The following is a 72,089-nucleotide window of genomic DNA, read 5'->3' on the forward strand; positions in this document are numbered from 1 at the left end:
TACGGCCATTATAACGACCCGTCAGGATTCTAAGAGGTTAATTAAAACCTTCGTTCCAGATTAGGAGCCCCAGTAAAAGCTATCGGTGATTTAATCCAATTAAGGAAATATACTTGCAAAGGTAAATACTTTAACTTATTTCCCCTATATGGGCTTGGGTTACGGTATATTAATACCGCTTGATTGAGCATTGTATAATTCCATCGCTTAGGTGGTTAATTGATTAAATATGATCGGCTCATTTAAACAGTTTTGTTGCTTATAAGCCTTTGGGGGGTTTAATGACCGTTGTCCGGGATATCCTTGGCATCATTTTACGAAATGGCCACGACCATCGACATCCCGGTGTAGGCGTACACCCGGTATAAAGTGTCGACATTAAAATTAAAAGACGTAGCCGTTGGTTTTTATACTACGGTTTTACGCAAACGTGGTGTGTCTATAAATCTTTAACCCGGCACGACCCGGGCTACTGAACGCATAAAAGAACATGTAAAACGTTCACAAGATTTTATTATAATTTTCCCAAGTTATAAAAGAGTTTGTGCCTTGTGCATTCAAATCAATTTTAATAAACATTTTCAAATGTGTCAGTTGAATGTATTTACCAGTGTAAACTGACGTATTTTCCCCAAAAAGATTAAGTGCAGGTACCTAGACGTAAATTGGCTGGTATTAGCTCCCTAGCGTCGGAATAAGTCTCGCAAGCTTGATTGCAGTATCTGATGGAACAATACTTTATGTTTATTTACGATCCACTGTGGATATATTCAACCCCTGTAATACATTTTGATATTACAATCAGAGGTTGAAATTTATATATTTATCTTATGCTTCCGCTGTGCATTATATAATTGTGTGGTTTGACTATATTGTTGCCAACATCGTCACGGTAATCCCCCACCGGGCCCACCGATGAGACACGTGGAAATCGGGGTGTGACAGTCCCAGATGTGTCAGGTTTCGGGTTCGATTGCCATCCCTATTTTGGGTTGTTTGGCAACATCTGAATGGTTAAACCATTAAGTGTTGAACCAGTAAGAGGTCTGAACCATTAGACCATGTGTAGTGGTAACGCCCTTACCCTTAGGCGTTTTGCGCCATGTGGCAGCCCAGTCAATGGGGCATTATGGGGCTTTTTCTAAAATGGGTGTAGTGGGGATGTGGGCATTATGTTAAATGAGATGTAATATAATTAAATAAAACAAAAACCATCAAAAAATCTTATTGGACAAAGAATAGGAAGATGAAGGGTGATTGGACAAACAAATGGGAGAAGGGCGTGGAAAATAGCACGCCAAATGCAATTTTTGGTTCAAAAACGCCCCTGGGGGCCGTATGTGGGCGTGATTGGGCAAAAAAACGCCCAAAACACGCTCGAGTATGGGTGGTCTTAAGAGCCTGTATAATGCTTACCCGTTCAGAGGCAAATGTCTGAACCATTTAGACATCTGCTCGTGAAACAAAGAGTCTGAACCATTAAGTGTTGAACCAGTAAAATGTCTGAACCACTAAGAGCCTCATTAAGAGGTAAACAAACAGACTCTTAGTCTAAAAATATAAAATTAATAATAATAATAATAATAATAATAATAATAATAATAATAATAATAATAATTTTATACACATAATAAGTTTTGATAAGTATTTGTATATTAAAACAAATTTTAACAATTTTATATACACAATAAGTTTTGATAAGTATTTGTATATTAAAACTCATTTAGATAGCAAGATATAAGTTTGATTCAACAAAGACTCGAAAAAAAGTGAAGATTACGAATTTGAGATTCCAGTTGATATTGAATTATGTAATGCGTGTGTCCGTGTTTTTATTTGGTTGCATATGTAAAAGCAATAATCTTGCTTTGTGAGTCTTTGTAGTCTCAAACTTGGATCTTGCTACAAACATAGAAAAATAGAATTATTGGAAGGGAAGTTAATGTCGGAGTTCTGAGTGCAACCTCTATCAAGGCAATGTTTACTGTCATTGTATAGGGTGTACATCGGGTCGGGTTTCTCGCTTGATTTTGATTATTTTATGGCCTAGGTCGAACTCATTAATAGGATATGTATTCATTGGTTTGGGTTTCTGGTTCCTCAAGTTAGTTTCCCCGGTTTTTTAATGGACTAAATATTAATTAGTTGTACAAATAGAAAAAAAAAACTTGGTCCAACATATATAGATTCAATTTCCTACGTTAACTATTTGAGTTTCTTAAAACCAAACCAAATTTGAATAATAATTCGGCTCGTTTGAACATAGAATCGAAAACTGAATATGTGATTTGGTTATGCTTTAAACGACTTCAATTCGATTTGTTTTTTTTTTAGCCGGTTTGTAACCGAGGGGATGGTTCAAATGAAAACCACTTTTATTGTGAAAACTCGAAAACTAACTAAAAAAGCCTAAAAAAACATACAATTTTTTTTTTACAATTTTTTTTAGAAAAATCGCTACTTTTTATATATGGAAAAAAATTTCAAAAAAAAAAAAAAAATTTTTTTTTTGGTTGTACTGCACATGTGCACTAATACGGAAAGCCTAAACCACTTAACCCACCCCCCACCGACACCCCCCAAAAACCTAAACCCCCCACCCCCCCCCCCCCCCACCCCCCCAAGAAAAAAACCTAAACCCCCCCCACCCCCCACCCTCCCGAAAACCTAAAACTAAACCCTAAACATAAACCCGAAAAAAACCTAACCCCCCCACCCCCACCCCCCAAAAACCTAAACCCCCCTCCCCCCACACCCAAAAACCTAATCCTAATCCTAAACCTCCAAAAATTTGTTTATCTATCATTTATCACTAGGAATTATTTAGTACACACAAGTTAAAAATTTAAAAAGCATAACAAATACTATAATTATTTTATGTATAATAAAACACAATTATACAAGTGCGACACAATCAAGAGTGAAAATAAGATGCAAAGCAACAGGTTACACATATTTAAATGGAGTTGACTGCCATTTCCGTCCCTCCTTCCCCGTGGTTTGTTCAATTATGTCAGTTCAGGTCAAATTTTAAATTCGTATCGTTTCTGTCCCTAATATTCTTGAAACATGTCAGATTCGTCCAAAAAAACAACAGTTGCCATAACAGTTAGGCAAGACCTATATTACTATAACAATTGCCATAAACAATGTAATGGCATAAACCTTCAACTTCACATTTTTTTAGTTCAGTGGTTAACTCATATTACCATAACAGTTGCCATAAACAGTATAATGGCATAAAATCAAGTTAGGTGTCTTATATGTATCGAATGAAGCTAAGTAAAAGGGTAAAATGTCTAAAATACCCTCATGGGGATCCACCTGGTCAGACTTAACCATGAAAATTAACCGAGTTAAGGCTAAAGAACATAACGTGTAAGGGTTTGTAAACATAGAGTACGTTTTCTGTAATTATTGAAGACAAAGGACACAGTTTGCAATAAGTGACATACATAAAGGACGATTTTTGTAATTTACTCTTAAAAAGATAAAAGATGTAAGCATATTCATATCAAACTTTCTTTAACAACACGGGATGTTACATAAAGTACTCCGATCAAAACACCGGATGTTACAAATAAACCAACATTATTCGAAACGAAAATATAGATACAACCAAATTGAAAATACATATATAGAAACATACCCAAAACTTTACAAATTTGATGCAAAGCAAGACTTAATAAAAGATTTTTAAGCCTAGTTATTGTCTTATTGATAATATATGTAAACAAGTTTTGTAGATGAAGAGTGAAAATCCTTTAAATGAGAGATGATGAAAAGCCAAAATCAAGATTCCAAAGGTCAAAAGATCCATTCACAAAGTCATAATGTCCTCCCTTTAGTGAAAGCTTTTTGTTCACCACAGCTTCTCTCACAAATGGATATGTCAATAGGTTCCCTAGAGATACATTCACAGCCTCCTGTTTTTATTGCACATTACATTAAATTTGGTCACTCCTTTAACATTCTAACATAAAGGATATGAGTCTCATTCTCATATATACAAATATACAGTTATTTGTAATTTGAAAAGAGTAAACTGCCATTTTGGTCCCTGTGGTTTGGTCACTTTTGCCACTTTAGTCCAAAACTCATACTTTTTGCATCTAGGTCCCTGTGGTTTCAGTTTTATTGCCATTTTGGTCCAAAAATGAAATCATGTCATATTTGTCTTATAAAATCCTACAAATTTTGTCATTTTCCACAGGAGCAAAATGATCATTTCTTTTTATAAATAAATACCATATTTTATAAGACAAATATGACCTAATTTGCCTCTGAGGAAAATGACAAAATTGCAGGATTTTATAAGACAAATATGATCTGATTTCATTTTTGGACCAAAATGGCAATAAAACTGAAACCACAGGGACCCAGATGTAAAAAGTTTGAGTTTTGGACTAAAGTGGCAAAAGTGATCAAACCACAAGGACCAAAATGGCAGTTTACTCATTTGAAAAAGAAATGACAAAATAAAGTTGATGGGTCAACCCGGCCCAACCAGTTACGACGCTACTAGCCGTCATAGCAAGTGAACCTATCTGAATATATTATTTTTCTAAAACGACCCATTTTAAGGCGAGCCCATTTTTCTCAGTTGTCGTTTTTGACACAAACAGTTACGACGCTACTAGTCGCCATAAAAAACAAATTTAGCGGAAGGACTCATTTTGATAATTTTTTTTCTAGAACAACTCACTTTAAGGCGAGATCATTTTGATCAGAACCCGTTTTGACCAAAACCATCATGAGTCATGACGCCACTAGCCGTCATAAAACTAAATATAGCAGGTGAACTCATTTTGATACATTTTTTTTTCTAAACCTGCATATTTCAAGTAGAATCCATTTTTGTAAGAACTTGTTTTTACGAAGTACTATTACAATGCCACTAGTTGCCATAAAAGCAAATATAGCAGCCGATGTACACGTTTTGATACTTTGTTTTTCCTTTCTAAAACGACCTATTTCAAGGTGGGCCATTTTCGCTAGATCTATTTTGACCTGAACTCAGTTTGACCCGTTTGTTATGCAAAGCCTAGATACTATGTTGCTATTTTGCTATCTGTGAAAATACCTTCTCACACTTGGTGCATAGATCCGAGTACTCCAAATCGCTGCAATCTGCTTTCACTTTGCTCTTGGCAGCCAAACCGATTTTAACCCACTGTTCTATGAAATCACTGCCAATATATTATTCAAAACAAAACTGTTAGTTTGTATTAGTTTAAGTTAAGCAAGATCAAGAAGATATTAATTGCCTTTTTGTAGTCTAAACATGTATGAATTCATATCTATTTGTTTTCATCATATTGAGCTGGTAATGGGTGTCATTTAAAGAGAAAAAGGAACTACATAAAACAACCACCTTTTGTGGGCACAAACTCAAGTTTATTCCCCAAATAATAAATAGATGAGTAAGTTGTCAAAATCGTCCCTGAGGTTTAGCATTATTATCATTTTTATCCAAAACAACTTTTTTGTACAATATAGTCCTTCACTTTTGGGATTTTTTTGCCATTTTCATCCAAACATCTAATTTGCTTTATTTTGTCTATCAAACATTTGGATGAAAAGGGCAAAAAATCTCAAATCTCAGGGATGATTTTGGCAAAAAAGTCAGACGTTTGGATGAAAATGGCAAAAAATCCCAAAAATGAAGGACTATATGGTACAAAAAAGTTGTTTTAGATGAAAATGACATATATATATATATATATGCCCAAATCTCAGGGACGATTTTGGCAATTTAATCTAAATGGATATTATATTGTGAGTTATTGGCATTTGGCAATAAACATCTTTTTGAAATGATAACTACTACAAAATTGATATTACTTCCTGTGTTCTTTGGAAAATGTCAGATTTAACAAGAAGCATTACTCAAAACAAACCTGATAATGTTCAATGATTAACCAAAACGAACTTCATGAAGAAATTAAGCCAACTAACTAAACCAGTTTCATCCGTATTATGTACCGCATTACTCATTTACAGTTGGGTTCATGATTTCTCTGGGGTAAAAGTACCCATTGTGATTCGGGTCACCACAAACTCAATCCCAACCTCATATCATAAACCGACTTAGAATATCTAACAATCTACCAAAACCGAATTTTAAAGAATTTCAAGTTTCTAACAAGCTTGCAGTATGACAAATAACACAAACATATCATCATTACCAATTCACTATGAAAAAAAAAAGTTTAAAGAACTTCAAAACCAAGAGGAACTAAAAATAACACATATATTTATCTTAAAATTATTTATAAGATTTTTGAGTATTATATTTTTTCAGTTTGGATAGACGGGTTTGGATAATCGGGTTGGGGTGATCTAACACTATCCTCGAGCGCAAACCAATGAAAAAAGTTCAAATATTTTCCACACTCGGTTATATCCCCGTAAATGCAGCGTTAAGGTTTCCCAGTCAAGTTAAGGTTTTTTGTGTCATCATTAATAATGACAAAATAAAGAATTTAAAGCATCCAGCTTTAGATGATCACTTAAGTTAACTAACAACTGTATAAACAGTAGTTTTTATTAATAGGTTACCACCATCCCTAATTGAATGATCTATATGCTGTCCTATAACATATATGAATATTATAATACTCATTGGTGGAAATGGCATGATGTATTATATTGGTTATATGATTGCTTGAAAAATTCCTTATATACAAAATAATAATAATAATAATAATAATAATAATAATAATAATAATAATAATAATAATAATAATAATAATAAAAAAGTGGAAACTTACCTAGCTTCGGTTCCATCATCAGGGATGGACATGAGTCCTTTAATCCCACCACAACAGCTGTGTCCAATGACTACAATATTCTCCACCTGAAACAAGAATGCCAACATTATTTAATCCATAGCTAAATTAGGGTAAAAGAATATTTATAAAAAAATATTAATTATTAAATGTTACAGTAGTTGAATATTGATTCATTTCCCAGTTGTTGGGATGACTAATACAGTAATACCTTTAAGTAGCCAATGGAAAATTAAAAGAAAAAAAAAAAAAGTCATCAGATTAGAAAAAGGATAAGTAAACAAGTGGAGCCTCACTCAATTATTGGCTTATTGCAAAAGGAAACCATTTTAAGGCAAGGTAACACATTCTTTTCTCTTTTCAAAATATGTGAAAAGGATAAGATGGAATATGCTAATTGAAAATGTCTTATATTTTTTTTTATCAATTACATGTAGAAAATTAGAGGCTTTATAACATGGTTAAAAGTTGTTTTAAGAACTCAACCTTATTTTAATTAGCTTATTTTTTCAAAGGAAATTATTCTAAAATAAAAGTTATAACTTTAGTGTATAAATAAGGCTATTTTATGAAATTAAAAGGTGGAACTTTATTTTCTAAAATAATAATAATAAGCTAATGTTTTTAAAAGATGCTTGTTAGGTATATAAAAAATAAAAAATATAGATCAACTGTATAGAAAACAAAACTAATATAATAGTTAAATGAATGTCTGGATGCCCCTTGCCTTTGACTAAAAAAATGATTTATAGATGTATTATTTTTTATTTTTTAAACAATAAGAAATGATGATGAATTATTGAATTTAGATACCCTTAACCCATAATTTATCTTTGACTTAAGAGCATCTTGTTAAACTCTATGATGAGCATATTCCACAATATGTGACTCAAAAGGGGTTTAGAAATTGTAAAGTGGGAGGTGGGCAATTGCCTCCATCCACTCCACTAAAGAAACCTCCTTTTCTATAATAAAGATGAAACCCAACTACCAGTGAATAGAAATATGGAATAAAGATGACATGATGCATAGTGGTCCATAAGTAGCATGTCTTGCTCCCATATTTAATTTAAATTTTCTGATTTTTTTATTGTTTATCCACATACCAGTTTTTAAAACTAAGTAAATAATCATCATCTTGATAATTAAGAAAAAATAAAATATAATAATAATAGGTTTTACGTGATAGTTAATTTATAGTAGAGTCTCACATATCATATAAACACTAAGTTCACACGGTGTGGACATGGAAATCCGGCATGGAACCCAGTCCACGCCAAGCAAACCACCCCGTGTCTAGCGTGTAGCACGGCGTTGTGGTTGAGGCTTGAGGATCTCCACCGGCGTGAGGGAAATTGTATAGGTGAGGTGGCGGCGTTTCATTGGTGGGTGGGTTTTGGGTTGGTTATGATTGGTTAATGTTTTTTTTATAAAAACGCCACTTTCCATGCCCCGTTCCACTTCTTTTTTTGCACAACGTCAGTTTTCTGCTGCTAACGTGGATGCCACATGTCGCATAACGTCTCATTTTCATGCCCCTCCACACTGAATGGTCTAAAATATAGGTATGGTATACATCACCACAAGCATAGTTGTTAATAGCGAATAGTGGTAAATAGCAGCAAGCTACCTTTACGCTACGTAGCAATAGCGATGAGATAGCGAACGCTATTTGATGTTTAGCGATAATGTATTAGATTTTTTTAGGAAAAAGACAGGGTTTTATTCACGAATTTAAGGTTTTCTGATACAATTAGTGAAGATTAAAATTGTTTGATCGATTAAAATGCCTAAAAAGTTTTTAATATTTTATTGAAAGTAAAAAAGCCTTGATTGTCACTATTTCACGCTATTGAGCGCTAAACATCAGATAGCGATGATCCATCACTACGCTATTCGCTATAGCGCTCGCTATCATCGCTATTAACAACTATGACCACAAGACGTCTCCCACCAACCAGTCCCACAACCAGCAAGAGGGAGGTAAATCATGTGTCCCATAATAAATCAAGTGGTGCCGGGGTTTGAACCCCAGATCTCCACAACAAATTCCCACCTCCTTACCACTATAAGTGTATGTAGGGGTGCTCATGTTTGGTTTAGTAATAGATTTTAAAAAAAATTGGTTGGTTGATTTAGAAACCTTCAAACTGTATCAAACGGTTTGATTTACCGTTTATATTTCAAATTGGTATAAAAACGTACAATAAACACGCTATGTATGTATGAGTTTGATAATATACCCATTTGGTGGGTATCAATACTTGTACTCTTAAAACCAAACATAACATCAAATTCAATTTTTAAACACTGTATTAATTGATAAAAAATGTTTCTAATAAAACAGCTAAAGAGAAACACTCTATTAATTGATAAAAATTGTTTCTAATAAAATAGCTAAAGAGAATTGAATTATAGTGAGGTTATTTTTTCTTTTTTTAGGAAGATTGTTGTTCTTTTTTAATTAAAAGCATCCAGTCAATCACCCCTTATCTAGATTTAGACAACAAAAAATCACCCTTTAAAAGTTTAATATTCACCTTTAGGTAGAGCACTGCATATTCAATGGCAGCACCTGCTCCTGAGTGTTTTATCTGCACAAAAAGTTTTTTGATAAGTCAACTTAGCAATAAGTAATTATTGAACCAAATTGACTATTATTCAAAGCAACCACTTATATAAGTTCTAGCATTTCTATACATATAAATCTATGAGTTTATATTATTCGAAAAGGTTAATGGGCTTTTATCCGGTGGTGGAGCTAGAGGGGTTCAGGATATCCGTCCGGCAAAATATTCTGTTAATAGAGGTATCTAACAATATTGATTTCTTATAATTTGATCCCCTAATAACCGTTTATAATAGTAGTTTAAGCAAATGTAAAAGAAATAATCATATTATGGCTACAAGTTATAAAAAAATCTCTTTTCGCCTAACTTCGAAAAAATATATTCTAGGTTTCATTTAGAGTAAAGTACACGGATGTCCTTGTGTTTTGCCAAAATTTTGGATTTGGTTCATAACTTTCCAGAAGTACACAGATAGTCCATTTGATTTGCACTTTATAACGTATTTAGTCCCAGCTTTTTCCAAAAGTACATGGATGGTCCCTGTGATTTTCACTTTGTAACATATTTAGTCCCGAACTTGAACACGCTAACACTTTTATATTTATTGGCTGGGGAATACATGCGTTAGAAAATGCAAACTACAGGGACTATGCGTATACTTTTGTAAAACTATAGATCAAATCCAAAATTATGGTAAATTATAACCACCTTCCGTGTCCTTTACTCTTTTTTTTTTTTTTTTGAAATGTGTACTTCACAACAAACGGTTAATACACACCCGCAAGACGCAGGCCCGCCCCATTTCTGTCCCAAGGACTATGTTGTCTTAACGGGGCCCACGCCTCGGTAGAAATGGGACATAGCTTTCCCTGAGAAAATTTCCGACCCCCTGCCACTTGACAGGAGTTGCACCTTCCACACGAATCGACCGCCTGTTGTGACAGAGCGACCCGCTGGAGTAAATACGTCGTAATAGAAAACTCGGGTTCCCTCAGGCTTGAACCGGAGTCCTTGCCATCCTTGGGTTGGGAATAACCCCAATGCCTCACCTTTACTCTTTTATTTATGAAGAACAAAATGAACACTATTAAAAATTATTGAACTTTCTCGTTGAAGAAAGGAGGGACGTATAGTTTGACTATGTGCTGGAAACCATGTTAGCAATTATGATTGAAAGATGCTTATTGGGGTTTGACTTCTTGGAAATTAAAAAAACGATTTGATAATCATATATAGTTGTAGAAATGATTATAATATTTCTTGAATTCAATATCTATAATGTAAAATCAAGATAATTAATGGTAAAGTTTGAGAGATCACCGTATCATATGGAGGAACCATGTTAGCAATGTTTCTGACCACAAAGGCTTCGCCAGGTTGAAAATCCAGGATGTGCGATGGGCAAACTCGAGAATCCGCGCAGGCAAATACCAAAAACTGCGTTATAGAATAAACAAGAAGTTAAGAGAATGAATGTAGAACATGTTCATATGTAAAGTTTTTATATCAGATTTGTTTTCATCAATTTGTTTTATAAGAATCATTCACATGGGGTCAAAATAATGTAAGAACTAGTCCTTTTTAATTGATATGAAGAAAACATATATGAATAAAAAAAGAATTAGAGTAAAATTAGTTAGCATACATTAGTGGAACCTTACATTCTGTTTATTTATGATATATATCATCTAACATTATTGTTATTTATAACAATAAATAAATAAAACATGGAAAAATGTTAAAGAGTTAGGATGAACATTTGGTATTAAGTATTAATATGTACTGATAGATTCGGTACGGTATTCGGTACCCACTTTTCCAGAAATTCAGGATCGGTATTTTTGGTATCGATACCTTAGACCATGTGTAGTGGTTAAGAAAAATAATGCCCCCACTATGGGGCATTATCCGACACGTGACAGTCCAGTCAGCATGGGACGTTATTGCAAAAGTGGCGTAATGGGAATAATGCCCAAATAATGCTCATTCCAATCAATAAACAATTACTTTTTCAAAGGGTTAAAGATTAAAAAAATAAAATAAAAGAAAAGGCCCCTTACTTGGACCACTCTCATTGGCCCATGCAAAGTTCCATTTCATCACTTCAGCGTTTTCTTAAAAACGCCTGCATGCAAAATTCTCAAATATAACGCCCAAAAACGCCTGCTGTAATGGGGGGAGGGGCGTTTTGCGGCGTTTTTTTTTTTCAATTTTTTCTAAAAATACCGTCCCACTACGAGTGGTCTTATAGAGACAAACTTTTGTAAAGAGTAACGGTATTATACCGGTACCATACTGATATATATGATATGGTATTCGGTACTCAATTTTTCAGATATTTAGTACCGGTACATATTTTAAGTATTTTCTTTATGTAGTAGGTCAAAAGTTGATCTTCTCTAATAGGAAATTTGTTGATTTTTTGGTTTTTGCACAAAATCATTTACTATGAGAAAATATATATGAAATAAAAAAAGAGATAAATGTAAATAATATAAAACAGTTAAAATAACTAGTGCTTGAAACACAGACTACACACTAGAGAGAAAAGTGGGTAACCTTGGGACTTTGGCCTTTAGCAAGCTCACCATACAAAGTGGGGTTTGTTCTGCACGGAAAAAAAAGGGACATTAAGCAGTTAGTGAAGGTCAATTGATAGGTGAGGTATATATTTCTTTTGGGATAAGTCCCTTTCTAGAGGCGAATGATCTGCGGACCAATTGGTTTAGGGGAGGTGGGAAGGTTTACCCACTTATGAGGGGTTTCTGTCCGAGAGGTCTCAGAGTCGAATCTTACGGGAGGCGAACTGTGGCACCGGTTCAAACTGGCAATAATATGCTAACCGCAAGATTCCTACCCATGACCTAAGTGATAAAGGCCAAAGGTCTAACCGAGTGATCTACCCGTCCAAAAAAAAATCCCTTTCTAGAGCATTAAAAATCGAATTAATTACAATTCAATGCATAATTGTTGGTACATATCATATAAATGGTCCTAATAAACATAAGATGCTACCTTGACTTAGTTAAAGAAGTAAAATAAAAATCACATTAAAATTCTCATTAAAACATATTAAAGAATTCAATGCAAACATTTTAACCATATGTCACGTTATTGTTTTTTACATTCGTGTCAACTACTCAATCGATGAGAAATAAAACTCTACTGATAGAAAATTTTGTTAGCTTATGTATTCAAACTAGGGGTGCAAACGAGCCGAGCCCGAACTCGACTAGGCTCGAGCTCGTTTAACTTTTGAAAGCTCAAGTTCGGCTCGATTTGAGCTTTGTTTTTAAAGCTCAAGCTCGGCTCGTATGCAATTTTTCAAGCTCGAGCTCGGCTCATTTAACATTTATTAATTAATAAATACTGATTATAATTTATATATAAATTAGTTTTTTTATTATTTTCTAGATATTAGTTATTATTATTTAAATATATATTTAACTTATTTATAAAAAAAACTATAAAAACACCACGCTCGTTTAGGCTCGCGAGCCGTCTTGAGCTCGATAAGCAAAGCTCGGGCTCGTTTACGAGCTAGTTTTTAGGCTCGAACTCGTTTAAGCTCAGCTCGTTCGAGCTTTTTTTCAAGCCGAACTCGAATAGCTCGGTTCGTTTCCCCCCTAATTCATACAGCTTTTTACATGGAAAATTTAATTAATTAAAAGATTAGATTTACACTATTTTTTATTGTAAAAAAAGACAAATCAAAGCCTGATAAACAAGAAAAAACATCCCATATGGCTGACATTTCACCTAACTAAAAAGGATAAAACTTAGAAAACGTCAAAAAAACTTTTTGAATAACTATAACAAAAATTATATAATAATGATCTAATTACGATTAATAATCTGCTTCCTCTCAGGTGTTTTCTATCCATATTCCATAACATAAAAAAAATAAAATTAATGAATTTAATGTCTAAGGTAAACAAAGGTGACAAAAAGGAATCAATCAATAATCAAATGTTCCAATTAAAAGAGGCAGTGCAGTACAGTCTGCCACTTTAGAAAAAAAAATGTAGATTATGTTCTGAAATGAGCAGTAATGATTCAGTACTTGTTAATAATCCTTATATTCCAAAAAAGGTACAACAGAACGTACTCATATTTCTCCTTTTTAAACCGAGCAAAACCGTCGTGAATCCTCTCCACTGCGTTAAACTCACCCGCATCCACACCTTCCAGTTCCGCAGTTAGCTGTTTGATCTTCGCAACCGCCACGGTTTGTAGGTCTTCTTTCTCGCTGCAACACCGTTAAAACTAACGCCGTTAGCCTCAACGCGTTTGATATTATAAAATTCATTAAAAAATGGCGTAAAATTAGGGATTACGGCCTGCAAGATGACGTCAGGTCAGGCAGCTGTATTACAGTCATAGGTGAGCGTTTTTTTAACAACTACTGGTACCGAACTGATACCGACCGAACAAATACCGGTACTGGTTATCATTTTTAGAGATTTCGGTTTCAGGGGAGAATTGTGATCGAACGGAACGGTGATGATCATGAGGATTCAATCGTATATATTCAACAAGTTTACGTACCTCAAAAGCTTCTTGAGTCCGTTAATGGCGTCATCGATGTGAATCGGTTTACCGTTACTCGCCATATCTTCTACAACCTGCAAATTGTCACAAAATCCTCCGATTGAAAGCAAATTCTATCAAATAATCATGTGTTTGTAGTGACCGATCAATGAATGGTGGAAAGCAAAAGCGGATGAATGGAAACATAGAAGGTAAACAGTTGATGAGTGAATGCAAATGGTGTGAACGGATGAATTTAATGATGAATTATTAACTGAAAGTTATAAATAAATAAATAAACCTTGCTAAATCAGCTGCTGATTAAGAGGAGATTGGTATCACACAGGAGTCGTTTGTGTGGATCATAAAGTGGGGGCTACCCCTATTTATAGTATGATCAACTAACCATGGTTAGAAGTTAAATATAAAAATTGTAATTTAATAATGTTTTTTCTTCGGGAAAATAGGACCCAATCCAGACTGGTCATCGATGACGCGGGGTATATGTTTATTGTTTATGTGGGGGTGGGAGAGAAGATGTTTATATTATATGGTGGTGATATTGTTCATTCATATTCATATTTTAGTTTATTAACGAGATTATCATTAATATAATATAGAGTTAAATGTCATTTTAGTTTCTTTGGTTTGGATTATTTTGCCAGTTTAGTCTAAAGGTTTGAAACATTTTATTTTAGTCAAAATAGTTTTAAACATTGTTATTTTAGTCCACTGAGTTAACTTCATCCATTTATTTTGTTAACTAGAAGGCTATTTCGGTCATTTTAAATGTAATTCTGTTAACTAGAAAGGCAATTCCCATATAAAATGATTGAATTACCATTCTAGCTAACATAAAAAATGGACTGAGTTAACCAAGTGGACTAAAATGGTAACGTTTGAAACTATTTGGACTAAAATGACGATTTTTCAAACCTTTGGACTAAACTGGGAAAATGACCCAAACACAGGTACTAAAATGGAATTTAACTCTATAATATAAATGTAAGGTTTTGTTTTATAAGCATATGTCTGAATGGTTCAGACATTTTCATCTGAATGATTAAACATTATATTAAGTCTGAATGGTTAAGATCTCTTATTTGAATTGGTCAGACATTTGTATCTGAATGATTAAACATTAGACTGACTTGTAATGGTTCAGACCTCTTACTGGTTCAGCACTTACTCATTCAAAAGTTGGCAAATAGTCCTAACACCCTATTTCTACGGTTTCTTGTATCATTAATATCGTCCATTTTATTTATGAGGATCTCGTATATTTGTTTTTTTTTTTTTTTTGTTACTATATAGTAGAGACTTCTTACAAAATCATCATACTTTCACGTGAAGATGTTTAACTGTGGAGTTTTCATCTCCTCTGCAGCCAATGCATCCAAAATGTGTTGGCGATATTTGATGTCTGATACTTTTTATGAACCCAACGTCTCTCCTATCCACGGCCGATGTAAGATTTGCAAAGGTGGATTGGCTAAACACCAAATACCGATAAAAATAACAAAATAAAGCAAGACCATGTGAGTGTTTAGATTGGGATGGGCCCTACCATCATTACCCTTTCTTCCTATTAACAAAATCTCCATTCACTATCATGGTTAACTGAGGGGCGCGGTGTAGCAGCCGTTAACGGAGCCTTAGTTTCCTTGCTTTTTTTTTAGTGGCAAATGTTAAATTACTCCTACTTCTAAACTACACCAATAAATATTAAATTACACCCATGTCAAAATTAGATCCCTAGTCTTTTTTCCAAGAAACACACTAATAAATATTAAATTACATTCATGTCAAAATTTGATCCTGGTCTTTTTTCCAAGAAATAAAAGCCTCTACCACCCAGCTATAAACGTATTTGACAAACAAAATATTAAATAGGTCCAATAACATTGCTTCAAAAGAAAATACAACGATCTATGAAAATGAATTTATGTATTAAATTCATTTGTGTATTTATGATATTACTGTTGAATCATGTGATTCTTTGTTCAATCGAAGTATGTTTTCTCTTTGTTTTTTATCATATATGTTTCTGGTATGTTGTTGAATCGTCTAATTGGGTTCTTTATGAGTTTACGTTGTTGCATTAAGGTAAATTTAAAAGATCACTAATCCAATTAATATCTTTTGTAAAGCAAAGTTTTTTAAAATGTTTTTTTTTTTTTTTAATTTGTTAGAAGTTGTGTTATAACTTTGTTCAATATCATAGAGTTGTAACTGGTTAGTAGTTAACAATTATATTCAATGTTAATACACAAAGAGGTTGTTTTTTTCTTTTTCGTTAAATCATTATTGGGTGTTTAGTAAAGTGACATTCATAGTTATATATGAACATGTACTCCAACTATGATTTGTAAAAATATGAAACTTGTTACATGTTAAAGTCACCGTTGAAACTGATTTCCATTTTTTTACAATAAATTTATAAGAACTATTAATGTTAAAAAATTGTATCGCATGTATAGGTAGCTAATTTTTTTACATCTAAATATCACTTAATATTACATAAAATTTGTATCACATGAATAGGTAGCTAAATTTTTTATTTTTTTTACATCTAAATATTAACATTAAGTTTACACGAAGAATTTGTTGCGGTAGAGGTGGGTTGCATACTCATGGGTTTTTGAGATTTAGCTTGTAGCAAAATTAAGTTATAGGATGTTGTGTATATTAGAACCTTTTAAGGACTTATTTGTTTGTATTGTATAGTAAGTGGGACATTGTCGGACGATATAAAAGAGATAAAGGGTTGCGACTGAGAAAACGTACGTATTTTGGTCTTGACCTCTATATTTGTACCCCAAAACTTGTTTTCTCTCAGCAACCACGTATTTAGATTCCTTTCCCCTTCACGGTTCTCTCAGATATGCGGTTGAGTCTTCATCTCAATTGTTCATTCGTTATATAGTGTATCTCTTCCATATTCATTACTTCTGAAGAGTCGAGTTAATTAGTTCAATGGTAATACTCTTTGATTGTTTACTTGTTCGTGTATCCGTACTTATATTTTCTTTGTTAATTGTTATTGGTTCTAAATCCTTTTAAGTAGTTGAGTTATCGGGTAATCATTTGCATATAAATATTGTTTTGAGTAATTTCAAAGTTAAATTCTTACGATAATGACATACAACTTGATTAACTTTTATTATATTCTTATTGTGTTATACTAATGTTTATATATTTGGATGTATTAATATGTTGTTGACTCTTTAACATACAAAGTTTTAAGAGCGATGGAAACACGATATAACAAAATGTTATAATCAAACAATATTCAACATTGTTTAGTGGTGATTGGTGAAGGAATATGAATGACCAGATGGGTGAGACAATGGACCACTAAACGGGTAACCGAGGGCTCCATAGGCACGATTGGGCATGCACCAACCATGGCCCTCCCTTGTGGCTAGCCAGAAGCCATGTGTTCTCAAAATTTATTAAATGGTGTATCGAAATAATTAGTCATTTCCTATGTATTTTACACTTATCAAATTTTCCATGACAATTATATATTTATGTGTATACTTTAGTTTTTATTTTAGTATATGTTCATTCAGACTATTCGTTGTGGTCCAGATGAACACCCGGATTCATCATGTAATATACCTCCACATGGTGGTGACTAGACGCCCACTCGCACATCCCCTCACTTGAGCCTGTTGTGGTAACCTCCGCTCGCCCAAGCTACCACACCCCTAAAACACCCACTCGCCCAAGCTACCATGCTCTCCTGACCCCTCGTGCGCCACTGCTAGCGGCACCACGTTGTGGTGTTCGTGGGCCACCTGGGCGTCGACGTAGCTAGCGCCACAGCCAGCGGGAACCACAGCGTGCAGTCTCATAGTCAACTTACGAAAAAGTTAAAATTATAAACAACCATATTTGATCCAAAAGGTTATAGTAGTGAACCAAATTTAATTGTTTGAGTTAGTTCAGATATTTAGTATGGATTAGGATCAAATACAAATGATTCTAATTGTATGAAGGGTACAAAGACTCTTAAAAAAAACTTACAAAAAAAAAATTAAACATCCACCACCACCCAAAAACCTAAGCCCCCACCCCCAGCCACCCCCCCTTTTTTTTTTTGCCGAGGGGGTGGGGGTTTAGGTTTTTGGGTGGGGGTGGGGGGTGGGTGTTTAGTTTTTTTAGATTTTTTTATAGTTTTTTTGGGGGTTGGGGGGGGGGGTAGGTTTTTTAGGTTTTTGGGGGTGGGGGTGGGGGGGGTTAGGTTTTTTGGGGTTTTTTTGGTGAGGTGTAGTTTTTTTTTTTTTTTTTTTTTTTTTGCCGGGGAGGGGGGTGTGTGGGGGGTGGGGGGTTTAGGTTTTTTGGTGGTGGTGGGGTGGGGGTGGGTGTTTAGGTTTTGGGTGGTGATGTAGTGGGTTTAATTTTAGGTTATTGAACACTTGTCACTCTATAAATTCTTCTTACACTTCTTACAATTAGGAGCCTTTGTAGAATAACTTGATCCTATTTAGTATAACGCTTACATCCGGTTGTATTTATTATTTTTACGAGTCAATATGAAAAAAAAACATATTATAATTTAAGAAGTGTTATACGGACAAAAGTATACAATTGTTTATCACCATTCACCACCTAAAGGTGTGCCTGTGTCTCAAACCTTTTGAATTTGAGTCCCTGTTGTATTAATTTTGTTGCTATTTTCATTCAAAACAAAATCTGGTAAAAAATTTCAGTTAATATACAGCTTTTTGTCTGTTTCCTTTATTTTAATAAAGGGCAAAATGGTTAGATTTTTTTAATCTGTTATAATAAAACGTTAAAAGACCATTTTGTCATTCATTAAAAGTGAGAAAAAGACAAAAAAATTAGATGGCAACAGAAAAATCTGACCAGATTTTGATTTTGGATGAAAATGGCAACAAAATTGAAACCAAAAAGATTTAGATTCAAAAGGTTTGAGTTTTTTTTACTAAAGTGACATAACCTCAGGGATCACTTTGCAGTTTACTCTAAAATTATATATTTAAATTGTAAAGCAATATATATATATATATATATATATATATATATATATATATCTAATCTAACTACTATAATAAAAGAAACCAACTTTTGGACACGTGTCATTCATTGAAGATATCCTCAAATTTATATTTATCTAAATAAATAAATAATAAATTAATATTAAATCTCATCATACTTTGATAAAATATTATCCTCAAATCTAAATTGTTAATTTAATATATATTTAAAACAAATACCTCTCTTATCTACTTATCTTATATTAAATATATAAAAAATAAATTAATATTAAATGTTATCCTAATTTATTAAAAATATAACTTTTTTATTATTTGGTATACAAAATTATGTTTATTCAACTCGTGGAAAACGCGGGGTTTTTAAGGATATAATTTTATTTTATTTCGACAAAGAAATCAACTTTTGGATGTGTGTCATTCATTGAATGTATCCTTAAATTTATATTTATCTAAATAAATAAATAATAAATTAATATTAAATCTTATCATACTTTGATAAAATATTATCCTCAAATCTAAATTGTTAATTTAATATATTTTTAAAACAAATACATCTCTTATCTACTTATCTTATATTAAATATATAAATAATAAATTAATATTAAATGTTATCCTAGTTTATTAAAAATATAACTCTTTTTATTATTTGGTATACAAAATTATGTTTATTCAACTCGTGGAAAACGCGGGGTTTTTAAGGATATAATTTTTTTTATTACGACGTTTTTAGTATTTAATATACAAAATTACATTTATTTAATCTGTGTAATATACAGGGTTTTTAAGGATGTATTTTTTTATTATTTGGTAGATTTATTCAACCCGATTATACACGGGTTTTTTTAAAGATTCGACATTTTTAGTATTTAGTATACAAAATTACATTTATTTAATCTGTGTAATACACATGCTTTTAAAGATATATTTTTTTTATTATTTGATACATAAAATTACATTTATTTAACCCGTACAATATACAAGGTTCATAAAGATATAACCTTTTATTATTTAATATATAAAATTATATTTATTCAACCCGTGTAATACACGGGGTTCTAACCTAGTATATATATATAATCAATTTAAAAGACACGGACCAAAATTTCAGTTAGGTCATACGCATATGAATTATATAAATAACTAGGTTAGTTCCCCGTGTTTTACACGGGTTGAACAATCTAAACTATATAATAAATATTTCTTGTAAATGCAAACCAAATATGGAGACGTTTATATACAAAATTGACATAAATGAGTTAATATAAAGATGATGTATGTTACTATTATAAAATTCATCAAAGAAACATGTAATCGTTGAAAATGATACAAAAACAAATATATTATGTTATATAATACTTATTATTGTATTTACGTATTACATTATATTTAATGAGAAATAAAAAGTTACAATTATAATTCGCACATTACCGAAAATAATTTGAATCCAAAAAATATTTACATAATGATTAGTTTTTTAGCTTGATTTTAGCGACGTATTGCAACATTTTGTTATATATATATATATATGTATGTATATATATATATATATATATATTTAAAGTTAGATAGTAATAAATTATGAAAATAATATGTTAAGTAAAGTATATGGATGATCCTTGTTATTTGTCAAAATTTTGAATTTAATCTCTAATTTTTCAAAAATAAACGAACACTATAGGTGGTTAGTAATAACATTCAAGTTATATATTTAGTTATAATAATATGACAAACAAATTAAGGACCTAAGTATGAACAATCAAGTTATATATTTAATTAACTAATAAAAATGTGACAAAACAAATATTGAACCTAACTATGTATAAATTTCTTAAAATAAACTAATAGACAATAATTAAAATCCCCATAATAAATAAATAAGATATTTGAGTGTGTTCCCTTTTCATCAAACGAATTTTAAAATTTATGGTTAGATATTTTATTAAAAAAATATGTTTCATTAATAATTAATTATGATTTTTTTCAAGAAGAGATTAAATTAAAATTAAACTAAATAATAATTATCTATAAGAAATTAAACTAAATAATATTTAATAGGATGATTATCTATAATTAATTAGAAGAGATTAAACTAAATAATAATTATCTATAAGATACATGGCTTAATATAATGACAAGTGTCCAAAAAATGGTTTCTTTTATTATATAGTATAGATAATACGAATAGCAAAGTTAACATGTGTGACTCTTACTTATAGTTGTCCATTCAATCCATTTAAAAGTCAATTCATAATTTGTTATATGCCACTTATGGGAAGGTCCTATCGAATAACTATTGACTTTAATATTATTAACTATTATGCAATAAAATTGTAACAAGTCATCAATGTATGAGATATAAAATTAAAACAAAAAAAAAAAAATCCATTCATTTCTAAAAGCTTTAAATTTATTGTACTTTACGGGTATAAAGATATAGGGTTAGGATATAATAAAAAGTTTATTTGGCTAAGAAGACTATGAAGTAATCTTGACCATCCATTTAGTTAATCAAGGGCTAAGATTAAATAAGGGAAATTGAAGGCAAGAAAAGAGGCGCGTGAGTTTGTTTAGGGCATTCTAATCAATCCAAGGCAATAGTTTCTCTCTCCTCCAATTTCCCCCCAATTTTTTAAATGTTAATAACTCTTTCATACGACATTATTTTTTTATAAAAATTGCACAAAAAAACGAGCGTTTTTTATCTTTAAAACGAGTATACTATTGCTATATTTTCGAAAAAATGATTTTAAAACCCAATTGCGTAAAACGCAATGGAAAAAACCCAGTTGCGTAGAACGCAATGAAAAAAAAAACTAAAAAATGACATTTTTAAAATGCAATGCACAAAAAACACAAAAAAATGTCTTATTTGTAAAACGCAATGGCCAGACACAAAGAAATGTCTTATTTCTAAAACACAATAGTCTAAAAACACAAAAGAAAGTGTACTTTATAAAACACAATGGAATGAAAACACATAAAAATGTGTTTTACCTAAAACACAATGCACAAAAAACACAAACAAATGTCTTATTTCTAAAACGCAATGGCCAGAAAACACGTAAATTGTCTGTTTTCTAAAACGCAATGGTCTGAAAACACATAAAAATGTGTTTTACCTAAAACGCAATGCACAAAAAACACAAAAAATGTCTTATTTATAAAACGCAATGGCCAGAAAACACTTAAAAATGTCTCCTTTCTAAAACGCAATGGCCTAAAAAAACAAAAGAAAGTGTTCTCTCAAAAACGCAATGGACTGAAAACACATAAAAATGTGTTTTACCTAAAACGCAATGCACCAAAAACACAAAAAAATGTCTTATTTATAAAACGCAATGGCCAGAAAACACTTAAAAATGTCTCCTTTCTAAAACGCAATGGCCTAAAAAAACAAAAGAAAATGTTCACTAAAAAACGCACTGGACTGAAAACACCTAAAAATGTGTTTTACCTAAAACGCAATGACTAAGAACACTTCAAAAATGTGTTTTTCTAAAACGCAATGGCCAGAAAACACATAAAAATGTCTTAGTTCTAAAACGCAATGGCCTAAAAACACCAAAGAAAGTGTTTTCTCTCTAAAACGCATTGAACCAGGACAATAGTTTTCTCTGTGAATTGTCTGAACCAGGAAGTAGGAGATCAAAAGACTGTCTACGAATGCAGTTTTCCATAGATAATTTACAGAAAATTAAATTTTCTAATGCATTTTTATTAAAGCAATTTAATCGAAGGGGCTGCCGCCCTTGGGACCCTGCTACCAGGGGCGCTGCCCCCGGACCCCCGCCAAGATCGTAAAATGCAATGACTAAATAAAAAACCCAGATAATAAAAATGAAAATAAAGAATTTTTTACATGGATCGAAGTCGGTTTCTTCAATGATTGACGAAATTTGAATGATTGAAACACTTATCAGAGATCGAATCGAACGGATCGAGTGATTATCTTCAAAATCACCGGGAAAAACGAGATTTTGTATGAAATTAAGCTGGGTTTTCTTAAAAAAAAAGCTGAAGAACACGTTGATCGGGTGTTTGAATTATTGTTTGGTGATGAAAATCGCACTATAATGGTAGTGATTATTGAGATAGAAAGTTAAGAAATGGTTGAAGATGGTGGGTTTTGAAAATGGTGAGTTTTGATGTAACCGTTTGGCCAAGCCAAGCGGTCACCCCAACCCATCAACATCACTATCAATATAATCCCAACCCCACCGGCTACCCCAACCCAAACAATCGTTGTCCACCGCTACCCCAAGCAAACCCCACTTAATCGAACCCGCTACCCCAACCCACTTGACCGATGGCCTCTTGGACACACGAAGAAGAGCTAGCTCTCGTCACGAGCGTCGTTGACGCTATGAAGGGGCGACAACCTGGTCAACCCCGATATTGGCCGGAAGCCTTTGCAAGCTACCGACATAACGTCGGACACGACCGACACAACTTAAACGCGTGCCAACATAAATGGCGCGAGCTACGGCCCAAGCTTGATCGTTTCAAAGCCTACTACGAAGCCGTTCCGAGCGGTGAGTTAAGCCACGAGGACCAGGTGGCGGTGGCGAACATTGAATTTCGGGGCAAGGAGCGAAAGTCGTTCAACAAGCTCGTGCTTTTTGAAATTTACCTAACGCTCTAGGTTTTTTTTTTTATTTTGTAATCGTTTTTAGGTTTTTTTTTATTTTGTAATCGTTTTTAGGTTTATTTTTTATTTTGTAATCGTTTTAAGATTTTAATAAAATTTTAGGCTTTTTTTAATGTTGTGTGTATTTTTTTAATTTTTTGCAATTTTTTTAATAAACTGCCAAGCCACGCCCCAACCCAAGCCCCGCTATAGCCTCCGGATACGTCACTCACCGATGGGGGGGGGGGGGGCTCGAACTCCATGTGTCAACTCATGCCCCAACTCAAGTCCCACCATACCTCACAATCTTAACTACATGATGCTAGTAAGATCATCTGTGATTTTTTTTTATTTTCTTTTCTTGATAAACAATACTAGAAAAATAATAATACATAAAATAATTATTTTTAACAACGGGCATCCAGACGTGTTGGAGGAACAAAGACTTTTGTGCTTCTATGGGTTAAGAATAAAAAGAAAAATCGAAAGACATGTCACTATTTTTTTTTTTATTGACTTACAACTTACAAAGTATGACTTTAGTAATTAATTAACCTAGTTTTGCAATGTTTTGTGTCTCGTCTGACCATCAAGGGACCAGCTTACAAAAGTAAATGTATGAAAGTTAGTAGTGACGTTACAATTGTATTTATATATTATACTTAGGTTTCTACTATTTACACACCCTTAAAATCTTATTTTCACGCCCCTATATGTATACGACTCATATAGAGTTATACGAGCCTCATATAATGTTATGTAACTCGTATAGAATGTTATACGACCTAATATTTTTCCATCCATACGAGTCGTATAACATTACACACCCTATATTTGTCATGTCAAATTATTTTATATAGGTTGTATAACGTTATACGGCCGTATACTGGGTGTGAAAGATTTTAGGGTGTGACTTTATTATGATCCATTTATTTAACCAAGCTGCTTGATTTTTTTTTCTCAATAAATTAAATATTATATTTATGTAACCAAACATGTCTGTTTGATATTTTTTCTCGATATATATTTCATCAACTCTAATTGCGTTACCATTTTTTTAACAAAATATGTATAAGTTCTAAGATCATGTGTTATGGAACTTCAAAGGGGGCCATTCAAGCCGCATCAGCAGGCCAAGAGGCGCAGGCACCATCACATGGGGGCGTCAATCAGTGCGCGGGTCGAGGGCTTGGGGTAACTCACGACATGGGAAGGGAAAGGTGATTTTTTTAATAACATAATATATCCACCCAAACATATCTAGTCACGTCAACCCAATACACATTTCATATAAGGCGACAACAAAACCCCACAACACCCCTTTAGTAATGTGAAAAGTTAAAAAAAAATGTGTCACGAGACAATATTTGTTTCTCAATAAAGCCCCTCATAACATATAGCCTAATAAGAATACGATAATTGCAATCCATTTATTCATCTATAAAAACTTATTATACATAAATTCTTACCGAAGGCTTTTTGGCGCAACATAGTGTGATACAATTCTTAAATGCCCCGGCCATCTTGATGTTTATTCACACCTGACATTGATCATTGAAATATTGAGAAAACAAAAGGTTATTATCTTGTATGTGGTTTTATAGGTTTCTAAAACACACACATATATATATATATATACATAATTATTTAGTATATCACACATGTTATAAAATCCCCAATAAAACTTGCAAAAATCTGTATCAACATGGTTCCATTGAATTTCTAATACCCATCATGCTTACATTGAATCTTTAGAACATGAACATATAATGATAACTTTTTTTATAATGTATGAACATTTCTACATTGTACTAGTATAGTGTAGGTTAAGAATATCAACATATAATGATAATTTGTCTACATGCATGACCATTTATGCATTGTATTCATAGCTTTTAAACAAGATATACAAATAAACAAATAGCATTTTAACAACACCATAATTTAACCATACTTAACTCAATTTCGTTTCTTATAAAGTTATAGTCAGAATAGCAATTCTATTATCCCATCTTCAATAATTTGAAAATGATGGTGGTACCAGAGTCAAACATTTTATTAATCAATTAATGTAATTTACAACCGAACTATGAGACTCTCACCGACATGGCTTGTTAGTCTATTACAGTGGCGAAACTATACCAAAATATTTCTATAAAACCAGGGGGTCAAAAACGTATATACCCAAAAATTTATATACGAAAACTACATACTCCTCACTACTGAATGAAAAGTTCGGGGGGTCGGCCGCCACCTCCCACCCCTATTATCCTACGCTCATGGTCTATTAGGACATGTCTTGAGACCAACAAGGAATATACCATTTAAAACAACTAAACATAATTATTAAAAACGTTTTTTATACGGTATAGGGTTAAACGAATACAATGACTATAAGTTACAAACCTATGGTTCTTAAATCTTATAAAAGAGAAGTTAAACGAATACAATGACCATAAGTTACAAACCTATAGTTCTTAAATCTAATAAAAGAGATATGTACCTTAGAAAGTAGTTGTTTCTTCAAAAGAAGCCAATGTGCTATTCCTCAAAAAAAGTGCTTCATGGGGATATGGGGTTTAAAATGGGGGGAAACAAAGGAAGGGTGATGACATTGAATATTGATAAAAATACAAGGTAATTTTTCTTTCCCCAATCAACAATTGAGAAATCAAGGACAAGAATGCTACAATGACTTGTACTTGATGCAATGGAGATTTTATATGTTTTGTTTTTTTATACTTAGTTGATTATATTTTAATTGAAAATGGGTATAGAAATTCAAACCATAGAGGACTTATTTAAGGAATGAAGACAATTTGGATAAAGAAAGTGATAGGTGAGTTCACCTTGGCTTCTAAATGTGTTATCTTCTTGAGATGAGAGAATCTCTCTATGTTACACATTTACAAATTTGCTCCACACGTCCACACATTTACTTAGACCAAGATAGTGTCCATAAAACCTACAATCCCGACAACATTTTGAATATAAAATTTTGATAATGACTATAGATTTTATTAACGAAATTATAATAATTATCTATATCTATACTACTTAATAAATAAGAATGAATCTCAATATGTATGGTGTCGTCTTTCTATCCAAATTGAGAATTTGGAGATAAACCTTTTTAGAGTATTCGCATGTAAAATATAAATAAACATACATACTTGGGATCTTATCTTTTAGAGTTAATTACTATTTTCGTCCCTGAGGTTTGTCAAAAATAACATTTTCAGTCCATTAGTTTAAAAATTGCAAATTCAGTCCATTAGTTTCATTTTCGTAACCATTTCAGTCCACTAACTTAACTCCATCCATTTATTTTGTTAACTTTGAGTTAACTAACTAATTCAGGGACGGTTTGCGTCAGTTTTAGAAACACAAGGACTTAAGTGTAAACTCTAAAATATTAAAACAAAAAAAATAGTAAATTCCAAAAAATCAAAAAAATTCCAAAAAAACCAAACAAATTCCAAAAAATTCTAAAAAATAATAAAAATTCTAAAACATCATAAAAATTCTAAAAAAATCCAAAAAATCCGTTTCGGCGCAAACTGTTTCGAACCCGAACCGTTTCGACGCGAACCGTTTCGACCCGTACCGTTTCGACCCGAACCGTTTCGACCCGTACCGTTTCCAACCGAACCGTTTCGACCCGTACCGTTTCGAAGCCGAACCGTTTCAAGCCGTACCGTTTCAAACCGAACCGTGTCGTTTCGAACCGAACCGTTTCGAGCTGAACCGTTTCGAACCGAACCGTGCCGAATCGAACCGAACCGTTTCGAGCTGAACCGTATCGAACCGTACCGTTTCGACCCGAACCGTTTCGAAGCCGTACCATTTCGAAGCCGAACCGTTTCGGTTCGATACGGCACGGTTCGCGTCGAAACGGTACAGCTTGAAACAGTTCGGTTCGATACGACACGGTTCGGTTCGAAACGGTTCAGCTCGAAACGGTTCGGTTCGAAACGGCACGGTTCGGTTCCAAACGGTACAGCTTGAAACGGTTCGGCTTCGAAACGGTTCGGTTCGAAACGGTTCGGCTTCGAAAGGGTACGGGTCGAAACGGTTCGGCTCGAAACGGTACGGTTGAAACGGTTCTCGTCGAAACGGTACGGACGGTTCAGCTCGAAACGGTTCGCGTCGAAATGGTTAAGCTCGAAACAGTTCGGGTTCGAAACAGTTCGCGCCGAAACGGATTTTTTGGATTTTTTTGAATTTTTTAGAATTTTTATGATTTTTTAGAATTTTTATTATTTTTTAGATTTTTTTGGAATTTGTTTGGTTTTTTTGGAATTTTTTTGATTTTTTGGAATTTACTATTTTTTTTGTTTTAATGTTTTAGAGCTTACACTTAAGTCCCTGTGTTTCTAAAACTGACGCAAACCGTCCCTGAATTAGTTAGTTAACTCAAAGTTAACAAAATAAATGGATGGAGTTAAGTTAGTGGACTGAAATGGTTACGAAAATGAAACTAATGGACTGAAATCGCAATTTTTAAACTAATGGACTGAAACCGTTATTTTTGACAAACCTCGGGGACGAAAACAGTAATTAACTCTATCTTTTATCTCAATACAACCACTTTTGTAAACAAAACCTACTGAAACTCCATAAAGAATCATGTTTATTTTTATCTCAAAAGCATTTATAATAAAAACAAAATGAACTAAAAGAATTGTATATCATAATTTGAATGTATCATAATAACGGGATTTAACCCCATGTAATACATGTATTTTGAACATAATTAGTAAATAAAAAAACAAAGTAAAATGTTATAATAAGTAAATAATACATCAAAGTTCATTTCAAAGGATAAATCTTGACGACTATATGTGTTGACATATGACATTATATTTTATTTAACACGTGCAATATACGAGTTTTTTTAAAGATATATATTTTTTATTATTTATTATATTTAATTACATTTATGCAACCCGTGTAATACAAAGGGTTCTAACCTAGTAATAGTATAAAACAAGAATAACAAAATTTCTGATTAGAAATGATAATAGTTAATATAAAAACCCTTATAAAACGAAAAAAAAAACCCTTATGTTTGATGAAAGATAAGTTTGACATTGAGTTCCCTTAAGCATTTTTTTATGATATATTTATAAACCACGTAAGTTGTTTTAAAGGCATATTTGATCTTTGATTAATTTGAAAGCAATGAAGGGCTAATTCACAATCACGACCGTTAGATATGTTGAAGTGTAACATCTTTTTGGCTCGTAAATGGCCAAACTGAGTATGATTTATATCCAAAGCCAAATAAGTAAGAGGGTTGACATGGCTTTTAAAGTGCTTGTATGGTGTCCATGTAAGGGAATATGAAGAAATCAAATTTTTACAATTACAATGGATTGAAAAACTAAGTAGGAAAATCAAATTTATGATCGGATAATTAGCCTTCAAACCATGTTGGATGTAGGTTAAAGTCTCTTGGCTCTTGCCGTCGGTTTTGTTAGCGTGTATGCCTAGAAAATAAATGTCATGTTATGATTCTTTTCTTTTTTGGTGACACTCTTTAAAAATCTTTGTGAATGGGTGAAACGCCGGATACATATATAATATATGAACAATGATTAGCGGATATTACACAATACATAGTGTTTTTACGAGTGACGTTTACTATATGGGTCAACACGTATTCATCTGTATTTAGTTAGTTTGAGGCTCATATTTTGTATTGTGACTTGTCCTCTCCTTGTGGGCCGAACTTTAATGGTTTTATGTTTTTTTATTTGAGAGGTGCTATCTGTAAATTTGTCTTTGCTATAAATGTACATAGAGGTTTTTGTAAAATAAAACTAAATAAATGATGTTAAATATAAATATTTGCTTGATAGCATCGTCCCACAAATTTATGGCTTTCACATGGTCGTGAGCCACATCCCGCTTCATACACATACACTCACACTCTTTCTCCTTTCCTCTCTCAAATTTATATTAATATAGGTGAATAATGGATATAACATAGGTTGAGAAATGAAGGTGAGGGATGAGGAGGTGACGATGTGATGTTGAGGTGACAGTGAGTGATTAGTAATGGACATAAAACCATGTGTTGTGATTCGGGTGAAAGGGTCGTGAAGCTCTGCCACGGTGGAAGGGGGCGCCATGCGCTAAAGGTGCATGATGGGCAAGGGAGTGGAGATATTTGTGGGCGTGGGTCTTTAATTTCTTGTAACCATAAAAAATATAACTCAACCATTTAGAGTCATTTCAACCCACTATAAAATTTCACATTTTACCTCTTCACAACACATATGTTGATGGGTGTGAAACGTGAATCCCCTAACTGCCTACGTGACAAACTGTTTTTTTCTTCACATTTCATATGCACCACGTCCACAACACATAATCTAACACTGGCCTTAATAACAAAATTAGCAATATACATTTCTACCAAATTCTAGCGTTATCAAAGTGTGATCACTATGATGTAAACGTGTTTCTCCCCACGAAATTTAGTCTCATGATGAACAAATATGTAAATTTAAAAGCATTATTAACGAGTGATGAGTTTTTTTTTTTTTAACAACAAAGAATCTCACGTAGTCACGTGTAAACCCACCTTACTCGGGGCTATATTCAAGGTCGACTCATCGATCGCCATGAGACCGTATCTCTGATGCACCGGATGGAATCCGTAAACCCTCGCCCCCCCTCCGATCAGGTTCGAACCCAAGATTAAAGCCCTAATTCGTCCCTCACCTAGATATCCATCGAAAAGCCCAAACAAAAATCAAACTTGCGTCTCCACTAGCGAACAATCCAATCAACCGCTAAATCAAATTTTCAAGACAACGAGTGCATGAGTTATCCATTTAAAATAAAAACCGTAAATACACTACCCCAACGATGGGCTACTTCGTAAATAGCCACTCAACCGACGCCCATCATGAAGTGTTGAAATTGGCGGGTGGGGATATTATTTTCGGTTTTGATACCCGAATAATGGGGCACACACACAGTCCGAAAAAGAGATCATTACGTGACGAATAAATTCAACAAGTTGCAGTAACACTTGATGCAATCTGTTCGAGATCACCAAAACGATTCCTTCATCTCAGTAAGCACAATTCTCCATGATCAATCTCCTACTTGCTGCTCAAATTTCATATAATATTCCACAATTTAGGGTTTTATATCATTATATGGTGTGTATGTAGTTAATTACGTGTTTATTGTTTTCATTTGTATATAATATAAGGATTATGTAGGGTTTTCCTTTTCCTGTTCATTATTTTGCAATAGAAATTGAGATAATGATATGTATGTATGTATGTAACATACGTTTACAGCAGCAGTTAGGGTTATTGTAAAGTGATTATTGCGGACATGATGAATCAGAATCAATTAAGTGATGTTAGTGAGGTTAATTACTTAATTTACATTTTTTCTCGATGCCGAACGATGTCAATAATTCGATACCGTACCGCTAACAACCGAACATAAACGGTATGGTATTCGGTTTTGAATTTAGCTCAAGTTCAGTATTGGTATTATATGATACTGTACCGGTGCGCAACTTTCTACGATAAGGATAATAACATGAGTTTTCTGGTGTGTATGCTACGCCGTCAATATCGGTGATATATCGGTCCCTTACTAAAATATCGGTGTCAAATATCGGTAACGATATTATCGGCAATATTGACCAATATTTGACCGATATAACCGATATATCACATTATCACCGATATTCGACCGATATAACCAATATATCACTTATATATCACTGAATTATTGGTGTTAAATTGCTATATATATAAATTCTGCATTATATTAAAATTACCGATATCCCACCGATATCTCACCGAGATAACCTATATTTCAAATATCAGTACTTGACCGATATCCGATATTTTACCGCATTAACTGCGTAGTGTGTATGTAGTTAATTTTGTGCTCATAGGATTAATTTGTATATAAGAATTTTGTTTGTATTTGCAATAGGAATTGATATATATGTTTGTAACATAAGTTTACACCAGCAGGCAGCAGTTAGGATTATTGCAAAGTGATTATTGCAGACATGATGAATTAGAATCAAATAAGTAAAATAAGGAAAGTTAGTGAGGTTAATTTACCTTTTTTCTCAATAAACAGTTTTCTGTAGGGATGAGATCTTTGCTACCAAATACTGGTACTGTGCCGGTACTAACCTAACATATATGGTATGGTATTCGGTTTTGAATTTAGCTCAATTTCGGTACCGGTACTATGTGGTACAGTACAGGCAGGTTCGTGACTTTTAACGATACTGTGCCATACCACTACCGACCAAACATATACGGTACGGTATTCAGTTTGGTTTTAGAGAAAGTTTGGTATCGGTACTATGCGGTACGATACAGGTTCAATATGGTACCAGTGCAATCTCATCCCTAGTTTTCTGCAACTCTTTTTTTTTTTTTAATTTTTTTTATAAATCTGATTATTTTTTTAATCAGGATTACTTGTTTAAATTACGTATCTGCCTTTTGGTTATTGATATAAGCAATTTGGAGTAACCAACTTTAAATCGCTTTATTGATAGTTGCTTATATGTTTGAGTTTTGATTATTTCACTCAAAAAATAAACAGATAAACAGTTTGAATAAGCAAAATTCCAAACAGGCAAACACCCTCAAAGTTGCCTTGTTGTATCAAAATGCAATGCAGATAAGCAGTGTATATAATCAATCCAAAACGTGCCTTATTCTGTCTATTTCAATAAGCAGATAAGCAATTGTAACAAACAATCCAAAACACCCCCTAAACAACTTCACAATGCTTAATGCTTAATGCTTATTTCACTAACAAATAATCAAATGAGTAACTTAGATAAGTTATCCGAAACACTCTTGAAACTGCCCAATTAAACATAGCAAAGAAGAAAACTACTTAAACTTCCATGACTTCCTCGAAGCTAGGATTTGACAATACGTAAAACTCTCTATTCCATAGTTGTTAAAACTTAAAAGCCATCGCCTCTTGCGCCTAGGCCCATTTTCAGGCGAGGCGAGCCAGTTGCGCTTTAAGTCGAGGAAATTGCGCTTTAATTCTCGAGTTGATGGTTCAGGCACACATTGCGTCCAAATTCTCTAAATTCCGACAAGATTCTAGCCAGATTTCTACTTTTATCTAAGGAAAACTACTTGTCTACACTAATATACTACGTAATATTTTAGAACTTTTGGTACTAAATAGATGATATAAAGTGTTATATAATAGATTTTGTTTATTTTATTTGAAGAATAATATTCTTTTTCTAATACATAATATATTTCTATTTTTTTTCATTATGCGCTTTATTTTTCTTAGGCCCTCGCTTTTTTGCGCTTTGCGCCTAAGCCCCAGGCGAGGCCTATGCGCCTAGCGCCTTTAATAACTATGCTCTATTCAAAGCTCTTCAATTCACAATTTTAGTGGTTTGATAAAAATATTTGAAACTTGATGTTTGTCCCAACAATAAATGATTCCTTTGTCAGATCACTCAAGACGTCTATATGCTTGCTTTCTCTAGTGAAAAACAGGTTTACTTGGGAAGCTTAGTTACTGAATTGCTTTAACAATAACTTAATATAGGTCCTTGTGTGATATATAGCTCCACTAGAAATTTTCCAGAAACTATGTTTTCGTATTTTACAATGTAAGAATTGACTGTTGTGACCATGAAACTGCTCCTGAAGTGAACCGAACATGAAGTCATTGCCAAAAGTGTATTCTCCATAATTTGTCTTTTGTAAGACTGTATCAGAAAACCTATTAGATTTTTAGATTTTCACTTTTTTGTGTAAAATCTTATATTTATTTAAAAGAAGGAAGTGTGTGTTATTTGGGATCTCCATGTACCTTTTATCAAGATTCCTAGGGTACATAATATGAGTCCCCATGGCTGTTAAATACATTAAACCTCTCATCATCTTTTTGTAAAGTGTGTTTTTGATCTTCTTTCCTCCATATATTTTCCCAAAATTTAATGCCATATTAGTATATGTGGTGGAATTAAGTCATTAACACTTCAATGCCAAAAAATAATGCATTAATCCAAGATTCGATGCATCAAATTCTGCATCATTTAATTTAGGGATGTAAACGAGCCGAGCCCGAGCCTGAGCTCGACTAAGCTCGATATAAAGCTCAAGCTCGGCTTGTGAGTATTTTTCCAAGCTCGAGCTCGACATATTAATGTGTGTGTGTATATATATATATATAGAAAGTATAATGTACTTCACGCCTTAACGTACATTAACCTACTTCATGAAATATATAACATGCGTAATTATTTTTTTGACCAAAATAACGTGCGTGATTTTGGATCCCATGCGTGATTATGTGGTCCCATGCGTGATTATATGTTCCATGCGTGATTACACCCCTGATCCAACGGTTACCATTGTCTCCTACGTGAAGTATGATAAGCCGTGAAGTATGTTAACCTTTCTCTCTCTCTCTATATATATATATATATAATTAATTCTAAATATGTTTATAATCATAGTTTTAATATATAGCATTATATATATTATTTAGTTATATTGATCATAGGTTTATGTATAATAATTATTATTATATAAATATATATTTAATATATTAAATAAAGTTATATAAATAGTAGGCTCGTGTAAGTTCGCAAGCCAGCTTGAGCTCGATAAGTTTAAATTAGGCTCATGCTCGAGCTTGTTTAAGCTCAGCTTGATTCGAGCCTTTAGCGAGTCGATCTTGAGCAGCTCACGAGAGGCTTTAGCGAGTCCCAAATTGCTTAATCGGTCCTGATGTAAATAACACCATTAACCTATTACTTGGACTATCTGTCCACTTTCAACTTTGTGAACTTCTTATAATCAATACTTAATTGTCGCTTGTAAGTTGAAACCTTTACCCACCAATACTTCTTATAATCAATACTTAAGTGTACTTTATATTTATCAACTTCGCCATTTTTTTTAAATCTGGATTTATGAACCCATTGACTCCAATCAACAATTGATTTCTCTATGTGCTGCAGATCTTTAGCAGCACCTTTAAAGTTACGAGATTACAATCTAAAACTAAAACATAATGATTGAACTAAATTTTATTCTTGTTTGCAGAGAAGTGGTATTGGCTCATGCATCTAAGATTCCCAGCCGGCACTTAGAGGAGACACTTTAATGAATAAAATAGGTTTAACGCAGCCTAATTTGTGCAAAGTTACTCACTCATACCCTTCTCCCGTAATATCATGCATACACAAAGATCCACATGCTTCAGAGGTTTCACGGATCACAAGTCTAAGTTCAGAGAATAGACATACCAAATCTTTCGTTGATGAATCAACGTCTAATGCTCTTAAAGATGTGCACATTGTAAGATTCAGAATGTTTTTGTATTTTTTGATTGCCTTAACTGAATAACTGTACTGCAAAATCACAACAAACTGTGATCAAACATGCTGTTCTAGATCATATGATTAAGCGATCTAGAACAAATACAGCTACAAAAAGCGCTGGTTGAGTGGTTGGGTAATATGTCAAAGTGGATTCGGGCACAGTTGTCAACAACGATCGTAGCGATCGCTATAGCGCGCTACGTAGCGTATAGGTCCAGTGTCGCTATTTGGGTTGTAGCGATAGCGACACTTTATTTATTTTTTTATTTTTTAAATATAAATATCAATTAAATATAGCTATGAAATAGCTGGATTTTAGGCTTTTGTTAAATATACATGTAAAATAGCATATATACCAGGGTATTTTGATATAATACACATATAAAAGTTAAAATTTTTTTTTTTCTAGTGTGTCGCTATTTATAAAATAGCCTCCTACTATTTATCGCTATTCGCTATGTAGCATATAGGTACCTTATCGCTATTTGTCGCTATTCGCCATTAACAACTATGGATTCGGGTCAACATGAGTAGTTTTTGTATGTTCTGAAACTACACCTTTTGTCCAAAACTGTTACTTTTATGAATAGTTAGTTTGTGTGTCATTTCAAAAGTTATAGAGTAAATGGCATTTTGTGTCCTTTAAGTTTGAGCCAAATTGCAGGCATTGTCCTTTAACTAACGAAATTACACTGGATGTCCTTTATGTTTCTATTTCTCATCAGGCGGTGTCCTTTTGCCCTAACCAGGCTTTTTTTTCTAGTTAACTCTTAAAACGTTCTACTTACATGAGGGCATAATGGTCATTTTCACTTATTTTGTTGTTAATATATATTATTTTTATTTAATTTTGTTTTAGTTATTAAGTGAAATGGACCATTATGCCCTCATGTGATTGGCACTCGTTAAGAGTTAACAGAAAAAACTAACTGGGTTAGGGCAAAAGGACACCGCCTGATGAGAAACAGTAACATAAAGGACAACTAGTATAATTTCGTTAGTTATAGGAAGTAAAATGCAATTTACTCAAAAGTTATATTATTTCAATAATAACCTATTTATTTAATAAGATGATTTAGGAGGTTTTGTTCCTTAAATATACACATTGGGCAACTTCAGATCTGTTAAACACATTCCCTTTCCAATTATTTTATTTTATTTTTAGTTTTGACCTGTTAGAGATAAATTGTGACTCGCGCCTACCAATTTAGTAAATGGGTCAAAAGTGTCACCTCTAAATTTTCTACGTGCACTCTACCATGCGTTCCTTGTGGAAACCCACAATGTCGTTTATCTTAATAAAGTTCAATTTTATTAGTCAACTCAGTTACTAGACGGGTTTCTTGATCTTGCTAAAGACAACACAAGCAGGGATCTGGAGACATGTGGCGTGCTTGGTGCTTTTCTTGTAAGATCTACGCTCTCGATTATTAACATTCGCCACGAAATCTTAGTACGTATTGATACAATGCAGAAAATGCTTATGAGCTTTCTTATTGACTTCTTTATGTTGCCAAACATAGTAATTATGCTTTCAGCCTCAAGTTCTTCTAAAATCATGTATTCAACATCTTTACTTTAGCTTTTGCTTATGGAATGTGCCATTGTGTTTCTTCATTGCCTTTTGACTTTCTGATAGTCACCTGTTAGTGTCGTAATTAGTTTTTTTTTTAAATCTAACCAATAATGCCAATGCGACTATATCGAGCTATCAATAAGCAAAGATTCAGTGTGAAAAAACTAGTGTGATTTTATCATTTTACCGAATTCTAGTACGTTTTAAGCCAGATTTAGTATAAATGAATCTGGATAAGTTATTAGGTGGCCTATAAAGTAGTTTCAACTTTCAATACATTGGTGGCCTTAATGAAAAGAGTCAAATATTATATTGAGTAAAGTACACAGATGGTCCCTGTGGTTAACTAAAATTTTGGATTTGGTCCATAGCTTTTCAAAAGTACAGGAATGGTTCCTGTGGTCTGTACTTCGTAACGCATTTAGTCCCCGGCTAACAAATCTAAAGGTTTCAACATGTCTAAGTTAGGGACTAAATGCGTTACAAAGTGCAAACTACAGGGACCATCCGTGTACTTTTGGCAAAAGTTGGGGACTAAATGCGTTACAAAGTGCAAATCACAGGGACCATCCCTGTACTTTTGGAAAGATAGGGACCAAATCCAAAATTTTGGTCAACTACAGGGACCATCCATGTACCTTACTCTTTTATGTTCTAACTATCTTTCCCATATTGTGGTTTTTTGCACTGTTTTTTTAATTGTCTGAATTTGTTTCCAGAAAGGAAGGACTTATTACGTAACAACTCTTATAATACCAAAACAAGATTCGACTTCTAGCTCTGTAAGTCGATGTTTCTTACTTTTTGTTTAGGTGTATTAGATTTTGTTCTGTGTTTTCTATTCAGGTTATTTTTTTTTCCTTTTCGTATATTTAATGTGTGAGGCTTTACATTATTCTTTTCATTAATAGTGTCAGGCTATTAACGAAGAGGAGATCTTTGCCATTCATAATGAACAATCTCTCATCCCTGTTGGATGGATCCATGTATGTCTTTTGACCCAATTATCTATCAGTGGGTCGATTTGGGGTTTACTTTATCTCTAGTGGGTCAAATTGGTAAAACATTAAAATTCAGCTAAAAGTCAAAGGGGTCAAACGGGTTGATGGTCATCCAATGTGTATTAGAAATTTGCTTGCAGCCTGCTAAATTTTCTTCACTGAAAAAAAAAAGTTAGATTATTAGAGTAGTATAAATTTTGTAAGAGTAAAATGCCATTTTTGTCCTTGAGGTTTGGCCAGTTTGGCGACTTTCGTCCGAAGGTTTGCTTTTTCACATCTGGATCCAAAAGGTTTGAAATCTTGTCATTTTCATCCGATTTGTTAGCTCCATGCATTTCTCTCCGTTAAATCAGGGGTATTTTCGTCTTTTTTATTTAGTAAGGGTATTTTGAATACTTGTACATTATGCTAAATGCTTGTAATAAAGTGACAAAGACCGAATTGCCCTTTAAGTTAGCAAAAAAGACAGAAATACCCCTGACTTAACGGAGAACAATGGATGGAGTTAACAAGCCGGATGAAAATGGCAAGATTTCAAACCTTTTGGATCCAGATGCGGAAAAACAAAACAAACCTTTGGACGAAAGTCGCGAAACTGGCCAAACCTCAGGGACGAAAAAGGCATTTTACTCTTCTTGTAATCATATTTAATATATCACCTATCAATATAATAGAAAAAAGAAAATAGACAACTTTTGGTAGGTCAACTTGAGCCGACCTGTTTGACCCGTCACAAATTGCACACCCTGCCCATTTTGCCACTTCTAACTATAACGGTGCATGTATATTCTTAATATTATGCGATGGAATTGATCTTCTGCTCATTTTCAAGATACCCACTTAGTGTATATCTTCTCGATAATAAAGAGCCAACACTTAATTTTAAATGTAATTAGTTATGTGTTTGAAATAATTACATGATCTGATACTTCTGGTCTTGTGTGCTTCTCCGTCTTTTGTTTTTCTTCTGTCCAGATTATATCTTCATAAATTGTATGATATATTTTCTTTATTGATCTTCAGACGCATCCTTCCCAAAGTTGTTTTATGTCATCAGTTGATCTGCATACCCAATATTCTTATCAGGTAAAATTCATATGTTAATGTACATTTTTTTAATTGTAAGTACCGTTTTGCATTCATTCATGCTACGTATGAGATAAATGAGTCAATATTCCCATTTGCAATCTTCTTTTTGCTTTGTTAACACAACATGATTAAAATTCATAATTTATTGTATGAGTTAATTACACAGTTAGTCCCTGTGGTTTACATAAAGTAACAATCTAAGGTACTAATAGTTTAAAATCACTTCTTAGGGTACTAACTTTCCATTTTTTAACATGTGGGGGTATTAACGTGAATTCCCTGGTGAGGTATAGTTTTTTTTTTAATTGTAAGTACCGTTTTGGTGAGGTATAGTTTTTTTTTTTTTTTTTTTTTTTTTTTTTTTTTTTTTTGTGGTGGGTGGGTTTAGGCTTTTGGGTGGTGGTGGTGTAGTGGGTTTAGGTTTTAGGTTATTGGACACTTGTCACTCTATAAATCCTTCTTAGAGTTAGGAGTCTTTGTAGAATAACTTAAACCCCCCCCCCCCCCCCCCCCCCCACATGTTAAAAAATGGAAAGTTAGTACCCCGGGAAGTGATTTTAAACCATTAGTACCTTAGATTGTTAGTGTTTGTGTAAACCACAGGGACTAACTATGTAATTAACTCTTTATTGTATAGATAGAAGTTAGATTTGTATGGAATTATTCTTTTTAGCTAATGTGATTTTAAAAGTCAAATTAGTTTATCGGTCTTTAAACTATTTTCAGGTGATGGTACCAGAGGCAGTTGCCATTGTGATGGCTCCCACAGATACATCAAGGTAAGCTACTTATGTGTTTTGCATCCATTATGGAATATCAGAAGTCTTTTTTTTTTTTTTTTTTTTTTTTTTTCCATTTTTAGGGGTCAAGAAACAATGTCACAATGGGCGGGGCGGGTGTCATGTCAAGATGGGTAAAAACTTTTAGTACAAGTTAGGCCGACCCGCAAGCAGATTTTTGAATTAATACTAGGTTATATAATTTTCAACAATAATCTATCATTATCTTAATACACGATATACAATGTATGTACATGAATACACTTTTGGGCCACTTTCAATCCGTCCAACCCGTTTCCTGATTAGCTACTTTTTTCTAAATTTACCCATTATAGATAAAATATAACTCAAATAAACCTATGTACTTATAAATAAATAAAAATATGTCACCGGATCATAATAGACTTGCATACTCAATATGTAGAGGGGGTCTTTGTGATTATTTATTATAACACCTTATTGTAAACAACTTATTTCACCCTAGGGGTAAACTTGTGATTTTGAATCCACCAAGAATAATCGGTTTAAAATAAGCAACTAAACAACTAAGCAGGCTTATATTCCCCTAAAATAAGCAGATAAGCATAAGTACAAAATGTGCTTATCAGTTATAAGAAAACACAATAAGCAGATAGGGGAAGGTTCATTTGAGAAGAAATTTAATGTGAGAATAAAAAGAAGAAAGGGCATATTAGTAAAATAATATTTCATTTATAACTCACATCATTAAATTTTGGGAAATTGGCCTGTAATAATCCCACCTAGACGTTATTGGCCATTAATAATCCCACCTCAGAATATCCCCCCCACCAGTCCCACCTTTCACCTATTTTTCCTACAATGGTCCCCCGTTAAAAAAACTTAACGGAGTTAAGCTTTTTTCCAAATTACAAACAGATTTTTTAGGGCTTTTGATTAGAACGACGATACGAGTTCATTGATGTAAAACTTGCTTCGAAACGGCGCTCCAAACGATGAAAATGGCGCTTCAATTCGGGTGTTTAAATTTGCAATTAACCAAACTCAAGTCACTTGGAGCACCATTTCGAAGTAAGTTTTACATCAATGGACTCGTATCATCATTCTGATCAAAAGCCCTAAAAAATTTGTTTGTAATTTGGAAAAAAGCATAACTCCGTTAAGTTTTTTTAACGGGGGACCATTGTATGAAAAATAAGTGAAAGGTGGGACTGGTGGGGGGAATATTCTGAGGTGGGATTATTAATGGCCAATAAGGTATAGGTGGAATTATTACAGGCCAATTCCCCTTAAATTTTTCTCTCTTTAATTAATTAGTCAACTAATCATTAATTATCCTACATATAATCTACAAAACCAATACATATCAAAATTTTCCTGCATATACCCTACACATTATAGAATTTTATCCTACACAGTCAAAATTTATTCTACAACACCTCGAAATATATCCTACACAACTCGTAATTTATCCTACACAACTATTAATTTATTCTACACTATAAATTAAGTTGTTTTTTTTTAATTTGGAAAAATTATATATTTTGAAAAGGAGTTACAAATTTAATTTAGAGTTAATTACACAAATGGGTCCTGTGGTTTATACATAATTTCGCCTTTGGGTACTAACTTATTTTTTTAACAGGTTTAGGTTCTATGGTTTCAATTTTGTAACACCTTTGGGTACTAACACCAAAATTAGTTAATTAATGACTAAAATACCCTTGCATTTTTTTAAGTTTATCAATGTAACACATTTGGGTACTAACATCTAATTTTATTTAAGTTTAAATCAATTTTACAAAATCTATTTAGTTTTTTTTATTTTCATTTTTTTATTATATCTCTTAATTAACATAAAGTCTGTTTATTTTTTTTATTTTCATATTTTTATTAAATTTCTTATTTAGCATAAAATCTACTTGTTACAGAAGTATTTTTTTTAAATAGATTTTTTAAATAAAATCTACTAGCTATATAGTTTTATGTAAATTAAATTTCTTACTAGTTTTAAATAATGTAAACCTTACTCGTTTTGAATTTTGGATATATATGATTGATAATAATAATAATAATAATAATAATAATAATAATAATAATAATAATAATAATCTTTCATGTAAAAAAATTAAGCCATTTTTAACTCGTTTTTTGTTCATTTACATTTTACTATTTCAGAAAGATATTTAATTTACATAAAATCTACTAGTTGCACCAGTAAAATCTACTAACTATATAATTTTATGTAAATTAAAAATCTATTTTACAAAAAAAAAAACGAGTTAAAAAAGGCTTAATTTTTTTTAGTTTTATCTAAAATACCTAGCTATATAGTTTTATCTAAAATACCTAGCTATATAGTTTTATGTAAATTAAATATCTTTCTAAAATAGTAAAATGTAAATGAACAAAAAAAACGAGTTAAAAAAAGGCTTAAATTTTTTTACATGAAAGATATTTATTATTATCAATCATTTCAATCCAAAATTGAAAACAAAAATTTATTTTACATAAAACTATATAGCTAGTAGATTTTATTTAAAAAATCTATTTAAAAAAATACTAGTGTAACAAGTAGATTTTATGTTAAATAAGAAATTTAATAAAAATATGAAAATAAAAAAAATAAATAGAGTTTATGTTAATTAAGAGATATAATAAAATAATGAAAATAAAAAAATAAGTAGATTTTGTAAAATTGATTTAAACTTAAATAAAATTAGGTGTTAGTACCCAAATATGTTACATTGATAAACTTAAAAAAATGCAAGGGTATTTTAGTCATTAATTAACTAATTTTGGTGTTAGTACCCAAAGGTGTTACAAAATTGAAACCATAGAACCTAAACCTGTTAAAAAAATAAGTTAGTACCCAAAGGCGAAATTATGTATAAACCACAGGACCCATTTGTGTAATTAACTCTTTAATTTAGTTAGTTATTAAAGGGGAAGAATATAAATTAATGATTTATGTAAGTTTACCAATATACCCTTATATTAAAATTTAATGCAAATATTAAATGAAGTAAAATGAAGCATTTTTATTGGTTGAAACTTCTTCTTTTTTCTTCTTACAAAAAAATTCTTTTCATTTGAACCTTCCACTAAGCAGATAAGTTGTTTAAAAAAAGCAAATCCCAATTCCCAGACACCCCCTTACTTTGACTATTGAATAAGAAACTGATTTTTTTTATGTATTGAAATTATTGCATTTTAGGAGTCATGGGTTTTTCCGATTATCCGACCCGGATGGGATGAATATTTTGAGGGAGTGCCAACAAACAGGATTTCACACACACAAAGAACCTGTCAATGGAACTTCTATTTATGAAGACTGTTCAAGTATATATCTTAACCCTAATCTAAGGTTAGAAATATGTGATTTACGCCATTAATGTCACAACAACAATAAAAAGCTGGAGCGTTTGAGAGAAAAGTTACCTAACTACCCTATTCCAATAATCATGTACCTAATTAACATTTATGTATGTATGTATCCTTTGTATTATTTTACACTTCCCAACTACAACCGAGTATCACGGCTTAATAAAAACACTTATTTTAATAAATATAACGTAATAACTGTCGAATATCAACGGGCCATCCACAAAATATGTTGGATAATCTTGGTCCAAGGCCTGATTGATATTACTTCAAGTTCTTTTCTACTCATAAGCATCCCTATGACCATAAACAAATAGTCTTTCGGTACGGGTTGAAACACGTTATGTTGGATTGACTCGAAATACTTTTTGCCTATCTCTTTAAAATACTTTTTTCAAGTTTTGTTAAAAAGTATATCCATTATTGGTGCGAAACCGTTAAAATGACCGAACTACAGGAAACAAAACGGAAGTGAACTCTAAAATAATATAAGACACTTTATGCAACTCGGGAAATTTCTACCCGCTTGAAATGTTTTCTTTTAAACACTTCATCATAAGCAAATGAATCCAAATTGGCACCTCAACCACATTTTAGCCTATCAGCTTATAATAATTTTAGACCAGATTGGCATGAGTTGATGTCTTATTCTATTGTAAAGAGACACATATTTTAGACTAAGATTAGTTAGGTCAGTAACATTTTAGTGATATTATATCATAACAAGGCTGTTTGGTTCACTTGTTTTTTATGGAGTTGTAATGTATCAAAGGCATTGGAGTTTGGAATCAGAAGTTGTTGAAGAAATAGAAATCTGTATTCCTGTTTGGCTGATAAAACAATAAATGTTTGGTTTGTAAATTTATTGAAGAAGATGGAATGTGGTGGTGGTGGTGGTGGCAGAAATGCTCATGATGGGGGCTACAAAGGAGTTTGGTCTGGAGAGCGACGAATTGCCACAGTTATGGTGGTGGCAATGATGGTGGATGTGGTGTGGTGGTGAGAAATGGGCGTTAGGCTTTCCAATATAGGCACGGACCTAGGGCCACCAAAATTAAGGGCCTCAACTTTTAGTAAGTTTTATATTTCGTATATGTATTTGGCCTAAATAAAAATAAAACTAAACCATTTTTTTTTACTATAGGAGCCCAGATAAAAATTGTTTACGGAAAAAGGCCTACATTCAAGTCCCAATTTCGAAATTAAACTACAGACATAACTACAACAACCATCGATCATTCGACCCATCCCGAAGAGCTTAAAAATCGGATTTTATTTGAACATATACTATATCTATACAAAACATAAACTTTAAAAAAAATTAACTTCGTCGACTATAAACTTTTTAGTTTATAATTGTTGGTCCCAACTCCAGGGAAAGGAGGGTTTTGTTACTAAATACGTTGAAAATGATAATTTTACAAAAAGGTCTTTACTTCGTAGTTCGCTTAGGGTCTCCAAAAACGTAGGAACGGCCCTGAAAACTGGACTTCGGTCTAATTCCTTAACCAAAAAAGGAATTTTAGAAAGTTCATGCGCGTTCCAACCCCTTCTTTTTCCAACCAAACAATAGGTTACCTCTCGAATGCAGGTTTTAGTTCTAAGGAATTCTACGAACCAAATGAAAACGGGAATAGAATTCAGAACTCAATGAACCAAGCGCCCCAAGATGTGTTTGGTTTCTTGTATTTTGTTTTGAAGGCTTTGGAATATGTCCAAAGAAATTAAATATGTGAATGCAAAGTTCAAAACTTCAGCATTTTCATGTGTCAAGTTAGAGGTGATGGTTCTTGTATTTTGTTTTGAAGGCTTTGGAATATGTCCAAACTTTATAGCATTAAGATTCAAAGATGTAAAACAATGAACGAGGTGGTATTTAATAATACCTCTCCTGAGGTAACAAAAGTTCTTGAAGAATCAAATTCGTTGGGTAAACCGGACGAAAAAGTTTAACATGAGATAGGAGGATTGGAAGAAGTTTAACATCTTTCTTCAGCTAGTCGGTGTATTTAATGGACCTTTCCTTTCCTTTTCTTGTAATTTTGGTGCCTAGCGTCTTTCTAGTTCGAATAAAATAATTTATGTTGGTCATTCAAAAAGAAAAAAAAACAACAACGCATGAGTCTAGGAAAGCAACGATTAGAGAAGCAATAAATTTAGGGTTGTTAATAGCATCTACGTTCGAGTTTTTATCCATATTATTCTAAATTGTAATTTTAATTAAAGAATACATTAACTTATAATTTATAGATTTTCAGAAAACCTCCTATATTCGATTCCTTATATTTATATCTATTCAGTTAAATAATACTCTTTTAATCAAATTGTGATATTATCTTTCTCTTTCACTTACAAAATAATTATACGGAATGAACAGCGAGTTAATAAACATAATTCATAAGTATAAGAAATCATTATTCAATCCATATATATAATTCTTATAATTTAAGAATGAGGAAAAAGTATAAAGAATCATATGGAGTGGGTAATTTGAAAGATTTTTAAAATTTACCTTCAAATAGAAGGATGAGGCATGATTTACCAATTCATATGGGAATGCTCTAAGGGGTTGTGTTTGTAGGCTTGCAGGTCAAAACTGACATGGACCTGAAAATTTTACACAAACATGAAAATTGTGGCACACACATAAACGTCATGTCGTATATATTTGCGGGTTGACTCGAACATAGCCTGTTTAATCTGAAAATAATTATTTAATTTATGTATTTTTGTATATTATTACTTCTAAATAAAAAAAATTGATTTTTGAAGTATTTATGTTTAAAATTGGGAAATTTATTTTTAAACAATCAATTTTTTGGCATAAAAACACCCGATAGTTTAAGTTATTACATAAACACATTCAAGAATACAAACAAATAAAAAATAGGTTAAACAGGTAGATACGCGCATACTGGGTGAAAGGGGAGGGCGTGAATCAGCAAAAGCTCGTGAGGGAGAAGGGTTTAGTGGGCCCCAAGGCTTAGTGTATGCGTAATGTGACCATTCGGCCATCTGTAAAATGTTGTCGAGACTTGAAACAACACATGGATTGTTATTGCTACTATGGTTTGATTTATTTTCTTATTTAAGAGATTAGGTTTTCTTGTAATATTTCCGCCTCCTATAACTAAACGGATATCACGTTTTTGGTTGTCAACGACAACAACATTCAATGACGAAGCTTGAACAAAAACTCGGTGGAGGCCAGACTCTTAAGAAAAGTTTTTTAGTAAAAATCCAGTGGGGGCCGGGTTACCCTCGAGCCTCCATTAACCTCCGCCCCTGACAACATTATATGGTTATAACTCAAAATCGGAAATCAACAACAATTTGCATTGATCAGCAATTATTTACTTTAGCAATTTGTTTCCCCAATCAATCATCAACAGTTCTTCAACATGTTATGAGTCCTGCTTAGCTTGGGCCTTGGGCTACAAGTATTAGTAGTATTTTTGTAGTATTTGCGTGGGCTTCGAGGTTATGGGCTTCGCATGTAATGGGTTCAAAAAGGAGCCTTGGTCCACGTAATATACAAAACATTTTTTTTACATGTAGTGGAAATTAAACTCGTAAGTTTTTGTAGTATAATAGATCATCGAGGTTATCCTCATTTTGTTAAACTTTATAACAGTAGAGGTTACACCAGTAATACCGGACATAAGGTCCGGCTGCCGAACCTTAGAAAGACAGAATCCGTTCCAGGAGCTATAAGGTTCTCCGGACTCAGAAATGGCCGCATATCGATCAAATTGGTTGGGCCGGATGACGTCATCTAAATCTATGAGTATAAATACCCAGTTCCAAGTACAACCAAAGTACGTTATTCTGTACCTTCGTCCTAACTGTCTCTCTCTGCAACTCATATTTATTTTCCGGCAAAGGTGGTCGTAGAATGGCCCTCCCACCTCTGTAACGAGCCTAACGGTTTTCTGTTTTGCAAGTTTCTTTCCTGTCACAAGACTCAATTCATAAGGCCAGCTGAAGGTCTGTTTTCTAAAACTTCAATAACCAATTAACCATGTGTTACAAGTTTTAAGTTATATTTAATGGAAGTAACCATTATATAGTAAAAGATGATATATCATCACTACTATTTTGATGGATTTGGTTTGAAAGGAAGATGTGGGTTACACCAATCCTTAAAGTGACCCACGAACTAAAAATGTCGCATCAATCGATTTACCTACAACATCTGATTTACCTCCCTCATATTGGTTGTACACCTGGTTAACAGAGGACATAGACAGACACCCAATGGTGGAGTACACCGATCTTTTATTTTTATTATTTATTGTTAGGGCTCCCTCCATTAGCTATCTAATACATACACTTTTGTTTACACTCATTTTTCCGCATACATGCTCATATCCATAACGACTATGCTTACTTGGGCATCGAAGGGTGGTCCTGACTCCCAAGGTTGCGGCACGAGGGACCGTTACACGAAGGACCACTTTTAACGGTCTATTTGATATTGACAATTCACGAAGAACGACTTTGCGCGACCACTAAGAACATCATCAACATGTTTTAAACGTTGTTCAACTTTTTAACTACCCCGTCCCAAAATGACATGTTAGCCTTAAAAAACGCATCAAACTAAAACAAAAATTGTTAATACTTAACATTAACATAAACAGTAATATATTACACATGTGTAACATTACGAAAAAAGCTTGATCCTAAAACGGGTGCACATTCTTGCTTAAACCACCGTTCACATTCGTAAAAAACCCCATTAACCCCGGCCGGTACGGCAGATATGACCGCCGGCGTTCTTCCTCCGTCTGTCCACCTTTCTGCTTCAAATAAACCTCATGTGCCGACGCCGTTGACTTTTTCCCTTTCTTCACACCTTTCCCCTTTCCAACGTTGACTTTAACGCCGTTAGGTTTTCCATCCGATGTCGTTGCAGTTGTTCCGGTATCTGAACTTTCTAGAAACACAAAAGCGTCACGTCCGTCACTGTTACTCCGATTCATTTCATTATTTCTAAACCTCCAGAGCTTCGAGAATCCTGTAGAGTTGCTCTTGTTGATTTCGGATTCGTTTTGCAAACGGCGTAGGGTTCCGGTTCCGGTTCCGTCAGTTTCGCCGTTATCTGACGAAGATCGGCGAGGTGACTCGATGAAAACCTTATCTACCGGAACCTCAATCGGCAAACGCCGTACGCTTCCGTCAGTTTCGCCGTTATCTGACGGAGATCGGCGAGGTGACTCGATGAAAACCTTATCTACCGGTACGTCAATCGGAAAACGGCGGTTTCCGTCGTCGTAATCGCCGGTTAATAACAAACTTTGATCAAATAGCGGGAAAACGTTACGGATCTGACCGTTTTCGAACGCCGTTAGTGAACCGTTACCGTTACCGTTATCGGCTACATACATAAACGTGAAATCACCATCATCTTCTTCTTCGTCTTCTTCATCATCGTCTTCAGTTTCTGAAGCTTCTGGAATCAAGTTTTGTGGATTAGAAATTTTAGAATCATAGTTGTTACCGTTAATCTGAAGCTGATTGAAAGGGAAGGTGACGTCATCAGCTGCCGGTGGAGATGAAGATATTGGACCATCGTCCGTTTCTGAAGCTTCTGGAATCAACTGTTGTGGATTAGAATCATCGTTGGCGTCAAGTTCTGAAATCAGCGTCAGTTTTTGATTGAAACGGAAGGTGACGTCATCAGCTGGAGGTGGATCGTCATCACCGGAAGAAGGAGATGAAGAAGATATTGGTTGATTTGTTGTCTCCATAGTGGAATGGAATTAATTGAGAATTCGTGTGAAGAAAGTAAGTGAAATATGTTGCAGATTTATGAATGTGTGGATGGATGGTGACGGCTTGTTTTTAAAAGGGGGTGGGTGGGTTGGGATTGAGACTAGGGGTTGGGAGAATTAGTCAAATAAGTTTGTTTGCTTTTTAGACTTTCAAATTCTTTATGCCTTTGTTATTAACAATTTTAACATCTACTTTTTACTTGTTTTTATCTATTTTTTTAGTTGTTTTAAATTAACTCACGTGTTGTAGTGGGATGTAAAATCATGTCAAGTAGGGTATATTACCGTAAGGTTTTAAATCGATATACAAGTATCGAGCCTAAGGTTAAAATTTAGACTTTAAATCTTTTATGAGCCCAAAAAGGTATCAATAGTGAATTTTTGGATTTTTTTTATTATAGATTTAACTTTTGAATATTTTTTTTTTATTATGGAATGATTTAGTTTTAGATTATTTTTTGAGTTGAAATTGTATTTTATAGATTTATATGGTTAGGTAGTGAAGGGGTATGGTCTCAGATCTCACACCAAAGCGGACGCGAGTGACCATCACCCTTATCAAATACTCCCATCAGCAAGGACTTATCTGCGCCTATGCGGGCACGCGCGAACGCATTTAACTGTTCCAACCGGTTTAGTGATGAGAAGACTTACCTTGTGTATGAAAACGGCTGTTTTCGTCACGACAAGGGATGCGGTAACAACTGCAGTTACCGCACATAGTGATGCGGTTCAGCACCGCACCCTATAGATATTTTCGTTACGAAAAAGGATGCAGAAACAACCGTGGTTACCGCACATAGCGATGCGGCCCAGTACCGCATCCTATTGACGACGCAAGTGAGACTGACACTTTGACTTAAGTGTCCAAAACAACAAGTGACACTGACAAACAGTCACCTGTCCCGCCCACATGTATGCAACGCTGGCGAACAGACTGACAGCCACAACACGAAGTGGCATTACTCCCGTGACCTACGCGTCTGACACAGCTGCAAAGGGTTGCGCGTTGTCAGTCTAGCCACTCAATTACCCTCCTTCACTCTTCGGCTATAAATACCCATCCCGGACCAGGTTTGAGGTATCGTTTTCCTGCTCTCTCTCACACTTACTACAAACACACACTTTGCTCAGCAAACATTTCTCACGTCGGAGAGTGGTAACAAGGAGCACCCCCCACCTCATCCTACTTGTTACGAGTCACGGTGTGTTTCCTTGTGCAGGAGACATGTTAGCTGACGATCCAGCCACCGATCATCGGAAAGAAGGGATTAACCCTACTTGACGAGACCAGTGAATTAACCTCCCTGGTTAACCACTGTTTCATCATTGGCGCCCACCGATTAAACCTACTTGAATGGGTATGGTCCCAGATCTCGCACCAAAGCGGACGCGAGTGACCATCACGCTTATCAAATACTCCCATCAACAAGGACTTATCTGCGTCCGTGCGGGCACGCGCGAACGCAGTTAACTGTTCCAATCGGTCTAGTGAAGAGAAGACTTACCTTCTGTATGAAAACGGTTGTTTTCATCACGACAAGGGATGCGGTAACAACTGCAGTTACCGCACATAGCGATGCGGCTCAGCACCACACCCTATAGATATTTTCGTCACGACAAGGGACGCAGAAACAACCGCGGTTATCGCACATAGCGATGTGGCCCAGCACCGCATCCTATTGACGACGTAAGTGGGACTAACACTTTGACTTAAGTGTCCAAAACAACAAGTGGCACTGACAAACAGTCACCTGTGTAACACCCCAAAACTTATAAGCATGTACATTATATAGTTAATGAAAAATGTAAACCTAGTTAGAATGTAACTTGAAAGAATAACTTAAAATAGAAGGTCTAGCCATTTAAAAACAAGTTGTAGAAACATGAGGGACCAAACAAGAGAATGGGGAAAGTAACTTCAGTGTGTGTGTGTGTCGACTGGAGCAAAGGAAAACAAACCCAAACCCTCAAGTTCACAAATTCAGTAAATTGAAGGAGAATTCTTGGTCCAAATCATTGCATGTACACATAGAAACGTTCATCTAAGCTAGACAAACGAATGGTAAGTCGAATTTTTATGATTTGGTAATTTTTCATGAATGGGTTTTGATTTAGTATGAAACTTTCTTGAAATTGATTATGAATGTATGTTGGATTCACCTTATAGAGGGCCAAATCATGCTTTATTTCTGATTTAGTTAAAGATTTACATGAAACCCACCATGAAGATTAGAAAGGGTGTAAAATGTGATGAACTTGCTAATCCAATTTCGTCCTATGTTAATATAAGTACATGTATGTGTTAGATTGCTAGTAATTGCTTGATTTGAGATGTTACTTATGTGAAATTTATTGATTAAAAGGGGTGATGTAGAAAAAAAATAAGAAAAGTGTGCATAAACTACTTGTACAATGTGCCTTGTTAGTGTTATGCCCACCAAGTGTTTGTTGAAATGCTTGATTAAAGAATTTTATGTAAAAAGGGCAATCTCATGTGAAGTAGGATGTTAGACAAACAAATTAAGGAGAAAGTTTATATGTAATAACTTGTGGTATCCAAGACAAGAATGAGAAATAAAGATATGAGATTGAATTATGTTGTTTATGAATTTTAGGGGTGAAAGAGGAAGACGCAAGCCACTCCGGAACGCAATCCAAACTCGATAAAGGTAAGTTCTTGCTTACATAGTATTACTAGCATGTAATGTTGTAGTATACTATTGTTCAATGGTCGAAGTTGTTTATTTTGTAAAGAGTTATTGTAAGTCGTTTATGTAACTTAGATATGGGTTGAATGAGTTAGAAGGGTAATGTGAGAAGTTGAAGAAACTTATGTTTGAAAGAAGGTTTAAAAGGTTTACTTGAGGTCCACATTTGTAATTGATCTTGTATGAATTTTTGTAAGAAGAACGTCTAACGGTTTGCTTGTATGTAGGTAAAGCGACTTGTTAAAATGGCGTTACTTGGATCGAACACATTCATCATGCACGCTTCCGTGAAGAAATTAGTCTTGGTCAAAACTTTTGTTAAATGCTTTTCTTTTGTTTTTAAACGGGTCTTTTTGTAAGTCATATAATCCGATAGCCGTAGATGTTGAACGTGTAGTTAAAGATTATGCTAAAAGTTTATGAAATGTTTGGGTTAAAAACTTGTGTAACCTCTAAGTTGATCATTATCAAGTTAAATGCAGAATTTTGGTTGTGAATTATGCGACCCGTTTACTATTTTGTCAAAAGAATGTTACTTGTTTTCCTTTCAAAAGTTTAGACCTTACAAGTTGGTATCAGAGCCAAGGTTTGAGAGATTCGAGTAAGTGATGGTGCTCGAACTCAAACCGAAAGCTCTTGTGAAGGTGTGTTCGTTCCAAAGTGTGACAACCCGAACGTTCATGTTAGTATTATGCAAATCGCTCGCGAAGCCGTCTATGCATTTCTGACCGTTTATGCACTTCATAATTAGCTACCACTACATTCATGGGAACGTGGAATACTAATTAGTGACTATAACTAATAAATAAAACATGATATAATGAATGTGGGTTGCATGGATTTCATTGGTACGTATCAACTGATTAACTACATAACCGTATCATAGTGATAGTAACATGAAGGGAATATTTGGTAACACGACGCGCAACAACTGTATGTCTAATGGTGTAGATGATTGGTGCATGTATCGTTGAATAGAATAGACGAGGCTACCTTATCCATACTACATATTTATTGTTATAACCGACCCATCAGTCCAATTCATATAACCGGCCCAACCCTTTCATTCATTGTCTGTCCAAACTCTTATAATCGGCCCAACATCCTCTCTAAGCCATCATTCGGTCAGCCCATATAGTTATAACTAACCATTTATTTATTAAAGGAGCCCATTTAATCACTGGCCCAACATCCTAATCCGTTTGGGATATGGCATACGTATTATAATCAGAGTCAAATCTGATAACAAACTCTCCTCCATATATCTCTCTCTCAAATCCTCACACGCATAGAAGATTCCCCTCTCCTTTGATCGTGCGAACTCAGCAGGAAACCCCCCCTCTCTTCTTATTGATTCGTATCAGACCATAGGAGACCCTCTCTTTTGTTCGAGCTACATTCTGATCTATCAAGTACCGGTGAGTAAATTACGTTATTCAAGTTGTGTTGATAAGTTGTTACATGATGTGCATGGTATTAAGATTATAATATTAGGGTTATAATAGACATCGTATGAAACATACTGTTGGATTTAGTCCAGTTATATGATGAGTGTGTATGTTCGCGGTTGTGTTGGAACCCTATTGGACCGAAGTGAACTTTGGGCGGCTAGTGTATGGGTAATATAATAAGGCCAAGTATATATATCAAAGTATGATCCGGTTGTCAGCATGTAATGGATATAAGGTAAGGGGCGGCCCATGCAACCAATAGGAGATTGATGTGTGCCGCCAAAGTTGCTTTAGTATATTGTGTGTGCACATAAAGGTAGTGCCGCCCACCTTGGTTATGTTTTGGTCCAATCAAAATAGCATGTTTGTTTACATCAAAAGTGATAAATATGATTGTTTATGAGTGTCGGTAATTGTGTTCAAAGAAACATATAAAAGGCATGTGACTTTGGTGATGGTTGATCATCTATTGGACCGCTTGAAGGTCCAATGGGGGGGAGGTTTGGTTGTCACTAGTAATTAAGTGTTGAAAAGGTGGGTCATGAGTTGTAGCCGTAGGGATGGGTGCTTGGGTTGGTAATCGGTTGTGAGGGCCTATGGGAATGAAGTTTCATGACTACATGATCTAAACAAGAGCATATGGCCATTAAATGAAAAGTGTCAGTAAGATATTGTATGTGCATGGGTTGATAAATTTTATTGATTGGCTAGTAGGGATTTCGGTCCAAAGGGTGGTCGCCACTTGGGCGATGTTGTCACTTTGTGTACTGATAGTTACTAACTCTATTAAGTATGTGATTCAGTTAAGTTATTTACTTGATTAACTCTGTTAGTTGATAAATCGGTTAGTTCGTTAATTCAGTAACCCTGTTAGTTTAGTAACCATGTCAGTTTATTAACTATGTTAAGTCATAAGTTCTGTTAAGTTTGTTAACGCTGATGAACACGTCAACTACCTTAAGTATGTTACCCAAGTTATGTTACTATGTTATGCATGCAAATTCTGTTATGTATGTTGTGTGGGTTAACTCGGTCAAGCATATTAACTCTGTTAACTCAGTTAGGCTAGCATGAATGTAAATTTATAATTCAGGTTAGATTGGATCGAGAACCAAATTTCGTGAAGCATAAGTTGGTGAACTTGAATAACTGTTTACGTGTTAATTGATATTAATTATCCCGTACACTTTGTGATTCCGATTGTATGTGAAACTTTATCAACCTGAACTGACTATGTATACATGCATACTTTAGGCTTTGATTGATTATTTGCGAGCTTATAGTTTATCATACCGAGCAAACCAAGGTGAGTTCATTGCATTTTCTCAAGCATGCGTCCCGGTGGTTTGGGACAACTGGTAAACATTTGGAAGGGAAACATTGGGTAAATAACTTAATCGGTTTTGGCTATTGCCTGGAGGGCAATGGGGGTGATTAGTTGATAGCGCTATAGGTACTAATTATCTGGGTTTCACTATGGTTGTTTAGAGGCACACTCCTCGGTTACGTAAAGGCGGTTCCCCTAGGGTAACTAACTGGACAACATAGTGGGTTGCTAAGAGGCACACTCCTCGGTTACGTAAGGGTGTAGTCCCTAGGGTAACTAACTTGAGCAACATCGTAACACAACATTGAATCGCATTAACATATATCTGGTAACACAACACGTAAGCAACACTTTGAACTCACCAGCGTAGTCTGACACACTTGTTTGCATGCTTGTAGGTCGTTAACGCTTGGAACATGGACTTGCTATCTGGGAGTGCTGGAGTGGTCATGGATCGAGACTCTTGGGTGACTTATAAACGTTACATTGATTTTGAATGTTATCATGAACTATTACTAAACGAATTAATACATGCTTCCGCTACACAACTTTTGAGAATTGATAACATGTTGATAATTTATATTAGTAGTTAAGGTCATGATGTATTTAATATCTATCATTGGTTCAATGTGATTGGTGGCTCGAACTCTGATGCGTAACACGCCTCGCGGGGTTTTCGCAGGTGGAATTTTGGGGGTGTTACAGTTGGTATCAGAGCCACTGGTTATAGTGAACTAGGTTTTAAAACGATTTGTAAAACCAGACTATAACCGAACAATTTCGAAAATCGATCATGACACTCAGCTCCAGATTGCAAGGTTCGTCTCTCTCTCACTTTATACGTTACTTGCTTAGCAGTCACACACTCACAGCGTACATGAACTGAAACATTTAACACCATAGTGACTCGATAGTGTGACACTACTCTTTGACTCATGTAAACAATAGAACTGTGATATCATCTGTTGTGTTGTTTGAACGGGGGAAACTTCGAGCGCAAGCTAAGAGGCACTGAGATAAGCATGCAAATTGCCTTATTATTATGGGTGCACACTTAATAATAACGCGGGGTGCATGCAAGTCCCAGTGAGGCTTATCGAGCGTGAGAAGGGTTCTGCCTTACTCTGTGTGAACTTAGTAGTACGTAAATATCAGTATGATACTTGACTCCTATCTCGTTTCGATTCCTAAATCGGTTTATTCCCAACTATAGAAACATGAGTGGACGAGGACACGGACGTGGTAACATCACCATGACTCAGGCTGAGTTGACTGACCTAATCAATACTCGCATAGCTGAGGCTTTAGCAGCCTATCAAGCTGGTACGGAATGTACCAAGTCCTCTTAACTCTTAAACCATGTACACGTCTTTTCATTCCTATAATGTGTTTCCTCCCGTTATTTAGGTCAGCAAGCGCAACCCCAACCTAACCAGCCTGTGTGTACCTTCAAGATGTTTATGGACTGCAAGCCACAGACCTTCACCGGGACTGAAGGGGCTGTGGGACTCCTAAGATGGTTCGAAAAAGCAGAGTCCGTGTTTGCTATCTGTAACTGTCCCGCTGGGGACAGGGTGAAATATGCTGCGGGTACCTTAGCTGATGGTGCCCTAACATGGTGGAACGCTCAAGTGCAGTTGTTGGGCATTGAGGCAGCGAATGCCACAACTTGGGAAGATTTTAAAGAACTGATCAGGGAGGAGTACTGTCCTCGGGATGAAATCGAGAAACTGGAAAACGAGTATTACAACTTGAAGATGGTTGGGTCTGAAGTTGAAGCGTATGTGAAGCGACAATACGAACTGGCCGACATGTGCCCAAACTTGTCCCGGCCTATGCCTAGGAGAATTGAGTTATTCATCAGAGGGTTACCTCCGCGTGTGAAGAGCTTGGTCACTGCAGCCCATCTCAATGATTTGACACAGATCGTTCGTCTGACTCACAAGATAGTGGATCAAGAGGTGGAGAGCGGATCGTTACCTCCGCGCATTTCAGCCACTGCTGCTGCGACACCCACTGCTACTGCATCTGCTAATGATAACAAACGAAAGTGGAGCGACTACGACAAAGCATCCAGTGCTGGTCAGACTCAGAAAAGGCCAAACAACAGCAACCGCAACGTCAGCCAGTCGTCTTCTGTCAATCAAGGCCAGGGAAGTGGCCACAGTCAGGGTTCGTATGCAGGGAGAAAGCCACGATGCAACGGGTGTGGCTATCATCATTGGGGGCCGTGTGGTCGGACGTGTAACAAATGTGGTAAGTCAGGCCATGAGGCCAGGGATTGTAGGGCCTCACAACCCAAACACCAGCAGCAACAGAACCAGCAAGACCAAGGACAACAGGGGCAACCACCCCAGCAGAACCAGGGCTTCAGGAAGGGGTGCTATCAGTGTGGTGATGAGGGTCACTTTAAACGGGATTGCCCTCAGTTAAACCAGAACGCCAACAACAACAACCGCCAGAATAACGACAATGCTGGAAACAACAGCAATGGCAACGAGGCAAGAGGTCGAGCTTTCGTGTTAGGACAAGGGGACGCGATGAACGATATTTGAACTTATAACTTATTTTGGGTTTTCATTATTATGTTTTCGCTACTCAGACAAAGTTTGGTTTGAACATCAATCGTATTGGGTTTTATGAATTATTTTAACTACTATACTTTATGTTTGACATGATGGATGGTTTGATATTATTGAACGCACCTACCGTATTTATGAACCTTATGAACAGGGTGTGCAAACCCTATCTTGACAAGTTCTTCATTGTCTTCATCGACGACATTCTGATCTACTCCAAGAGTCAGGAGGAGCATGAGCAGCATCTATGCCTTATTTTGGGGCTTCTTCGAAAGGAACAGCCGTACGCCAAGTTTTCGAAATGTGACTTCTGGCTTCGTGAAGTCCACTTCTTAGGCCACGTAGCGAACAAGGATGGGATTCATGTCGATCCATCCAAGGTAGACTCGATCAGGAACTGGCCTGCACCACGTACGCCAACGGAGATACGCCAATTCTTGGGTTTGGCAGGTTACTACGGACGGTATATCAAGGATTTCTCGAAGATTGCGCAGCCACTTACACTACTGGCACAGAAGGGTGTCACCTATCGTTAAGGAGAGCCCCAGGAGACTGCTTTTCAGCACCTGAAGGATAGGCTTTGCAGCGCACTTATTTTCCCTTGCCAGAGGGCACAGATGATTTCATAGTATATCGTGACGCATCCATCCAAGGTCTCGGGTGTGTATTAATGCAGTGTGACAAGGTCATTGTTTACGCTCCGCGCCAACTTAAGAATCACGAACGGAACTACACGACACACGATTTAGAGCTGGGAGCTGCAGTTTTCGCGCTTAGGATATAGCGGCACTACCTGTACGGTACCCGGTGCACGATTTACACCGATCACAAAATTAGCCCCCAGGCGTTGTAAGGTATCTATAGATCGAGTTCGTCGAAACTCACTTCAAGCCATTGTTTTAGATCAATTTTCGGGACGAAAATTCTTTCAAGTTGGGGATGATGTGACACCCCGCGAAAACGCCTAACAAAACTAGCTTCCTCAGTGACTGTTTGCTAAATTTCGGGACGAAATTTTCTTCAAGTTGGGGATGATGTGACAACCCGAACGTTCATGTTAGTATTATGCAAATCGCTCGCGAAGCCGTCTATGCATTTCTGACCGTTTATGCACTTCATAATTAGCTACCACTACATTCATGGGAACGTGGAATACTAATTAGTGACTATAACTAATAAATAAAACATGATATAATGAATGTGGGTTGCATGGATTTCATTGGTACGTATCAACTGATTAACTACATAACCGTATCATAGTGATAGTAACATGAAGGGAATATTTGGTAACACGACGCGCAACAACTGTATGTCTAATGGTGTAGATGATTGGTGCATGTATCGTTGAATAGAATAGACGAGGCTACCTTATCCATACTACATATTTATTGTTATAACCGACCCATCAGTCCAATTCATATAACCGGCCCAACCCTTTCATTCATTGTCTGTCCAAACTCTTATAATCGGCCCAACATCCTCTCTAAGCCATCATTCGGTCAGCCCATATAGTTATAACTAACCATTTATTTATTAAAGGAGCCCATTTAATCACTGGCCCAACATCCTAATCCGTTTGGGATATGGCATACGTATTATAATCAGAGTCAAATCTGATAACAAACTCTCCTCCATATATCTCTCTCTCAAATCCTCACACGCATAGAAGATTCCCCTCTCCTTTGATCGTGCGAACTCAGCAGGAAACCCCCCCTCTCTTCTTATTGATTCGTATCAGACCATAGGAGACCCTCTCTTTTGTTCGAGCTACATTCTGATCTATCAAGTACCGGTGAGTAAATTACGTTATTCAAGTTGTGTTGATAAGTTGTTACATGATGTGCATGGTATTAAGATTATAATATTAGGGTTATAATAGACATCGTATGAAACATACTGTTGGATTTAGTCCAGTTATATGATGAGTGTGTATGTTCGCGGTTGTGTTGGAACCCTATTGGACCGAAGTGAACTTTGGGCGGCTAGTGTATGGGTAATATAATAAGGCCAAGTATATATATCAAAGTATGATCCGGTTGTCAGCATGTAATGGATATAAGGTAAGGGGCGGCCCATGCAACCAATAGGAGATTGATGTGTGCCGCCAAAGTTGCTTTAGTATATTGTGTGTGCACATAAAGGTAGTGCCGCCCACCTTGGTTATGTTTTGGTCCAATCAAAATAGCATGTTTGTTTACATCAAAAGTGATAAATATGATTGTTTATGAGTGTCGGTAATTGTGTTCAAAGAAACATATAAAAGGCATGTGACTTTGGTGATGGTTGATCATCTATTGGACCGCTTGAAGGTCCAATGGGGGGGAGGTTTGGTTGTCACTAGTAATTAAGTGTTGAAAAGGTGGGTCATGAGTTGTAGCCGTAGGGATGGGTGCTTGGGTTGGTAATCGGTTGTGAGGGCCTATGGGAATGAAGTTTCATGACTACATGATCTAAACAAGAGCATATGGCCATTAAATGAAAAGTGTCAGTAAGATATTGTATGTGCATGGGTTGATAAATTTTATTGATTGGCTAGTAGGGATTTCGGTCCAAAGGGTGGTCGCCACTTGGGCGATGTTGTCACTTTGTGTACTGATAGTTACTAACTCTATTAAGTATGTGATTCAGTTAAGTTATTTACTTGATTAACTCTGTTAGTTGATAAATCGGTTAGTTCGTTAATTCAGTAACCCTGTTAGTTTAGTAACCATGTCAGTTTATTAACTATGTTAAGTCATAAGTTCTGTTAAGTTTGTTAACGCTGATGAACACGTCAACTACCTTAAGTATGTTACCCAAGTTATGTTACTATGTTATGCATGCAAATTCTGTTATGTATGTTGTGTGGGTTAACTCGGTCAAGCATATTAACTCTGTTAACTCAGTTAGGCTAGCATGAATGTAAATTTATAATTCAGGTTAGATTGGATCGAGAACCAAATTTCGTGAAGCATAAGTTGGTGAACTTGAATAACTGTTTACGTGTTAATTGATATTAATTATCCCGTACACTTTGTGATTCCGATTGTATGTGAAACTTTATCAACCTGAACTGACTATGTATACATGCATACTTTAGGCTTTGATTGATTATTTGCGAGCTTATAGTTTATCATACCGAGCAAACCAAGGTGAGTTCATTGCATTTTCTCAAGCATGCGTCCCGGTGGTTTGGGACAACTGGTAAACATTTGGAAGGGAAACATTGGGTAAATAACTTAATCGGTTTTGGCTATTGCCTGGAGGGCAATGGGGGTGATTAGTTGATAGCGCTATAGGTACTAATTATCTGGGTTTCACTATGGTTGTTTAGAGGCACACTCCTCGGTTACGTAAAGGCGGTTCCCCTAGGGTAACTAACTGGACAACATAGTGGGTTGCTAAGAGGCACACTCCTCGGTTACGTAAGGGTGTAGTCCCTAGGGTAACTAACTTGAGCAACATCGTAACACAACATTGAATCGCATTAACATATATCTGGTAACACAACACGTAAGCAACACTTTGAACTCACCAGCGTAGTCTGACACACTTGTTTGCATGCTTGTAGGTCGTTAACGCTTGGAACATGGACTTGCTATCTGGGAGTGCTGGAGTGGTCATGGATCGAGACTCTTGGGTGACTTATAAACGTTACATTGATTTTGAATGTTATCATGAACTATTACTAAACGAATTAATACATGCTTCCGCTACACAACTTTTGAGAATTGATAACATGTTGATAATTTATATTAGTAGTTAAGGTCATGATGTATTTAATATCTATCATTGGTTCAATGTGATTGGTGGCTCGAACTCTGATGCGTAACACGCCTCGCGGGGTTTTCGCAGGTGGAATTTTGGGGGTGTTACACAAAGCACCACTCAAGTAAGTACTTTAAGAATTTCATGTTCTTAGTCAGAAACGGGAATGGGTTATGGTTTAGTTATTAGTATATCCTGGGTTTGGATGATAATTGTGACACCTGTGTCACCACGACCTTCAAACAAATACCAAGAAAATATCGTATTTCATACTTGGGATCTTGTATAAATATGTGTATCTATTGCACATATCAATTCTTGTTCAATTTCAAACTTTACATCGCTTTCTGGAGAATTATACGCAACCTGGTGCGTAAACGTACTCAGTTTAAATGCGACAAATACTCCGGAACATCAACATGTGCTTAACATACTTTAAATAACCTTTACATAACTTAGAAATAAGTTTTGAAGGCTTTGGTATGGCAAAAACAAGTTAATTCGCTTACAGGGACTAAACTTGACAAACTGCGAAAGTATGCCAATTTGAACTGTAACGAACATTCCGGAATATGTCCGTAAGTTAAACATACCATAAATATCCTTTACAAATAGGCTTTGAGGTGTTCGGTGTGCTAAAATAAACTTTTGGGTCATTCAGGGACTAAAAGTGTCAAAAAGTGCACAAGTTTGCACTTTCACGCATAACTTACGTTCTGAATACATCCGGACATCCAAAAATTTATGTAAACATCCTTATATTATGCCTTAGTGTATGGCATGAGAAAAATCCATTCGTCGCGCAATTTGGATCGTCTTTCGCGCTTATGCGCATTCCGTCGTAATTAACCGAACATCGCGACCGTACGACCAAACGAACCGACATCCGAGATATTTTTGAGCACATTTTAAGTTCCCTATACTTTAACTTCATTTTAGAGCTTTGAAATAGGGTTAACGGGGCTTAAACATGTTAAAAATGCATCAAATACCAAGTTTTGGCACAACAGGGACCAAAACTGTAAATCTGCCAAACTAGGGGCTTACGGACCGTAAGCCAAAACCCATACGGTCCGTAAGGCCTCCCCAAAACAGCAGATTCAACATTTAATGTTGTTGCCTCTTCAAGTAGTGAAAGATCAAAGCTCCCTTGTCTCTTCCAGCCAATAAGGGGCAAGAACAGAGGTACCACAACATTGTGACAAGTGTACGGGCGAGATCGTGGCACGTTATTAAAGAAACGATCCTAACGGTTTTGCTTTTCCTATAAATACCCCCCCCCCATTTTGCTAAAAACTCACACAATCTGATCTAAAGGCTCTAAGTTGGAACCATTGTTTCATACCTGAGCCATTTTGATCTAGATTAGCATTCGGGGACCCTCCGTAAGTATTCTTTCGTTCTTTTATTCGCTTTTCGAGTCCGAAAGTCAACATTTTGTTGACTTTCTGCGTTGACCAGCCTATGGTCAACACGAAGTTCGTTGGAACTTCATAACGTGAGCGTGATCACGAAGGTTATAGTCCGTAGTGACTATACCTACTGATTACCACGTTATCTAGGCTCAGTGACGAGTCGTAGTTTCGGCCAAAATGCGCATTCTTGCGTATTTTGTAACCAAACTACTCGTAAGCATCAAAGCCGTTTGTTTTGATGCCAAACCTGTTTTCTAAACTTAGTTAAGCATGTTCTAACATGCTTAGCTCGTCACTTTTAGTTTAGTGCATATATAGGGTCGTAAGGTAAGCGATCTAAACCATCGCATATACTTTCGAACCTGACCCATTTGGTCGATCATTAGGATCCGACCAAACACATTAGGTGACCATAGCTATAACCTTCCGAGGTTATACCTTGTGGTCACGATGTTAGGCGTTCCAAACGCGTTCTACGCGAACGACGCGTTAAGGTAGCATAAGCTACCTAAACGGGTCGTAATGGGCCGTAAGCACTTAGGTTAGGTTTCATTTTAGTATGTAGGCTTTGTTAAACCATATTACACGAGTCTCCATACTCATTTGGTTTACGAACCCGCATACTATCCGATCCTTCCGATTTAGGTCCGGTATATTAACATAGCTACCTATTAGGTGCCATTTGATATTCCGTGATCTCTAGCATTGTTTGGTCATTATACAAGAACTACAAAACAATCTCAGGTGAGTACATTGAACCCCTCTTTTACTGTTTCCAAACTGTTTTGGGGTGAAACGCATGTGCCTACTTGTACTTTCGTGCTTTCCTGTTTTCACATCATATACTTGCTATGTTCGATAGTACATATATAGTACATGATTTCATTGTGTTCATGCTATGTATGCGCATTGTGTGCGTACTTAGTACATTGCTTTACATTACATGCTATGTATGCCCATTGTGTGCGTACTTAGTACATTGCTTTACATTACATTTCATGCTATGTATGCCCATTGTGTGCGTACTTAGTACATTGTTTTACATTGCATTTCTGTTGCATATGCTCATCCAGCATATGAACACATTATGCTACATTTTGAACCGTTGTGACCATTTGACTATGTGAACCGTCTAAACCCGTTTGATTATATGAACCGTTTGTAACCATTGAACCGTGTGAACCAGTTGTATCCGTTGACATGATTTACATTTGACAATAGACATTTGACTATACATGAACATTTCTACAATTGTTAAACACTTCATCTCGATGGTTTGGTTTGAGTAAGTGATTAAGTAACGAGGCGTGTGTAATATGATACAAGCATGGTGGATACGCCGCTGGTACTTCCTATATATAAGTGTTTGTATGGTATTACATATCGTAACGTTATTTGAATCATTTCAATTTGAGACATGACATTTTATACAAATAACACACTTTTCACGAGACATTGTTTTACAAACGACTTATCTTATACAAACACATTTTACATGGTTATCCATTTAACCATACAGTGTCTTCTTATTTATACATATCATCTGATTTTATTGTTATTCAAATGATTTACAAGACAAAGCAGATTACAAGGTTCATGACTAAACATTTTCTCAAACATATGTCATGAATTCCGTTTTCACAAAACCAATGTATCTCACAGGCATTTTTATGCTGACGTACCTATTTTCACATGTGTTTTCAGGAGATGATGCATAGGACTTATCAAGACATACTTAGGCGGACCTGTGCCTTAGTGACTTAAAACGAGACAAGAACTAGTTAAATTATGTTATGTACTCTTTGGTTCTTGTTTAAACAATGTATACTTTCATACTTGATTAATAAAACGAAACTTCATTTGCCATGAATTTGAAACAATAAATTCTGTTACAACACTCCCCGATGTTTCCGCCACGATTTGTATGTTCTTCGTGGTCGGGGTGTGACAGAAAAGTTGGTATCAGAGCCAATGGTTATAGGGAATTAGGTTATTAGTAATGCTTTGTCCTAGTCTATAACCTTCCTAGGACCCTAACGCGAGTTTACTTGCGTTTAGTCACAAAACAATACCGTCACCTATCCTTAGGCGACGACCACAACAAGAACATAAATTTCAAAACCGCTTTGAAAACTAATCATCTGTTCTAGGATGATTGATTACTAGGTTTTGAACCCTCTGTTATAAGGTTTTGAACCCCTTTGAGTTTTCAAAACTCTCGTCAAAGTTTTGGGTCCTAAATAGTGTGAACACGTGCAAACTGGAAGAGTGAATGCCTGTACCCTGGGTTTTCTGTCTAAGGTTAGAGTGTTCGTACAAATCCACATAATCGGACCAGTCACTCTTACCTGGGAACTCTTGGTGTGAGTGTCCACTTATAGGCGAGCATGTCTTCGCGATACACTATGAGGATCTATTTACTTTGATTCAGCCTTGGTGTTGTTTGTTTGCTTCATGGATTCAAACAAATGACCATCAACCATGATTATGGCCGGTAATTATAACATCCTATTCTTACCCAATGCCATTTCATTTGTTTTCTTTCTTGTCTCTCATTTAGAATGCCTCCTCGACGCGAAAACCAGATAGCGACTGCCGAACTGGTAGAGATCATTGCGCAACAAATGGCTGCTCAATTCCCAAACCTCTTTGCTCAATGGAACCAAGCCAACAACAATAATCATGCCCCCTGCAACTTCAAGACGTTCAACTCGGCTAAGCCATCAAAGTTTTCTGGGTCTCAAGGAGCGACTGCACTTCTGCAATGGTTCGAGAGTTTAGAGAACACCTTCAGACATGTTCAATGTCCAAACGAGCGAAAGGTAGAATTCGCATCTAGCGTCTTTCAGAAACGAGCTTTGACATGGTGGAATGGTGTGATGAGAGATAGGGGTGCCGATGTGGCACTGGCTCAAACATGGCAAGAGCTTCGAGCTCTGATGATGAAGGAATTCTATCCTCGTCACGAGATCAGGGCCTTGGAAACGGAGTTCGACGATCTTAAACAAGTTAGCGGTGAGCATCGAGCCTACACGGACCGTTATGAGGAGTTAAGTTTGTTATGTCCGGATATGGTTGCACCTTTGGATAAAACCATCGAAAAGTACATTGATGGCCTCCCTGACTCAATACAAGACATTGTGACTGGTAGCAACCCTACTACAGTTAGACAGGCCATTGAGCTATCTGCAACCTTGACTGAATCAAAGATCAGGAAATGTAAACTTTTCTGAAAAGGTGACAAGAAACCGGTCGGGGAATCGAACCCAATCGGGGAATCAAAGACCATGGATGAACAGACTGAATCCTCTAAAAAGTCAAAGAAGCGAAAGGCTTCTCAGAACTTCGCCGTGGTTGCTCACAATGGTCAATCCGTCCCCAACCAACCAGCTCAACCCCCTGCTAGAAAACCATACAATGGAACTGCACCCTTGTGCAACCAATGTAGCCTCCATCATCACGCCAATGTACAGTGCCGCAAATGCCAAACTTGTGGACTCATAGGCCATACAACAAGAATCTGCCCAGCTGCAGCTGCACCAAACCAAGCTGGCAACAATCCCGCTCAAGGTCGTTTCCTACCAGGTTCTTGTTTCAACTGTGGCGAGATGGGTCATTTCCGAAGAAATTGCCCAAAGCTTGCTAATGCAAACCCAGCACAAGGATGATCATCTGACTGACTAGAAGACAACATCGTTTAGAAATAATCACGTCTTATGTATTATTTTCTTTTGTTGTCAAGGTCCAAGAAACAGTTGTTATCGTTGTTTATAAATAAATCTTTTATTTACATTGCAATGTATTTCTGTGGTTGCATGTATAAACGACATATCCCTTACAATACCGACAATCAAGTAACCGTATTCCTTGAAGAACAAACTACCCCCAAAATTTTCTCATTCTATGATCTCTTGCGTCTTCCACGAAATTCCTAAGTACCCGTTTCTTCTAAGGAAAACGAAATACAAGGCGCAAGTTACAACACATGACGAATACCCAAAGTACCACTATAAATCCTTAACAGGGTACCTAAGGATTTCCCTAAGTCCTTAATTGTTGTATACCTTAATTCGAATATGGTGATTCCTTGTAATCAAAAATCGAATTTTGGGAGATCTTTCTATCTTCTCAGATAGATTCCAGTGAACATTGAGACCTGTCGATTGGTTTCCATATCCGTATTCAATCAATATCAAGTTAATAACAAATTATAATCAAGTTAAACAATTATGTGACTTTGTGCTTATGTGTTCCCGTATGTGTTGTTGTGTGATCCAAATTATGTTATCCAAATCTTCGTAGAATCTTACATACCCTTGTACAAGAGATTCATAGTAGGATACCCAAAGGTATTACTTAAAATCCTTAATGGACTTCTATGTTATAGTTAAGTCCCTCGGATTATAAAGTACTACTTCATAATTAGACCCCTTGAGTGGTCTAGTTAAACAAATTGATCCAAAAACCTGGTTAGGGATATCATGTGATGATATAGCTGAAAGGACTCCTTGGTGGCCTAACTAAGAAGATCCCCTGTCGATCTAATTAAAAAGGATCCGATGGAAGTCTAGTCACCCTCATCAGAAGTTTGATATCCTTCCCCAAAACATTACAAAACAAACTGTGCGGACTGTGCAAGGGATTACGTAATTATGGATGCATACATAATTATGGAATTTAGTGCACAGGAATCACAGCAAGTTCTGTCATGTGTCTAGAGTTAACCCTATTCATTTCCAACTCTGATGAAGCAACCGTTGAAAATGACTCCGTTGGTTCATTTTCGTTTCTGACGATTTATCCGTTGGGGAAATGAATATCCGTTGTGTAATCCTTCATTTCCAACTCTGATGAAGCAACCGTTGAAAATGACTCCGTTAGTTCATTTTCGTTTCTGACGATTTATCCGTTGGGGAAATGAATATCCGTTGTGTAATCCTTCATTTCCAACTCTGATGAAGCAACCGTTGAAAATGACTCCGTTGGTTCATTTTCGTTTCTGACGATTTATCCGTTGGGGAAATGAATATCCGTTGTGTAATCCTTCATTTCCAACTCTGATGAAACAACCGTTGAAAATGACTCTGTTAGTTCATTTTCGTTTCTGACGATTTATCCGTTGGGGAAATGAATATCCGTTGTGTAATCCTTCATTTCCAACTCTGATGGAGCAACCGTTGAAAATGACTCCGTTAGTTCATTTTCGTTTCTGACGATTTATCCGTTGGGGAAATGAATATCCGTTGTGTAATCCTTCATTTCCAACTCTGATGAAGCAACCGTTGAAAATGACTCCGTTAGTTCATTTTCGTTTCTGACGATTTATCCGTTGGGGAAATGAATATCCATTGTGTAATCCTTCATTTCCAACTCTGATGAAGCAACCGTTGAAAATGACTCCGTTAGTTCATTTTCGTTTCTGACGAATTATCCGTAGGGGAAATGAATATCCGTTGTGTAATCCTTCATTTCCAACTTTGATGAAGCAACCGTTGAAAATAAATCCGTTAGTTCATTTTTCGTTTCTAAAGATTTGTCCGTTGAGGAAATGAACATCCGTTTGCTTATTTCGTCATTTCCATTTCTGAAGAATACTCGTTGAGGAAAATGACTCCGTCTGTTCATTTTCGTTTCTGAAGAATGACCGTTAAGGAAACGACAGGACATTACTTTGCATATCGCTGATGGTTATTTGGCAGAGTCACAAATAGACTCCTACGAATAAATTTCGGGACGAAATTTCCTAAAGTAGGGGAGACTGTGACACCTGTGTCACCACGACCTTCAAAAAAATACCAAGCCGATGAAATATCGTATTTCATACTTGGGATCTTGTATAAATATGTGTATCTATTGCACATATCAATTCTTGTTCAATTTCAAACTTTATATCGCTTTCTGGAGAATTATACGCAACCTGGTACGTAAACGTACTCAGTTTAAATGCGACAAATACTCCGGAACATCAACATATGCTTAACATACCTTAAATAACCTTTACATAACTTAGAAATAAGTTTTGAAGGCTTTGGTATGGCAAAAACAAGTTAATTCGCTTACAGGGACTAAACTTGACAAACTGCGAAAGTATGCCAATTTGAACTGTAACGAACATTCCGGAACATGTCCATAAGTTAAACATACCATAAATATCCTTTACAAAGCTTAGAAATAGGCTTTGAGGTGTTCGGTGTGCTAAAATAAACTTTTGGGTCATTCAGGGACTAAAAGTGTCAAAAAGTGCACAAGTTTGCACTTTCACGCATAACTTACGTTCTGCATACATCCGGACATCCAAAAATTTATGTAAACATCCTTATATTATGCCTTAGTGTATGGCATGAGAAAAATCCATTCGTCGCGCAATTTGGATCGTCTTTCGCGCTTATGCGCATTCCGTCGTAATTGACCGAACATCGCGACCGTACGACCAAACGAACCGACATCCGAGATATTTTTGAGCACATTTTAAGTTCCCTATACTTTAACTTCATTTTAGATCTTTGAAATAGGGTTAACGGGGCTTAAACATGTTAAAAATGCATCAAATACCAAGTTTTGGCACAACAGGGACCAAAACTGTAAATCTGCCAAACTAGGGGCTTACGGACCGTAAGCCAAAACCCATACGGTCCGTAAGGCCTCCCCAGAACAGCAGATTCAACATTTAATGTTGTTGCCTCTTCAAGTAGTGAAAGATCAAAGCTCCCTTGTCTCTTCCAGCCAATAAGGGGCAAGAACAGAGGTACCACAACATTGTGACAAGTGTACGGGCGAGATCGTGGCACGTTATTAAAGAAACGATCCTAACGGTTTTGCTTTTCCTATAAATACCCCCCCCCATTTTGCTAAAAACTCACACAATCTGATCTAAAGGCTCTAAGTTGGAACCATTGTTTCATACCTGAGCCATTTTGATCTAGATTAGCATTCGGGGACCCTCCGTAAGTATTCTTTCGTTCTTTTATTCGCTTTTCGAGTCCGAAAGTCAACATTTTGTTGACTTTCTGCGTTGACCAGCCTATGGTCAACACGAAGTTCGTTGGAACTTCATAACGTGAGCGTGATCACGATGGTTATAGTCCGTAGTGACTATACCTACTGATTACCACGTTATCTAGGCTCGGTGACGAGTCGTAGTTTCGGCCAAAATGCGTATTCTTGCGTATTTTGTAACCAAACTACTCGTAAGCATCAAAGCCGTTTGTTTTGATGCCAAACCTGTTTTCTAAACTTAGTTAAGCATGTTCTAACATGCTTAGCTCGTCACTTTTAGTTTAGTGCATATATAGGGTCGTAAGGTAAGCGATCTAAACCATCGCATATACTTTCGAACCCGACCCATTTGGTCGATCATTAGGATCCGACCAAACACATTAGGTGACCATAGCTATAACCTTCCGAGGTTATACCTTGTGGTCACGATGTTAGGCGTTCCAAACGCGTTCTACGCGAACGACGCGTTAAGGTAGCATAAGCTACCTAAACGGGTCGTAATGGGCCGTAAGCACTTAGGTTAGGTTTCATTTTAGTATGTAGGCTTTGTTAAACCATATTACACGAGTCTCCATACTCATTTGGTTTACGAACCCGCATACTATCCGATCCTTCCGATTTAGGTCCGGTATATTAACATAGCTACCTATTAGGTGCCATTTGATATTCCGTGATCTCTAGCATTGTTTGGTCATTATACAAGAACTACAAAGCAATCTCAGGTGAGTACATTGAACCCCTCTTTTACTGTTTTCCAAACTGTTTTGGGGTGAAACGCATGTGCCTACTTGTACTTTCGTGCTTTCCTGTTTTCACATCATATACTTGCTATGTTCGATAGTACATATATAGTACATGATTTCATTGTGTTCATGCTATGTATGCGCATTGTGTGCGTACTTAGTACATTGCTTTACATTACATGCTATGTATGCCCATTGTGTGCGTACTTAGTACATTGCTTTACATTACATTTCATGCTATCTATGCCCATTGTGTGCGTACTTAGTACAATGTTTTACATTGCATTTCTGTTGCATATGCTCATCCAGCATATGAACACATTATGCTACATTTTGAACCGTTGTGACCATTTGACTATGTGAACCGTCTAAACCCGTTTGATTATATGAACCGTTTGTAACCATTGAACCGTGTGAACCAGTTGTATCCGTTGACATGATTTACATTTGACAATAGACATTTGACTATACATGAACATTTCTACAATTGTTAAACACTTCATCTCGAAGGTTTGGTTTGAGTAAGTGATTAAGTAACGAGGCGTGTGTAATATGATACAAGCATGGTGGATACACCGCTGGTACTTCCTATATATAAGTGTTTGTATGGTATTACATATCGTAACGTTATTTGAATCATTTCAATTTGAGACATATGACATTTTATACAAATAACACACTTTTCACGAGACATTGTTTGACAAACGACTTATCTTATACAAACACATTTTACATGGTTATCCGTTTAACCATACAGTGTCTTCTTGTTTATACTTATCATCTGATTTTATCGTTTTTCAAATGATTTACAAGACAAAGCAGATTACAAGGTTCATGACTAAACATTTTCTCAAACATATGTCATGAATTCCGTTTTCACAAAACCAATGTATCTCACAGGCATCTTTATGCTGACGTACCTATTTTCACATGTGTTTTCAGGAGATGATGCATAGGACTTTTCAAGACATACTTAGGCGGACCTGTGCCTTAGTGACTTAAAACGAGACAAGAACTAGTTAAATTATGTTATGTACTCTTTGGTTCTTGTTTAAACAACGTATACTTTCATACTTGATTAATAAAACGAAACTTCATTTGCCATGAATTTGAAACAATAAATTCTGTTACAACACTCCCCGATGTTTCCGCCACGATTTGTATGTTCTTCGTGGGCGGGGTGTGACAATAATGGGTGCTATGGAAGGTTTCGGGTCTGCCCAAGACCATTTCGGGTTGGAAAAAAGAGGCTGAGAATGAAAGTTTTTGATTAAACAGCGATTGCAAGCCAGAAGCACCGTCGGCGACGGCCCTTTTGGGCGTCGGCGACGCACTTGGAGGCTCCGACGGCCTAACTCCCTGCCTACGGAGAAAATTCAGCGACGGACATTTTGGGGCACCGTCGCCGACGCAATATTGTGCCGTCGGCGACGCCCTCTCCTGAACTGCTTTGCTGAATTGTTTTGTTTATGATTCCGAGGCTTCCAAACCCGTTCCAAACACTTGTTAAACTTCAAGAACACCTCAAATTCTCTATGAAATTTAGATTACTAATAATTGCCATGCTTTAATAGTGTAAAAGAACGGGACGTTACATACATGAACGAATGAAGTAAGAGGTGTATCTAGAATGTTTGTATAGAAAAATTGGATGAAATTGCGACTTACGAGAATGAATTAATAATCATGATTGAAGTATAGAAAGACTGGAAAATGAATGTAATGATGTTTAACATGAATGTTCAATTGTAGATGGCAAGTGGAGGAAACACGGATACTACCGAACGTATAACTCGAAACGAGTTAAACAAGATAATTTCGAATGAGGTAACGAAGGCGTTTGATGCGAACGTTTCAAAGTTAGCCCAAGAAGTGGAGGGACAAGTACTAAGTACGGTGGAGAATATGATCACGAACAAAGTGGATGAATTGAAGGAAATGATAACCGGGATTCAAGGCAAGAAGGAAGCAAGACGGTGCACCTACAAGGACTTCATGGCATGTAAGCCTACAACTTATAATGGGGAAATTTATCCCATTGAATGCCAAAGATGGATAGCTAACATGGAAGGGGTGTTCATTCGAAGTCATTGTGACAAAGAAGATCAAGTCATGTTTGCCACGGGGCAACTTTTACGAAGGGCTAAAGATTGGTGGGACTCGTATAGTAAGGAGATCGGAGAGAATCGAGTTCAAACTTTGACTTGGCAAGAATTCAAACAACCTTTCATCAAGTACCATTGTCCACAGTCAGCTGTGGATCGAATCCAAGAAGACTTTCTCCGACTCCGACAAAGGGATGAATCAGTTAACGAGATCACGAACACCTTCCTTGATCAACTGAAGTTTTGTGAAGAAATAGTTGGAACATAGAGGAAGAAGATTATCCGTTATCATGGCATGCTCAAGGCTGAAATTCGAGAGTTCATAACTCTTTCTAAATGTGAAACTTTGGACGAGATCATTGATCTAGCAAGGGATAGGGAAATTGAGATAAAGAGGCAAGATGAACGTGGGGAGAAAAGGCAAGCCGAGAAGGGGTCAACACAAGGCTCTTCTAAGAAACCCAAAACGCATGATCAAGGAAAGAAAGAAGCTTCCAAAGGAGGGTTT

At 35.4% G+C, this 72,089-nt stretch overlaps 4 protein-coding genes and 1 long non-coding RNA gene across 8 annotated transcripts in view; 3 read left to right on the forward strand and 2 right to left on the reverse strand.

Moving 5' to 3' along the window:
* Positions 1-3,489: 3,489 nt before the first annotated feature.
* Positions 3,490-26,485, reverse strand: LOC110896035 (carbonic anhydrase 2). Of its 2 annotated transcripts, XM_022143450.2 has the most exons (10): positions 26,049-26,485; positions 25,015-25,086; positions 13,910-13,986; positions 13,470-13,610; positions 11,921-11,969; positions 10,682-10,798; positions 9,332-9,385; positions 6,774-6,859; positions 5,084-5,189; positions 3,490-3,926 (listed from the first exon to the last, which is right to left on the reverse strand). In XM_022143450.2, exons 2-10 carry the CDS (start codon positions 25,066-25,068, stop codon positions 3,765-3,767), a joined length of 846 nt encoding a protein of 281 aa, XP_021999142.1. In that variant the 5' UTR covers positions 25,069-25,086; positions 26,049-26,485; the 3' UTR covers positions 3,490-3,764. The 2 variants fall into 2 exon arrangements, with proteins under 2 accessions (XP_021999142.1, XP_021999143.1); XM_022143451.2 differs by lacking the exons at positions 25,015-25,086; positions 26,049-26,485 and adding an exon at positions 14,193-14,332.
* A 3,946-nt stretch (positions 26,486-30,431) lies between these two features.
* LOC110896036 (AMSH-like ubiquitin thioesterase 2) lies at positions 30,432-43,014 on the forward strand. Of its 3 annotated transcripts, none has more exons than XM_022143452.2 (8): positions 30,432-30,635; positions 34,645-34,899; positions 36,241-36,375; positions 37,218-37,280; positions 37,410-37,484; positions 38,523-38,585; positions 39,315-39,367; positions 42,564-43,014. In XM_022143452.2, the coding sequence occupies exons 2-8, from the start codon at positions 34,705-34,707 to the stop codon at positions 42,739-42,741; spliced, it is 762 nt and encodes a 253-aa protein (XP_021999144.1). In that variant the 5' UTR covers positions 30,432-30,635; positions 34,645-34,704; the 3' UTR covers positions 42,742-43,014. The 3 variants fall into 3 exon arrangements, with proteins under 3 accessions (XP_021999144.1, XP_021999145.1, XP_021999148.1); XM_022143453.2 differs by having other exon boundaries at positions 36,241-36,330; XM_022143456.2 differs by lacking the exon at positions 36,241-36,375.
* Positions 43,015-47,333: 4,319 nt separating this feature from the next.
* Positions 47,334-48,600, reverse strand: LOC110896037. Its single transcript, XM_022143458.2, has 2 exons — positions 47,912-48,600; positions 47,334-47,812 (listed from the first exon to the last, which is right to left on the reverse strand). Exons 1-2 carry the CDS (start codon positions 48,481-48,483, stop codon positions 47,416-47,418), a joined length of 969 nt encoding a protein of 322 aa, XP_021999150.1. The 5' UTR covers positions 48,484-48,600; the 3' UTR covers positions 47,334-47,415.
* A 1,844-nt stretch (positions 48,601-50,444) lies between these two features.
* Positions 50,445-51,596, forward strand: LOC110897154. The gene is made up of 3 exons (XR_002568492.2): positions 50,445-50,572; positions 51,126-51,179; positions 51,446-51,596. It is a non-coding gene; the product is annotated as an uncharacterized LOC110897154 (long non-coding RNA).
* Positions 51,597-71,876: 20,280 nt separating this feature from the next.
* LOC110893591 overlaps positions 71,877-72,089 on the forward strand; it is a 1,212-nt gene continuing 999 nt past the window's right edge. Inside the window, exon 1 of the mRNA XM_022140688.1 lies at positions 71,877-72,089. This exon is cut by the window's right edge and continues 999 nt beyond it. Coding sequence (XP_021996380.1) covers positions 71,877-72,089 — 213 coding nt within the window.

This window comes from Helianthus annuus, chromosome 12, assembly GCF_002127325.2.
Source record: "Helianthus annuus cultivar XRQ/B chromosome 12, HanXRQr2.0-SUNRISE, whole genome shotgun sequence".
In the NCBI taxonomy this organism is placed as follows: Eukaryota; Viridiplantae; Streptophyta; class Magnoliopsida; order Asterales; family Asteraceae; genus Helianthus; species Helianthus annuus.

Coding starts and splice junctions, on each gene's coding strand:
- LOC110896035 (XM_022143450.2), bottom strand. CDS start 25,068: ATGGCCGGGGCATTTAAGAATTGTATCACACTATGTTGCGCCAAAAAG. Junction 11,970..13,469: donor TTTAAAAAGGAGAAATATGA/GTACGTTCTGTT, acceptor TTTTCCGTGCAG/AACAAACCCCACTTTGTATG. Junction 3,927..5,083: donor TATGCACCAAGTGTGAGAAG/GTATTTTCACAG, acceptor CAATAAAAACAG/GAGGCTGTGAATGTATCTCT.
- LOC110896036 (XM_022143452.2), top strand. CDS start 34,705: ATGAATAAAATAGGTTTAACGCAGCCTAATTTGTGCAAAGTTACTCAC. Junction 34,900..36,240: donor CTCTTAAAGATGTGCACATT/GTAAGATTCAGA, acceptor CAATTTTATTAG/TCAACTCAGTTACTAGACGG. Junction 37,281..37,409: donor AAGATTCGACTTCTAGCTCT/GTAAGTCGATGT, acceptor TTTCATTAATAG/TGTCAGGCTATTAACGAAGA.
- LOC110896037 (XM_022143458.2), bottom strand. CDS start 48,483: ATGGAGACAACAAATCAACCAATATCTTCTTCATCTCCTTCTTCCGGT. Junction 47,813..47,911: donor TCAGATAACGGCGAAACTGA/CGGAAGCGTACG, acceptor AACTGACGGAAC/CGGAACCGGAACCCTACGCC.